The sequence below is a fragment of the Antechinus flavipes genome, chromosome 2, assembly GCF_016432865.1.
Source record: "Antechinus flavipes isolate AdamAnt ecotype Samford, QLD, Australia chromosome 2, AdamAnt_v2, whole genome shotgun sequence".
In the NCBI taxonomy this organism is placed as follows: Eukaryota; Metazoa; Chordata; class Mammalia; order Dasyuromorphia; family Dasyuridae; genus Antechinus; species Antechinus flavipes.
In genome coordinates, this window is record NC_067399.1 from 395,771,687 (window position 1) to 395,843,775 (window position 72,089).

The following is a 72,089-nucleotide window of genomic DNA, read 5'->3' on the forward strand; positions in this document are numbered from 1 at the left end:
TTTGAGATCCTTGACCTTTCCTCACACTACGAAGAGCAAAACATTAGAATAAATTGGCTTTCCTTGTCTGGATTGTGAAAGCTCACTGAAATCTCCTGATCAGGAGTTGCCACCTCATTCAGTCTCTTCCCCCTTTCATCCTAAAACTACAAAAACGTTTTCATGGGTTTCTTTGATTGGGAAATGCAGGGGACATCCCCCAAGATGGCAGATTCACTGTCCTCTTAACTCAATGCTTCATTCCTTAACTCATAGTTCTGATTTTTATCACATGGATTAACACTCCATAAAATCTAGTTAATTGTTTTAAGAGTAGTGTTTCTGCTAGTTTCCATGTCCTAGAGTGTCATCATTTCATAGCCCCATTACTTGCTCCTGCACAACTAGGAGGTCAACCTATAGTGATGAGAGAACTAAATAGAACCTTGAATTTGGGGCTGGACAAACCTCAGAGTTCCTCTCATCAACTCCTTCAATTTACCAATAAAGGAACTGAGAGGTAAAATGATGTGCCCAAGGTCACATAGGCAATAAATGTCCTCAACTTCAAATGCAGCCATCTTTCTTCTATATCTCACTATCTCTGAAGGGAGGGAGCAGGAGTTAGTTATTCTGGGTTCTTGTTCTGGTATTATCAATTATGTGACCTTGTGCAAATGAGTTAATCTCTGTCCATCTCAGTTGCATCATTTGTATAATAGCTTTTCTATCTCAAAAAGGTATTGTGATATTCAATACAGCATAATCCAATATTCCCTAGTGAGATATTGAAAAAAGTAATTTTATATCTTTGAACTTTGGTTTGCCCATCTGTTGGATGGATATAAGCATTTGAATTATCTGCCTTATGAAATTGTTATGAAGAATACACTTTGTAAGCTATAAAATATCATAGAAATGTTCATTTTATCATTATTATTATTATTATGCAGTATATGAAAAAATACTATAAAAAAGTAAAATTCATTTTGTAAATGCAAAGTCTTGGCCACAAGAAGCTTCTTTTTCCCTATTCACCAAGCTTTTTGGAATACAGAACAAGGCCACTCCCAACTTATTAAGGTCTTCAGAATTAATTTTTTTTTTGCACTGTATTTTCTGATCAGTAAAATCTAAGTCTTTAATAACAATACATCTTCCCCCTTTACTTTGTGGTCAGAAAATTTGTGCAATTCAATGTTTGATTGGTCCTAAACTCTCAATATTATTTTAAGCATCATAGTATAGAAGGCCTAAATTCAAATTCACTTTTCCTAAATTATATATAGAATCAAGCAGATCTCAGACATTTATGGTGTGGCATTTGGAAAGCCCCTTAACCTCCTTAAGCCTCAGGCAATTCTCTAGGACTATTTTGTTTTGGAGATTAAGGTGAGTGGAGGGAATCCTCACACAGAAGAAATCACTTGTGCTTGAAAAAAGTCTTTGGAGTGGTTTCAAAGAATGGAAGGATTTGGGTGAAATTAGAGATAGACAGTGACCTTTTCCCTTGACCTTAGCTTTTTTGCTTCCTAAAATTCATTTGCATATCAAAGGCAACAGAGTCTTCAAGATTATTTAAAAAGGCTCAGAGACTGAGAGCTCAGTGAGATTACTATAGCAGAGCTCCACAGAAATAAAACTGAGAGTTTAGGACCAATTAAGCATTGAATTACACAAATTTTCTGACCACAAAATAAAGGGGGAGGAGGAGTGTTGCTATTAAAGACTTAGGTCTCACCGACCAGAAAATACAGTGAAAAAAATAATAAAATTAATCCTGAAGACATTAGTGAGTTGAGAGTGGCCTTGCTCTGTATTACAAAGAACGTGGTGTCTAGAATATAGAAGCCTCTTCTGGCTAAGACTACAAAAAAGACTGAACATTACTTATGTGGAAAGCCAAAAAATTTTTTCTCCCCCGCCCCCCACCTTGCTTTAGAAGGTGACTAGTTCCCCACTCTTTGACCTCCCTGAAAAGTGTTAGGGCCTTTTCTTTCTAAAAGAGCTGTATCAGAGAAAGCTTTAGAGGTTTAAACTAAAAGAATCTACCTCATCCTGTTTTGAGGAAGTGGGGAGATTGGCAGCCCAAATGTATGGCATGACACACTCAAGTTTAATATGCATAATTAACATTTTCAAGATATTAGGAGACACCCTGTTTCCCAGAATTAAAGCCCATCAGAGCAGACTATGTCCTAACGTCAGCATAACAGCAATCCTTTGTATTCTGGATGATCTCACCCTCTGTCAAAGTGTATTGCTTTGACCAGCCGTAGGTATTCACTGAGGGCTTTCTGATTTTCATATGAATCAATAACTTTAGATTTGTTGGAACTCCCCCTGTTTCTCAGGAACCTGAGAGCCAAAAGGAGCTGACATGCTACAACCTAAAACTATCCATTACATCTCTCGACATGCTCATAATCCCCATTTTTTTTGTCATTTCCAAATCAACCAAACCAGATACAGTAGTTCATTTCCTGCCATGCTAACTCCATGACCGCCTCACTTACTCTGATTCTATAGCCTGCTGAGTCATCACAAGGCTTAACAACGCTTAAGCCTTGAGACAGTCAACTTGGGAACTGTTTCCACAGGTCTGCCATGAGAACTGCTTATGCAAAACCAAAGAGTGATTTGTTGTAGTCCAGCCCTTTTGTGATTTTCAGGTATATAAGTCCTACCTCTGCCCTAGCAAGCTAAGCCCTCTTTCTCAAGAAGATGGATTTCCACTTGCAAGCACTTTCCTCAATTGAAATTAAACTTCTGCTTGATTTCTAACTCTCCTGTCTCTAACCTCCTTTGTTGAGTTGCAGCCATCCACAGGTTATAGGTAGTTCCAATCCAGGTGACAAAAGACTCTCCATCTCTTTCTTTTTTTCTTTTTCTTTTTCTTTTCTTTTTTCTTTTTTTTTTTTCCTGAGGCAATTGGGGTAAAGTGACTTGCCCAAAGTTCACATAGCTAGAAAGTGTAAGTGTCTGAGGCCGGATTTGAACTCAGGTCCTCCTGACTTCAGGGCTAGTGCTCTATCCACTGCACCACTTAGCTGCCCCTCCATCACTTTCTTAAGTCTAGAAAAATCAATAAATCAAGGCCCAGTCTGTAGTATTTTCCATTTTCTTTGGTTTAAATGTTTACAATGAAAATTTAATAATCAATTCTCAAGTGCCAATTACAGCTAGCTCTAGCATACACTGAGGAAAGAAAAGCATTCCCTACTAAGAACTCAAGATGAACCCAAAAGCTGGTGCAACCCCAGTCCCAAACATCACTGATATGGGAAAGATCAATTAATGCCCTAAACCAGTGTGAAGGCACTTCTCCCATGACAGCTTCTTCTCAGTCTTTTTCCTTTAGCAACCTGAAGTGGGGTTGGAATCATTCTCTCAAAGTTAAAGTCAGAAGCATCCAAAATGACTACAGAAGTAGCATGGTCTTGAAGAAAAATAAAGACACTGAAAAGCTCCTCTCTTCCATTCTCACAAACTGCTCTGCTCCCGCAGGAACAGACCACTAATCTCCATCAAGAAGAGATTCACCAATGAGCTTTGAGAAATTCTATTATACTAGAAACAGGAAGATGATCCACAATCAAATTCCCAGCTGAGATGCTCCTGGCAGTTACCAAAAGTAACCAAAGGACCAACAAAGCAAAACTGAGCATAAAAGACCAGCAATAACTACACCTTGCAGATATTGCATAACAATGGAAAGAAGATCCAATAGAACCACACAAAATGACATCTCCAGAAGACATCTGGGCTGTACAGAGAAAGGCAGGAGGTACCATATATGCAGGCACTACATGTATTCTCTACTTCAGAGAGGGCAGACACATAGCTGCAAAACTCCTGGGTGCTAACCAAACCAATTTGAAATGTATTTGGAAAATGTTCAACAAAATAAATAAAAATATAATACAACATAGATAATGTGCATTTGTGGTTTTCTATGTCAATATGCTACTGCAAGAATACTTTTTTATTTCAATATAACAATATAACACTGCTTGGTTTATTGACTCTCAATATGTGTGTCCTTTCTTTCCATGTAATTTGCAAGAGAGTGTATCTTAGGTATTTTATAAGGAAAAGCTTTTGTTACCAATTTAGAACTACAATTATTTTTTTTCTTACTATTTTATTTCATTGAATAATTTTGGTCCTACTCTGGATAATTAATAAAGGTAAACATTTTTTAGGGGAAGAGAGTTGTCACTTATGATTTTGAAGAATACTGACATAATGCACATTGAATGAAGTATGTATAAATTCAAGTAGGGAAGACAGTGGAAAAAGTATCTCAGGTTCTACATATATTTCACACAAACTATATAGGGGTAGTATACATAATAAGCAATAGCATTTTTCTGGCCTGAAAAGAAAAATGAAAAAATCCCATATAAATTAACATACTCTATTTATAATATTTAAGGCCCTGACTCTTTTCCCACCTTCATGCATAAATATGATCATAAATTAATGGTATTTTTTACACTATTGATTAAAAAAAAAAAAGAATTCTTCCATTTGGCTGCTAGTTTATCCCTTTAGTTGATTTATATTTTGTCATCCAGCCTGGCAGTTACCAAAAGTAACCACAGGACCAACAAAGCAAAACTGCTTTGTTTATTCATTTATTTAAGAACAATAATTGTACAATTGTATTTTCTGCCCCATCAAGGTTTTAGAATGTTGGTAAGGCACAGTGAAAAAAAAATAGACATTGACTTTATTGGATATGCAATTTAGGTAACGTGATCTCCATCATTAAAATCAAAATATATTAAATGGAGATTGACAGTGGGCTTAAGACAGATGTTTTCCTGGGTCACTTGAAGATTTTATCATTTAAGCCTAAAGAAATTAGACAATCATTGGGAAAGGCAAGTCAGCTTTGTATAGAATATGCTTCATCTTGGGAGAATCAATGACTATATATCAGGGAGATTGGAGAAAGGATTCTTGCTCAAGTATGCCTCAGGCTTGATGAGCTCTAATTTTGTATGCAACCTTGATTTTCTATGAAAGATCTGAGCCCTAAACTGAGGATCAGGAGATTTGGGTTCAAGTCTTCCTTTTGCCCGCTTTCTAACAATATAACTATAGTGAAATAAAATCAGAACAATTACTAGGGAGACAACAATTTTGTGAATTTAAAAAAAAAAAAAAGAAAGAGACTTTGAAAGATTAAGAATTCTGAACAAAACAATGACCAATCATATCTCTAATGATTGTTTCAAAGAACATGTTTCCCACTTTTTGACAGAGATCTAATGGACTTAAGGTACAGAAAGAGATATAAAATTTTGGACATAAATGAGGATTAGTTTAGCTCTGTATATTTGTTACAAGAGTTTATTTTTTTTCTGTTTTTAATTTGGGGGCAGTAAAGAGAGGCAGATCACAAAAATGATGCAAAAAAAGAAGAAAAAAAAAGGTCATTGAAATAGGTTGGGTTTTATTTGTTGTTTTCATATACAGAGAATAACACTAGAAAATTCAGGAGGAATCACAGACAAGCAGGAAAGTTTTGAAAATTATATGCTGATTATATTCAGTCCACAGTCCAGTTCATGACTCATCTTCTCCATGATGTTTTTTTTTTGAACTCTACATCCTATAACATGTTTTCCCTCTTGAAACTACTATAATGTTCATTGTGTATACCATTTTGGCCTTGTTTTGTTGTCTGACCATATTTCTGTAGATCTTATTAATTTAATAGACTACAAGATCCTTGAATCATCACTCCATAAGACCACAAACTCCATATCACATATGTATGTATGTAGATATATATATATATGTGTGTGTGTGCTTGTGTGTGTGTACACATATAGTGCAACACCAAAAAAAGTGATAAAGCCACATATATGCATATGTAAAATATGCTATATATGTATACATACTGATACAAATTTACTTTGTATATATTTTGCATTTACTTACTTATATCTATGTCATCATTCCTCCTCCCATTTCCCAGCAGGCTATAAGATCTTTTTTTTTTTGTCTTGGGGTATCCCCAATCCTTACTACAAAGTCTGTCATATAATGATACCTTAGAAATGTTTGTTGATTTTAAATTATTGATGAGGAAGAAGACAAAGTAGTTCCTTACCATTTAGTACAAAATTAGTATTTTTTTAAAGATGATCCCAAAGCTTAATAGATGCTGAAAGGGTAAATTTCATCCAATTGTAAGTCACACTCCCAACATTTAGGATGAAAGCCCCTAATGAAAAGATACATTAATTATTCTGCCAGCATAGGGCAAAGCACTTAACCAGCATGAGTAGCTGTAAGGTCATCCTAGAGCAATCCTCCTATGATTTTACATTAACCTGAAACAAAAAGCAAAGCTGGGTACCTCACCTGTGTTCACAACAAGATAAATAGAGAGTCAGTCACCCAGGAGGAAGTCTGGGAAAACATTGTTCCTCTAATTGCTATTCCAAACAGCAAATGCTACTTGGAAGAGCCAGAGTATCTCAGTTTTTTCTGTTATTATCTACTTGCCATTTTTCACATTTTATTTTGAGAAAGGAATGCAGGAGACGATTTTGACATGCTATATTGAAGAAACATGAAACAGGATGGCATATGAATGCTTCTGTTCTACTATGTTTATCCCAGTTTCTATGCCTTTGTTCAAGCTTTTCCTCTAATCTACTAGTGTCCAAAATCCTCCCCAAATGCGCTATCTCTATTTCTCAAACCCAGCCTTTATCATGCAGCTCATGTTCCTCCTTCTCCATGATGTTTTTTCTATGCACTCCATTCCAGTCATCTCTTTTCTCACGTAACTTCTATGGTATAAAATTTTCTTTCTTATTTGTCACAATTTGGTATGTAAAGGTATACTAACTTGCTTTGACATCTGACCATTTACTTGGGGATATATTGTCTTCTTAAAAACCCTGTAAAATGAACAAAAGAAAATGAATGAATGGATAAATAAAAAAATATTTATTTAATGCTTACTATGTATAAAGCACTGTGCTACACACTGGAAGTACAAATAGAAAACTAAGACAGTCCGTGCTTTCAAGAAATTGACATTTTAATGGGAGAAATAATATATTTAGGAGCTTAGAACTCTAAGTCAAATGGAAGGTCCAGTGATACTTATCAAATTATATTTGGTTCTGGTATTAGGAGAACCTCCTTATATGGAATAGACAATGTCTTTTTCTATTTCTCTATCCTCTAGAGCATTTACTACCAAATTACTGGTATAGGATAGATCAACATCATAGAATATTGAAGCTATAAAAGAATTTAGAGATCAGATGTCTGTTTTTTCAATGCTATTATTCTGTAGATAAAGAAACTAATGCTTAGAGAGATTAAATGAATTGCCAAAAGACCCATAACTTTGTTTCTGCCATAAGCTGGAATGGGACCCAAAGGCAGAATAAAGAGATATCTCAGATGTCTCTCTTTTGTTGAACAAACACAGTTTTCCTTGTTGATTAGGCTCAGATTTATAGGATATATCACATTTTGGTGGCTGTCTTAGATCCTTTACTTTTTAGAATATGCTATTTCATTTCTTTCTATGATTTCTCTTTTTTCTAGTTTTAAATTCATATATATGTATATATATATATATATATATATATATATATATATATATATATATATATATCAAGGAACCTTTCCTTGAGTACCCTCTTCGGGAACAAATTTATACCCAGTTGACTTTCAATTCCATTTCTGTTAGTCCCAATGCCCAGCCATCCTTGCTGGCACCCTATCTGATTCATCCCTCTGCTAGTCTCTCATCTCTATGGCTAAATAGAATGAGTATCTGCCATTTCTTGTGGACTGTGAAAAAGATAAAGGAGTTTTGTGGAAGAACCACTATATTCTTAGAGAGGGCTTACTCTAAGACTAGTCCCTAGTCAAGAGAACAGGTATTTTCTATCCACCCTTTTTTCTTTTTTCCTTATCCTTTGGATAAGTATAAGAGTCTGTTGCTTCTTAAAGGATGGGAAAGGGGAAGGGGCATTAATAAATAGTTAATGCATGGACATCAAAACTCTACAATCAAATCTTGTATAAATCTGTGTGATTACTTGGATCTATTTACAAAGAACTGGCAAAGAAAGAGAGATGAGAATTCAGGAGCAGGGAGTACAAGTTGGAATGTTAAAGTGGTAAATAACTAATTTATGGGTCAAATAAACCCCTGTCACTAAAGCCCAATTGAATGTTCTTTTTCCTTCATTAATCTTTGTTGAATTAACTTTAATTATTTCTAGGAGTAAAAACCAAAGATATATATATAGAGAGAAAAAATGATCATAAAATATTTGATCTAAGTATGTGACAAGAAAAGCTGCAATAAAAGAAAAAGAGATTAAATAAGGAAAGTCATACAATCACACTGTAAAATTAGGATGTCCATTTATTCCAATTATAGCCTACAATTCAGTTCTGTGAGATGTATAACAAGATCTTAAATTTCTGGTGAGCTATTTCATTAACTCTTAGAAGTAAAGGACAACACAAGACAATGAAAGTGAAGATAAGAATTAAAAAATGGGGAATAATTGAGTAATATATGTCAATTCAGATTAGCTATCAGAGATCAATTCTATAGCTTCTATACTTGAGCTATTTAAATAAAAGGTGAAAGAGCTTAAATGAATTGCCCAAAGTCACAGAATCTGTTAATCTGTTAATTCCCCCAAAAGATGTTAAGTATATAAATGAAATAGACATAGGATAATATATAAAATACTATTTCAGATAGACTAATATAACAATATTTTTGAAGAATAATAGCAACTGATGTTTATCTCAGACTTTTAGGTTCCTAAGTAAGTAAACTTGGAAGATATTTCTACTTATTTCTATAATGACAGGATTTAGATAGTGATAGGAACTGGACCTCTTATTTCACCCATATAGGAAACTCCCTAATAGAGAAAACTCCCTACACTAATTGGTAACCCAGAGCAAATCATTGAGTTTATTATTGTCCCCAGGCAACTATTTCAATCCATAAATTGCACACTAGGTTCAAAAGAAAAAACTGAGTAGAGCAGACAAGAAGGGAAGAGAAAGGGAGGGAAGGGGAGTAAAAAGGAAAGGAATGCTATCTGGTAATAGACATCTGGGAGTAAAAATGAGAAAAGAGACAAACTTTGATCAGGATTTCTTGCTGTGCTAGTCTTCTACTCTGATATGTTTATAGAACTAATGATCCTCCTCAATACCTCCTTTTCCTGCCATATCAGTCTTATGCTGTTGCCCAAAAATGTTCTGAAAAGTTCCAGAACCCTAACCTCTAAACTCATTGCAATCTTTCTTCTTGTTGGAACCTGAATCTTATGCAGTATCACTGTAGTATAAATGACTTTATCATATTTAATCTAATGATTCTGAAAACTGGCTGAGTACCTTATCATTACTTTAAGTGGAGTAGCATCAAGTTTATCAATATAATCATTGATAATCCTTATCAATGAACAAAAAAAGTTGTTTGTTTTCTTATGGCTAAGTTGAGAAGAGATCATAAGTAGAAGATCAGAAAGTCTTTATGTCCTTGAAAAATAATCACAAACCAAAGGACATCAGTGGACTAAAGAAGCCAAGAAGCAAAAGATTTAAGGGGAAATGAAGGGGAGAGTAAGAAATAATCAATATGGGGGGGGGGATCATTCTTTTTTTAGTAAATCAACATTGTTAAAATTGAATTAATATACAGATGAGAAGAGGAAAAAATTGGCAGGTGGATCGAGGAGGAAAACAGGGCTCAAAAGAACAGACATATGAAATGTTTTTAATTTCTCTTCTAATTTTGAGCTAATGTACTAATAATAGCAGGTAACTCAGATACAAATCAGAGAGGGAGAAGCAGAAGTTCAGTTCCATCAACAGAAAGAGAATATTCAGGAAGCATTACAAAGCAATACCAAAGATGTAGGATGGAGTGAAATTGGTATCAAATAACAAATAATTACATTGGGAGGAGTGGAGATTTGGAAACTTCAAAATATCTTTCATAGTATAAAAGAAAGCAGAAGACTACTAAGATACAATGATGCATATACTATCAGATATAGTCATTAAATTGGGTTCTTTTGCTTAATTAATTTTCTTCATTAAAACGGATTGTTTAGTCTCAAGAGGAAAAAGATTAGAGGTGTCATTCCTATCTCCTACAGAAAAAAACTATGATATAAAGCAAAAAGACATGTATAAAATATTTGTTTCCACTGAAGGGGAAAGAAAATTTACTGGGTTTAGAGGACTGAAAGTCCAACATGAGTCACTATGATGATATGGAAAGCAAAAACTTTATCTGATTTTAGGCTACATTTGGAGCACAGTGTTGAGGACTAGGGAGGTAATTATCCAATTTTACCCTGATCAGATCCCAAATGATTTCTCATGCTCAATACCAGATACCATATTTACAGAAGAACAATAGTAAGTTAGGGATGAGGATAAGGGATAGGGATAAGGAAAAGAGTCATGATACTGAGACGATTAGCTATCATGATACATGAGGATTAATTGAAACAGATGGGGATGTTAAACCTGGAGAAGGGAAGAATTAGCAGAAGCATGATAATGTAGCTTTCTTCAAGTATCTGGAAAACTAGAAAGTAGAAGAATTAAAACTGCTTTGTTCAAATACAAACTTAAGCAATAAAAGAGGAAATAGCAGTCAGATTCTAGTGTCACTTAAGGAAAAACTTCAAAGCAATTATGCAAAAGTGGAATAGGCAGCCTGATGTGAAGAGAAAAGCAGGTGCTCCCTAGATGGTTGTTTTCAAACTAAGGATAGAGAAGTATTTGTAGCTATGTTATAGAAGAGATGCTTATTTAATGTAGGCTGGACGAGATGGCCTCAGAGGTCCCTTCAAACTCAGAAATTCTGAGTGATCCTGTATGTGATTTCTCTGATGGACATGCCATTTCATGCATCGCCAATTGCTAGAGGAGTATTTCTGGGCCCATGCTGAATTATATCACCTTCTATTCAGGAATTTTCAATAAAAATCTGCTAACAAAGCATATGCATGTTTTTAGATATATATGTAGTCATAAAATTCAGGCCTAATTTTGTGGCATATACTAAAAACATGTTTTTAACAGAACTGAACCATGTCGTTGTAATGTCTACATGGAGCCATAAATAGTGCCATTTAGCTCTTCTTTAGCATTTTGCAAATACATCTTTTATAACTATTTTTATCAGGATTGCATTAAGTTATTCTTTAAAAGGCCCATCACACAAACTTTTAAAACAATCTGATCATCTGTTTCTTGTGCAATTCTTGCCTGGTTGCCAAATGTCTTTTTTATTTTATTGATACTCTAAAAATCATACCAGATTCTACTATGAGTTTCTTCTTTTTTTTTTAAATTTTATTTTATTTAATAATAACTTTGTATTGACAGAATCCATGCCAGGGTAATTTTTTTACAACATTATCCCTTGCACTCGCTTATGTTTCAATTTTTCCCTTCCCTCCCTCCACCCCCCCCAGATGGCAAGCAGTCCTATATATGTTAAATATGTTGCAGTATATCCTAGATACAATATATATTTGCAGAACTGAACAGTTCTCCTGTTGCACAGGGAGAATTGGATTCAGAAGGTAAAAATAACTCGGGAAGAAAATCAAAAATGCAAATAGTTTACATTCGTTTCCCAGTGTTCCTTCTTTGGGTGTAGCTGTTTCTGTCCATCATTTATCCATTGAAACTCAGTTAGGTCTCTTTGTCATAGAAATCAACTTCCATCAGAATACATCCTATGAGTTTCTTCTTGTAAGTCTCAAAAGGTCATGAGAACAAGGCAGAGGTCTAGGAGTTGAATTCATACTAAGTTGTGCAACCAGTACAACAAAGGGAACCCAAGGAGCAAGAACTGACTTTGAGAATCCAATCATATTTCAACTGAGAAAAAAATCCATCTATCAGCAATAATAATTTAGATAAAAATGTGGTGGGATCAATGCAATGTAGAAACATCATTAAGACTGAACCTATTGTCCCCAGAGACAAAAATAATATTGGGGAGGGTGTTTTCCTCCAATTCATGTCTGGAGAGAACAGTTGCACTTCTATTTTTTATATATCTTTGAAGTAAAATATCACTTTGTAAAAGTTCATTGATATTAATTGGCTAAATGGAATTAAAGTTTTTGTGGCTAAAAGTAGAAAGGATTACTCTTCAAACGAAACATGAGGAGATAACATAAGAGAAATCCCTCAGGAGTACACCTAGGATCCTGAAAGAGCAATATAGCAAGACATCCTGGAAATGTGAGATTTTTTCCTTACACAAACATATTAGCCAAAATGTCCATACCTTGTGACCCAGAGATTCTACTCCTAGGTATTTTTGCTAAGAAAATCATTGACAAGAAAGGATATATATATACCAAAATATTTATAATAGCACTTTTTGAGGTAGCCAAGTAAGCCTCTGTCAACTGAAAAAAAATTGGCTAAAATAAATTTTGGTACATAAATATAATACAATAATGCTATAAGAAATAACAAATATGATGAATACATATAAGCAAAGAAAAATTTATATAAACAAGGTACAATAATCAGAACCAAGCAAACTATATCAAAATGGGTAACAATGTAAAAGGAAAGCCAAAAAACAAAACAAAAGAAAATGAAGGTCATAAAACTATAAAGAACTATTTTGGCCCCAGAGAAGAGAAAAAAGCAGATGCTTCTTTCTACTCACTTTTCAGAATCGAAAAGACCATGAATGTGGAATATCACATCTATTGTCATATTTTTTTAATGTATTGATTGATGTTGCTGATTTTTTTTTCTTTCTTCTTCTTTTTTTTTTTTTTTTTTTTTTTGGTGGATAGATAATTATTTGACTGAAAAAAATATCAGGATTTTAGATATTACAAATAAGCACAAAGCAAATCAACAGTGTGAATTAGCTATCAAAATAGACAATGCTATTTTAAGCTACATTAATGATAGCATAATAATCCTTTTTTTTATTAAAGCTTTTTATTTTTCAAAACATATGCGTGGGCAATTCTTCAACATTAGCCCTTGCAAAACTTTGTGTTCCAATTTCCTGCCCTCCCTCCATGCCCTCTCCTAGATGACAAGTAGTCCAATATATGTTAATCCAATATATGCATACATATTTATATAATTATCGTGCCGCACAAGAAAAATCAAATCAAATCAGTAAAAGAGAGAGAGAGAGAGAGAGAGAGAGAGAGAGAGAGAGAATGAGAGAGAGAAGCAAAATAAAATGCAAGCAAGCAAACATCAACAGAAAGAGTGTTCCACACTCAGTTCCCACAGTCCATTTGGGTGTAGATGGCTCTCTTTATCACTGAACAAGTGGAACTGGTTTGAATCATCTCATTGTTGAAGAGAGCCATGTCCATCAGAATTGATCATCTTATAGTCTTATTATTGCCATATATATTGATCCCCTGGTTCTGCTCATTTCACTTAGCATCAGTTCATGTAAGTCTCTCCAGGCCTCTCTGAAATCATCCTGCTGGTTGTTTCCTACAGAACAATAATATTCCATAACATTCATATACTATAATTTATTCAACCATTCTCCAATTGATGGGCATCCACTCTGTTTGCTGATTTATTTTTCTTTGCACTTTCTTTTTTTTAAATAGATTATTAAAAAAAGAAAACTCTTGGAGTAGAAAAAGGATGGAATATAGGGAGAACTTAAGCAATGGAAAGCAAAAGCTATCAATACAGATTTATTTTAATAAAAAGAAATTACTTGGGATTGCTATCACCCTTGAGTGTGAAATTTCTCAAGTTTTCACATCCACAAGAAAACAAAATTGATCAAAGTTCATTCTGGCATATGGGCAGAACTCTTTCACATTTTACCAGCTAGATCTGGCTTATATCTAAAAGCCAAATTCCTCCAGATATATCGGATTCCTTGGCATTGCAACCACTTGCAGGGTCTGGACTCTGGAATAACTAGTTATAAACAGTTTAGAGGTTATTCTTCCTGGACTTCATCTTTGCACTTGCCAAGAAGTATATCAATTTGCCTCATAGAAATGTCCTTTAGTAGAAGAGTCAGTGAATGACATATTTAAGTATTTATAGTCCCTAGTCAGCTATTATTATCTCTTGTCAATTACTTGACTCTGTTGTGAATTCCCAAGGATAACCTCCTATGACAGCTTCATTCTCAATGACACTCAAAATTCCCCTGGAAGTCATTGAATTACAAAGTAAAATGTGTGAAGCTATAAAATGGTTCAGCCATTCTAGAAAATAATTTGAAAATGTGCTCAAAAGACACTAAACTGTACATGCCCTTTGACCTAGCAACAAGGTTTATGCCCCCAAAAGATTTTTTTAAGTGCCCTATATGTATAAAATATTTGTAACAATTCTCTGTTATAGGAAAGAATTAGAAACTGAAACATCCATCAATTAAGCATGAGTTAACAAATAAAGCCTATAAACATAAGGAAATATTATTGTAATATAAGAAATTATAGATTTCAAAGAAACTTATAGGAAGATTTGTATTAACTGATGCAGTGAAATGACCAGAACTAGTAGGACAATTTCTACACACACACACAAAACCTTTGAAAGACTTAAGAATTCTGATCAATGAAATGATCAACTATAATTCCAAAGAACTAATAAAGCATGCTATTCACTTTTCAGGAAAGAAGTGATCAACTCATTGTTTTGTAGCATGAGACATATTTTTTCAGGTATGTCCAATGTGGGAATGTGTTTCTGTTTGTTGAAAAGCTTTTGTTTTTTTTTATTTTTTCAGTGGAGGAGGGAGAAAGGAAATTCAGGAATGCTAGAAGTAGGTTTGGCTTCTCTCATCTCACTCCTCCAAAAAAAAAAAAAAAAAGAGGAGAAAGAAAAGAAGGTTATTTAAATATGTCTGAAATAAACAGAAAAAAAATGAAGACCAGAAAAAAATGACAATTAGGATAATTATGAAAGTTACATGTATTTTATATACTTAAAAAAGGAAAGAACTATGTAATAGAAATTTGAAATTTCATGCATAATTCATTTTTTCTGCTCTAGTGCATATACAAAGGTACTTATTTTAGTTAACATTTGTTAAATTCAGAGGCAGCCATGTCCATGCTACTTATGACCTTATCAATATAGCCAGCAAACTTTCGTTAACAGTTCCAGAACTTTATTCTCCAGGATATTTGCAGCAAAACCACCCACATTTTCATGTTTAGCATCCTGAGCCTATTTCTGCTCATTAACATTCTTCAGTTTATGATAGACTTCAGTTCCAATGTTTAAGCCTTTATAAAGTTTACTGAACCAACAAAGAGGATCACGAACTCATTCATTACCAACTGGGGGCCACTATTTATCACAGTGAAGAATGGGACTGAAAGTAAGATTTCAACATTGCCTTTAAGATCATCACTTTGGTAATAAAGAAGCATACCCTTCCTAGCATCCACAACCTTGAACAAAGCCAAAGATATACTTAATTTAAAATTTGAACCAAATTTCTGTTTAGAGAGTTTAATAGCAGAATGCCTAGGCAGGGGTAGGAAGACCAGGATTTAAATACTGCCTCAAATGCTTACTTCCCATGTGACTTTAGAAGCATCATTTAACCTCCCAATGCCTCAATTTCTTCATCCTATCTCTCTAATTAAAAATAAAATAATTTTTGTTTTAAAATTAAAATTAAATTTAAAATTAAAAATAAAATAAATATTTTAAGCACTTTATAGTACATAAATTTTAGTTATTGTTGTTGTTGTTATTCCATCCATCTTCAGCAGCAGTTTGCTAATCCTCTACTCTATAACATTGTTTCTTGCTAATTAATAGATTATATTCTATATACAGATTTACTGATTTATAGAATTTTGATTATTGACATATAGACTTATTGATATGGCCAACCACTTCAGAGACACTTTTTCCCATATAATAGATTTTAATGTCTTAGAACATTAGAACTTTGTAGATATCATTATAAGTACTTCTAGTCACAGCAGCTCAAAAGAGACAATTTTTAGCATAGACATCAACTTCAATGGTGGGTTTTCACAATAGTTATAGATCTCTCTCAAATAGCTTTATTTGTTAACTCATACTTAATTGATGGATGTTTCAGTTTCTAATTCTTTCCTTTAACAGAGAATAGTTACAAATATTTTTGGATCTTAAAAAATAGAAATATTAAGTTCTTGATCAGGGTTAGTGAAACCAAAAGAAAGTCATAAGGAAATAGTTTGGAATTTAGTTGGAATGCTGTATCATTACCTGATCAAGGGAACAACACTAGAGAATGCTGCTGAAAAACTATGCTTGCAAATGTAGTTTGATAAGAGTTTAACACTATCTCAACTACCTAAGTGACTTCATCGGTCAGAAGAGGAGAGAGGACCAGGAGAAGAGAGGACTATTAGAGGAATCACCAGCAGGAGATTCATAGTGCAGACTATACCATTAAAAAAAAAAAAAAAAAACTTAGAATATCAAGTCTTGTTGTCCCAGGTTGTGAATTACCATAGGCACATGGGTTTCCTGTTCAATTGTCTAATGCTGTTTCTCCCTGACAAGTAATTGTAACCCAAGTTTTAGGAAGACTGATATGTTATGGTTTTGTTATGGTTTGTTTTATAATTTGTTATATTATGCACTATGTAATGTGTTGTTATGATTATTAGTTTGCACTCAGTAAATGTTCCATGTTTAAAAATAAATTTATCTGTTTAAATGGGAAGCACACTGATGAAAACGAAAGAATTGCAGTTGTGAGAAGAGGTTAAACTAGATAGCACAATAAATTCAGTGCTGGTGTGGAATCAGGAAGACCTGAGTTCAAATACAACCTCACATTGAGAACGGGTTATAGTTATATGGTTAATTATTTGAGGGATTATTTGAACCTGCCAGAGAAGGATGAGCAAGTAAGGTGAGTGAACCCATTATAGTCCAAGAAAAGCCTAGAAAAAGTTGAGTGTACAACATCATGTTCTGTGCTTCACATGTAGATATAGGGAAATTTAGAGCCTTCACTCTCTCTTCATGAAAGATTCACCTCTTTTTCTGGTTAAAAATAATATGCCAACATTCTATCTATTATCTATCTATCTACTTATTTAGTTATCTATGTATCTATATATCCTTGATTTCAACTACTTCTTGAAGAAAAACCATCATTTGTAATATGCTATATTCTACTTAAAAATTCTATGTGTTTTCATATTATTCCTTAGATTATCCAATTCTTCTACTATCATAATATTCTATGATCCTTAGCCATGATGTTCAACAGAAAAAAAAAATTGGGACAAAATAAGCTTTTGTGGCACTAGTAGATTGAGACAAATGAAAAGTGATAAATAATTTCCCATATGTTATTGAGTAAATTTTTCCTCATTTAATACATGCATACATGTATATGTAAGCATTCATAGTGTGTATAAATTTGTGTATGTATACATAGAAAAATATATTTATATGAAGACATACATAACTATGTAAATGCATACATAAATTTTTCCCAACCTTAACTACCTGAAATGACTACCTAAAAAGAAGCCAATTTAGTGAAAATATTTCTACAATGTGAGATGGATATGATAAATATTATTTTCATTTCACAGATGGAGAAAAAGAGTTATGACTTGTCTAAGTTCATCTAGCTAATTAGTGATAGAGCTAGGACTAGAACCACTATTTTCTGAATCACAGCCCAGGGTTCCTGCCATAAGACCAAGATGAGCATCTTGATACATTCCCCAAGTTGTCTAATACATACCCAGAGACTGAGCAATTACCTATCTGAGTTACTGAGCCTCTGGGGCAATCAATCTCCCATAATAATATTAATAAAAGAAAAAATGAGACTTTATGGAGGTCAAATAGCATTCTAAGTCTGTAAGGGACAGTTTCAAAACTGGGGAGCAAGGGAAAAATAGATCATAGCTTGCTTTGCTACTAAAATGCTTTTCGATTTGCTTTGGCACATTTCAATTTTCAGATTTAAATTATACAGAGGAAGGAGAATAAAAGTAATGCTATAAAAATGATGCTGATATTACCTGGGACTCAGAATTGAAGCTCTGGAGTTACATGGACCTAATCCAATCTTTGGGACTTCTCACAAAAACTTCTCTTTGATTCATGCCCTTATCCCAGGTTTCCCCTGAGAAATAAGAGCATTTCGACTCATATTTAAGCCAATACAGAAAAATCTCCTCATCTCCTATGCAAGCAGTAAAGCTAAAAATACATCAGATACAAAACCTGTTTTGTTTCATCTAATATAAAACACAAAGGACTCATATACATGCTCATAAATCATTTTCTCCCCTTTCCAGTGTGTTTCTAATTCCCATGTATTACTACTACAGGGTTAAGACTCTCCTCCAAACAAAAAACACTCAGGGTCACTAAGAAAACAATTTCTCTCCCCCTAACAAACCCCAACTTCCAAGAGGCCTCTGAGATTAACCACCAATTTTTTTTAACTCCCCTGGTTGAATTCTTTTTTTACTCTGATAGCAGAAAGGTTGTTGGAGAAAGTTGCTAGAGAATCAAATAATTTTTTTCTGATAACCCCCATCTTCCTAGGGTTATAGACAATCCTCAAACCTTATAGTGATAACTTGGTTGGGATCCTCCAAAAGGGAAAAATCCCTTGAAATTACCAATGATCTGAATAACCTTTTCCTTCAAGGAGTCTCATCTCACTTACTTGGGTATAAAAATATAACTTGTCATATAGGGGGAAAAATGGGGAAGGAGATAAAAGAAAGAGGTGAGCTGACAAAAAGGAAAGACATATAAAAGGATGCAGTGGTTAGAAGCAAAAAAAAAAAAAAACTATTGAAAAGGAACAAAGGATAAAAAGAGAGAAAGAAGAAACAGAATGGTACAGAGAGAAATACACATTAGTAATCAGAACTATGAATGTGAATGGGATGAATTTGTCAATAAAACAGAAGTAGATAGCAGAATGGATTAGAAACCAGAATCCAACAATAGATTGTTTACAAGAGAAACAATTGAAATAGAATGACATCTAAAGAGCTAAATAATAACAGTAATAATAACAGTAGCAAGTGAGAATTGGGGAATTGAAGCAGAATCTAATATCTTCACCTGAACAACAACTACCAAAAAGTGGGGGGAGGGAGAAGCAGAAGTAACAAAAACAAAAATAGATCTAAATAAAAGGGATATTAGGGAAACTATATTTTGCTTAAAAGTACCATAGTCAATGAAGTAACATCAAAAATGTTTACAGCAAGTTTCTCTAATAAAGACCTAATTTCCCACATATATACTGAACATAGAACTGAATCAAATTTGTAAAAATAAAAACCATTTTCTAACTGATAAATGGTCAACGAAGTTAAACAAGTTTTCAGAAGATCTCTATAGTTATATGAAAAAAAGCTCTAAATCTCTTTTGATTAGAGAAAGACAAATTAAACAATTTTGAGGTACTAATTCATACCTATGAAAAATGAAAACTCTAGAGGGAATGAGGAAAAATATTTGGTAAACTATAGAAATTATCTAATCATTTTAGAAAACAAATTAGAACTAAGTTTAAAGCGCTATAAACTACATATATCCTTTAATACAGAGATGTCATTACTAGGTTTGAATCCCAAAGATAGATAGATAGATAGATAGATAGATAGATAGATAGATAGATAGATAGATGTGTGTGTATATATATATATACATATATATATATATATACACATACACACAGATATACATACTGATACAAAACTATTTACAGCTCTTTTTGTTGTGCTAAAGAATTGAAAATCAAGGTGATGCTCATCAAATAGCTAGAAAAGTTATGACATATGTTGATTATGGAGAGTGATTGTGTAGTATGAAATGATGGGAGTTTAAAAAGGCAATACTTTTATAAACTGAGATAAAGTAAAGTGCAAGGAACTGGGAAATCATTGTATATAATAACAGCATTGCTATAATGATGATCAACTATGAAAGATTTGGCTATTCTGTTCAATACAATATTCCAAAAGAATTCCAAAGGACTCAGAATGAAAGAATACTATTTAATTCCAGAGAGAAAAGTAATAAATTCTGAGTAAAATCCAAGGATAATTTTTTCACTTTCTTCATTTGCCTTGCTTTTTTATTGAAACATGTCTATATGGAAATGTTTTATATGATTTCCCATATATAATTGACATAATATTTCTTGTTTCCTCAGTGGGTACGGGAGGGTACAAGTAAGAGGGAGAAAATTCGAAACTCAAAATTTTAAAAGAATGATTAATATAAATTTTTAACTTTTTTGGCAAGGCAATTGGGCTTAAGTGACTAGCTCAGGATCATACAGCTAGTAAGTGGTAAGTGTATGAGGCCAGATATGAATTTAGGCCTGGTATTATCCATTATGTCTTCTAGCTGCCCCTTAAAATATTTTTAAAAAAAAAGGAAAGGCTTTGTATTAGAAAGTGGGATTTTTGTGAGATTGAAAGAAGATAGACAAACTGGAAGGTAAAGATGAGGAGAAAAAGCTTTCTAGCATGGGAGACAGTCAGCAGCAATGCCAAGTTGAAAGATGGAGTATTTTGTTGGAAGAAAAGCAAGGATACCAGTGTTAACTGGATTGAAGAGTTTGTGATGGGACTACAAGGTGTAAGAAGCCTGGAAGTGTATGGGTAGGGCAGGCTATGAGACTTAAAATGACAGGCAATTTTATGTTTCATTCCTAGAGCTTCTATTGTGGACAACAGGTTATATCAGATATTAGGGGACCCTCCTATTCCTGGACCTGATGTTTCTTCCCTTAATGGCTAGGTATTTGTTGGTATTCTATGGTTCATTGAAAAGATAAATGAGAGGCAGTGAATGAAAATTAGGGATTCCATATGGCCTAAACAATACTCTATAGCAGAAAACATAAGCACATTAGTAAAGTTAACCTTGCTGAACACATTGAGCTAGAATCTGCTACTACTCTAGGCTCACATATTGATATGGCAATTAAATAAATGAATTTTGACCAAAGAATTTTAGAGGGGCAGATAATTCATAAAATATTTTTATATCCTCTAAGATTCTTGTATAATAATCTAATGATTTGAGTAATAAGCATGTTCTAGGAACTGGATGCAAAATGTAACCCAAGAATAAAATTCTCAAATTTTTTGCTGATAAACATAATAAAATTCAATTTAAATACATTTTAAGATGTCCCTTTACTTCATAGAGAAACTTGATTTCATTAAAAAAATAACTATAGCAACTACCCAAGGTAATCCACTATACTCTCTTACCTCTGTTCTTTTCTATGCCCGACTCATTTACCATTTGCAGTATCTTTAACTAATATTTAATGAGTATCTATAATGTGTCCATTACTAAGAGAAATATAAAGAAATATAAGACACAGCCTAGTATCTCAATAAGGATTAAAATACTGCCAGGAAAGCAAGACATCTGTATTTATTTCAATAACTAAAAATATCTATAATTTCATTATTGACACAGATTGCAATTTCTCTAAGATTCAAAGCATAATTTCATGAGTACCTGTAACCAAAGGAGGGAAAATGATTGTTTAGTGGCTTGTTGAAGCTGGTTGACAAACAAAATACTCATATTCTGTCATGGGAATTCTGCCTGAAGTCTATGAAATATATGGGGTCTTATCAAAGCATATCAATTACTTAAATAACTTTTTGGAAATCCAGGGTCATATATACACTATAATAATTTATTGGAGCAGGAATTACATGGAAAATGTATTCATATAAGTTAAATAACAGACCAAAATCTCAATACACAAAAAAGTCCATTAAGTGCCAATGGGTAGTTTAGATAAGTGTCATGAATTCAGAGAAGGAAGAAATCACTGTGTTAGACTGGCAAGACATGACTTAGTAAAGAAGGAAAAAACTCAAGCAGTTTGTAAGAATATGAGTAGTAGCTCATTAGACAAATAATAGAGAGACCAATAAAAATAAAGACACAAGGTTGGAATGTGCATAACATAGTTGGGAATGCATAGGCCAGTTTGAGTGAGATCTAGAGTTCATGAAGAGGAGGAATGAGCAAGAAATTTGGAGGAAAAACTTGGGGCCAGATTGCAAATGTCTTTGAAGGTCAACAAGATGTTTAATTGCTCTTCTATATATAATGGAAACTCATAGGACTTTTTGATCAGAAATCTTTGACGACATAAATTTCATAGGCTTCAGGTAGAATTCCCATAACAGAATATGAGTGTTTTGTTTGGCAACCAACTACAATATTAATCAAATGATATTTTAGTGAAATTTATCTAGTAATTTGTTTTTATATAAATTGGAGGAAAGCATATTAGAATCAGGATTCTTTTGACGTCCAGATATAGTAATACTCTCAATTTCCAATTCTTTACCACCACAAAAAGACCTGTTATAAATATTTTGTATAAATAGGTCATTTTCCTTTTTTTCTTTATCTCATTGGCATACAAACCTTGCAATGGTAGTACTATATAAAAGGGTATAAACAAATTTATACCTTTAGAGCATAGTTACAAATTGTTCTCTGGAATAGTTGAACAAGTTTACAACTCCACGAACAATGCATGTGGTCTAAGTTTTCCACATCCCCTGTAGATGTAGTATTTCATCAAAGGCTTTTTATGCATCCATAGATATAATCACATAAATTTTGTTTTTGTAGTTGATATGGTCAATCATGCTGATAGTTTTTCTAATCTTGAACCAACCCCAGATTCCTCATATAATTTCCAGCTGGTCATGACATATGATCTTTATGATATATTGCTGTAATCTTTTTTCCAATATTTTATTTTAAATTTTTGCATCTATATTAAGTAAAATATCCTATACAGTCCTTTCTCTGTTTTTATTCTCCCTGATTTAGGTTTCAAAACCACATTTGTGTCATAAAAGTAATTTGTATTATTTTTTCAAATAGTTTATATAGTATTGGAATTAATTATTAATTAAATGTTAAATGTTTGGTAGAATTCATTTCAAAATCCATCCACTCCTGGGAATTTTTTCTTAGGGAATCAATTATGGTTTGTTTAATTTTTTCTGAAGATAGTTATTTAAATATTCTATTTCCTCTTCTTGTAATCTTGAAAGTTTATAATTTTGTAAAAATCCATCCTTTTCACTTAAACTGTTAGATTTATTATGGCATATACTTGGACAAAATTACTTCTAATAATTTCTTTATTATATCTGAATTGCTTTAATTTCATCATCATTACTGGTACATTCACCTTCTTTATTTTTGATAATGATAACTTGGTTTTCTGCTTACTTTTTAAAATCTATTTAACCAATAGCTATTGTTTATTGGATTGTATTGGGTTTTTCCCATAAAATTAGATTCAAATTTTATTTATTAGTTCAATGTATTCTTATTTTCAATTTTATTAATTGTTCTTTTGAATTTCAGGATTTCTATTTTCATACTTATTGGACATTTTTTGTTTTTTTAATTTCTTAATTGAATGCCAAAATCAATGACCTGGTCTTTCTCCCTTTTATTGATTGTATTTAGAGATATAATTTTCTTCTAAGTATCACATTAGCTATAACCCCCAAATTTTGGACTATTTAGTTGATTGTCATTATCTTTATTAAAATTATTGTTTCTGTGATTTGTTCTTTGAACCACTCAGTCACTAGGAGTAGATTAGTTTTCAATTAATTTTAATCTATTCTTCCTTAGTCCTTTATTGAATCTAAATGTTATTATATTATGGTCTAAGAGGACAAATTTACTACTTCGGCTTTTCTGAATTTGCTTGTTGCATTTTTATGTCTTAATACATTATCAGTTTTTTGAAGGTGCCATGTACAGTTGAAAAAAATGTTATATTCCCATTCAGTTTTCTCCAGATGTCTATCATAGCTAACTTCTAATATTCCATTCATTTCCTTAACTTTCGTCTTTTTTTAATTTATGGTTAGATTTGTCTAATTCTGAGAGAAGTCTAGTTCTGAGGTCTCTAACAAGTATAGTTTTGTTTTCTATTTCCTCCTGTAACTCCTTAAATTTTCTCTTTAAAAATTTGGATACTATGCCATTTGGTGGATATGTTTACTACTGACATTACAACCTTGTCTATGGTACCCTAAAAGTAAAATTCTTTTAGTTAACTGTATTTTTGCTTTTGTTTTGTCTGAGACCATGATTGCTACCTGTTTTTTGTTTTTATTTTACTTCATAGGAAACATAATGGATTCCATTCCAGATGTTTAACTTTGTGTGTCTTTCTGCGTCGTGTGTTTCTCATGCTTGAGTTCAGAACTTCAGTGACACTCAAGCCAACTTTTTGGTGCAGAGCTCTTGTAGGTTTAATTTTGACCTGTTGTGGATCACGTGGCTTTTGACTAGGTGTCCTGCAGCCAATGCAGCCATCAGTGATAATTCCCCAGCCATAACGATACCACATACTATTTTTGCAAGTTGACGGGCATTTTCACCAGGGTTATCTTTGCACACTCCTTGAACGCCTAGCATCTGCAAACAGGCCTGCTGTGGTAGCAGGTTGGTTCCTCCACCAACAGTTCCTATCTCTATGGATGGCATAGTACAACTGATATACAGGTCTTCATTTAAGGTTCCTGTTGCTTCCATAAGAGTGATGCAATTAGAGCTGCCCACATTCTGTGCTGCATCCTGACCACAAGCAATGAAGATGGCAGTTACAATATTGGCTGTATGTGCATTATAGCCTCCTATGCTACCAGCCATGGCTGAGCCCACCAAATTCTTGCTTATATTAACTTCAACCAAAGCTTCTGTAGTGGTTTTTAATACTTCTTTGACAACTCTTACTGGAATGATAGCTTCACAAACAACAGATTTTCCTCTTCCTTCTATCCAATTTATAGCAGCAACTTTTTTGTCTGTACAATAGTTACCACTAACAGCTAGAATTTGCATTTCAGGGAAAATTTCATTAAGTTTTGCAAGTGCTTTCTCTGTACCCTTTGAAATCATGTTCATTCCCATGGCATCCCCTGTTTTGGATTAGAAATGGATATAGGCATTGCGACCAGCCAGACTAATGTGCACTTTCTCAAGACATGCAAATCTGCTGGTACTGTCAAATGCTTCCTTTATTAATTGAAAGCCTTCAGGGCTTTCAAGCCAAGTCTTCATCTTTGCAGAGTCACATGCACTGAGAAATCTTACTACAGGTCCTCGGGTCATTCCATCTGCTAGAACACAGCTAGTTGCTCCTCCACCAAGACATATTGCTCTACAACCCCTGCTCTACAACCAACCTGTTGGTACTAGCCACAAGACAGCCTTCAGTGGTGGCCATAGGGACCTGGAATTCTTTGCCATCCAGATAGAGAGGCCCTGCTACTCCAACAGGAACAGGCATGTATCCAATAACATTTGAAAATGCTCCCATCACCAAAGAATAATTATAATCTCTGTATGGATCTTATTGGATTCTGACTTTTAATTCTTCCTTCTGCTTCCATTTTATTAGATTTATCCTATTCACCTTCATAATTATGATTACTAATTAATCATTTCCCTCCAACCTATTTTCCTTTTATATTTTTCTTTCTTTCTTTCTTTTTTTAATTTGTCCCTCTTCTAAAGTATATTTTGCTTCTGATCATTGCCTTTCTTAACCTATTCTCCTCTTCAGTTCCTATTTCCCTATTGGATAAGATGGATTTGTATACCTATTAGAATGTGTATATATAGTTTTCTCTTTTCGTTGAACCAGCTCAGTTGAAAGTGAAATTTAAGCATTTCTTCCCCTCATTTCTTCTCCATTATAAAAACTCTTTCTTGTATCCCTCTTGCATGTATAATAACTTTACCCATTCAGCATCTCCCTCCTTCTTCCAATGAATCTTTTTCTTACATCTTTTTTTTTTAATCAACCCAACATAACCAACTTACACTCATGCCCTTTGTCTTTGTAGAGTTCTTATAACTGCCTTAATAATAATAAAGTTCTTGGGACTTACGTGTAATATCTTCCCAGATAGAAATTTAAACAATTTGAACTTTTTATGTTTCTTATAATTTCTTTTTTTATGTTCTGTTTTCTTTTTATTTTTTAAGGTTTCTCTTGAGTATTACATTTGAATGTCAAATTTGAATGTCAAATTTTCTTTTCATTTCTAGCCTTTTCATCATCCACTTCAGGAAGGCTTGAAAGTCCTTTATTTCATTAAATACCCATTTCCTTCCTGAGAGATTATACACAGTCTTTCTGAGTAGTTTTTCTTTTTTGCAATTCTAGCTCTTTTGCTGTCTGAAATATTATATTTCAAGCTTTCCACTTGCTAAATTTTGTGTGATCCTAACTGTGGCTTCACAGTGTTTGAATGGTCTCTTTCTGGCTACCTGAAATAATTTTTTTTAAACCAGAGGGCTCTGATATTTTATTGTAATATTCTTTGAGGATTTTCATATTGGGATCTCTTTAAGAAGAGATTGAAAACAATTTTTTCAATTTTTGTTTTGTACTATAGTTGTGAGATATTGGGGCAATTTTCCCTTATAATTTCTTGAAATATTATGTCTAGGCTCTTTTCTGATTATGGTTTTCACATAGTTCAATAATTCTTAAATTATCTCTCTTCAATCTATTTTCCAGGCAAATTGTTTTTTAAAGAGATGTTTCAAATTTCAATTGTCTTTTGACTGTATTTCATTGTTTCTTGATATCTCATTAGGTTCCATGTGTCAAATTCTAATTTTTAAGAAATTATTTTCTTCATTGAACTTTTATTCTTTTTTCTATTTGGTCAATTCTAGTTTTTAAGAAGGTATTTTCTTTTTCTTCTTTTTTTTGGAGATAATTGGGATATAGTAACTTGCCCATGGTCACACAGCTAGTAAGTGTTAAGTGTCTGAGGTCTGATTTGAACTCAGATCCTCCTAATTCCAGGGCTGGTGCTCTATCCACTGTGCCATCTAGCTGCCCCAAGGAGTTATTTCCTTTAGTATGATTTTTACCTCTTTTACCAAGCTGTTTTCTTTCACAATTTTCTTTTATTGCTCTATTTTCTTTTCTAAATTTTTTCTCTACTGCTCTTATTTGAGGGCTTTCTCTGTCAGGCTTGTGTCAAATCTCCATTTTGCTTTGAGACTTTGTTTATGGATATTGATTTTCAGATCATCATCTTCTTCTGGGTTTGTATCTTGATCTTCCCTTTCATCATAGCTTTTTGTGGTCTTTTTTCTGTAGTTTTCCATTTATCCAATCTATTTCTTGACTTTGAATTTAGAATTGAGTTCTATTCACCTCTGAGGGGAGATGATGTTATCACTGTACCAAGATTCAGGATTTTTTATCCTGTTATTTTTCATAGCTCTTTCTGAGGGTCTGTAAGTTTCCTCCAACGATGTCTACATTCTGGTCCTTATTGGGGAAAGATCCCGTCCTTTGCTAATGCAAGTTCTTCTTTCCATCCTCAAAGTGTGACCAAAAATTGGATAATAGACAATGGAGTTGCCAAACAGCTCCCTGTCCTATGATCAATGTCAACATGGGGTTCCCCTATAATCTCTTTTCAGTCAATTGTCCAAAATCCTTATAAATTGGGCAAAATATTTCCATGGACATATATCTGGGAAATTAATATAGTCTGATCTCTTTATTTTATTGAGAAACAAATGAGTCAGGAAGAGCCAAGTGAGAATAATCCCTGATTTATAAAGAGGAGATATTTTCCTAAGCATTCATATAGAATGGTTGCAGTTATGTGGATTTCCACCTTCTCTACATAAAGAATATAAATGTTATTTCTTCTCCTCTATTTTCTCTTATCTCTCTCCTGCCTTCTCTTCTCTTTTCTTACCTCATCCTAAATGTTTAATAGTCTATGAGATGTCCACTATACATAATAGATGATGGCCCCTATTAACTATGGTAGAAATGACACAAGATTGCTTTTTCTTCTGACTTTCTCTCTCCATAGCACTTTTTGTTAGTTTTTATCCTTTACTGCCTTTGCTAAACATTTACTAGGCCCCTAATGCATGCAGAACCCCTGTTGATATTTTAGTTTCCTCCATCTATAAAATGAAGCAATCACAGTAGATGAACTTTAAGGTTCTTTACAATTCAAAAATAGCATAATTTTATATCAGATGTTGTGGACCTTTTCAAATTAATTCCATAAATTCATTCTTTCATTTAACAAGTATGTATTGAGCCCTAATTCAAAGTAAGATGCTGTGGTGGGTGCCATAAGGGGTATATGAATAAATGAATATGATTAAATATGGCCCTCACCTGCATTAAAGAAATTTATCTTTTAGTAGTGGTGTTAAGGTTTAGAAAAATAGCTGTGATATTAGATAGTATGTAGTAAAGTTTTTGTATGTATTAGGTACCCTTCCTTATAGCTTGCTACCTAATAGCTGACCAGAGATTTGAGCCCAGATCCTCTTTCCCATGCTCTTTTTAATATACTATATTTAGGGTTTATATACACCAAGATCATCTTAAAAATAATATCCAAATATTAAAATCAAAAAAGGAATATCATGAATGTGATCTATGTCCTAAGTAATGTATTCACAGAAATTCCTAGCCCACCTCCTAATTTCCAGGCTGCTGATTTTTTTTCTGTTAGCCTTAATTAACATGACTTCCTGAAGAGCAGAGGAATACATCCTGAATAAATATATAGCTGTGTAAATTGTTTTGGGAAGTTGTCATTCAGCTTAACAAGTGGGAATTAGGACAGTGGGCTTCTTTCTTTAGTTTGTGGTAATTCACATTAACTGAGAAGAACTTTCATTGCTTAATGGGATGTAACTTCTTCAAGATTCTGTGTACTCTCTAACCCATATGAAGTTTGAATAGTTTCAGGTGGAAGACAGATAGAGCTTCCCCATTATTTGAAATGCCAATGAAAAAAGAAGAAAACTAATGGTTGGGCAGGCTGAGAGGAGGCAGTACCAGCTGGCGACTCAGTAGGGACTCCAACTTCTGCAGCTCAGGGGCCCCAGGAATTCTACTCACCTTGTTCATTTGTGGAATTATTAACAGAACTTTGACATTTAAATAAAGATTGAGATTTCATAGGATTTCCTAAACAGCTAGTTTAGATAATTCTAGACAAAAAGGCTACTATTCTGCACATTCAGCCTCATAATCTATCTATGATAGTATTAGGTAACACATATGGATTATGAATGTGTTCTCTCTTTAAGGCTTTAATAGTACTTGTGTGTATGTACGTGTGTATATAATGTTCTCTTTGCAGATAGGTAGACATGATAATTACACAGAAGATCTTTTGTGGTTTTTTTGCTTACCTCTATTGACTAGTCATGTTCTGAGAATGAGACAACTGAAGGAATAATTTTTGAGCACAGAACTCTCTGACCTTATCAGAGAATAGAAAGGGCTAGTTAATAAAAAATTTTAAACTTAATATAATTACCATGTAAGGAAGACAGACCTGTGGTTTCATTACTGTGGGGAATTTTCAGTGAAGAACTTCATTGTGCTAATGCAGATTAACAAGAATTCTGCAATTTAGAGTCAGAGAGAAGTGTATGGCAGTGAAAACTTGTGTCTACAATCATTATGTCAATATGTGTCAAAGATCATACTTAAAAATCCTGATTCCAGGGCTAGTCTATGCTATCTCATCATATCCATTAGAAACATATTATTAATTTTCAAGGAATTAAAAAGCAATAGCAATGATGATCCTCCACTGAAGTCTTACTCCAAAGCCTCATGACAATATGGTAGTGACCCTGAAATTTTGGGTACTATGCAATAGAATGTAAACTATAGAAGACCTTACTAAGATAGAAAGTCTTCAAGTATGGTAATAGCAATGGATGTTTATCCAAGTTCTGAGAAGCTCATCAGTAAAAGATTGGTCATCAAGTAAAATAAAAATTGGCCACACAATCCATGAAATAAGAACTGACAATATAGTGCACTAAACTTTATTTACATAAGTTATTTCATTTTTTTTTGTATCTTTGTAATAGCCCTAGAAGAAAACACTGTAAGTAGTACTATTTCCATTTTATAGTGGAGAAAAATTTTCAAAGACTTGCATCAGCAAGGAGAAAGGATTCAAATGCAAATTTCTCCTCTTCTCTTTTCTACCCTCTTCAAGTTTTCCATGTCTACTAAGTTATGAAAGAGTTATAATCTGCATCAGTTACATATGTTCTCACATTCACAATCATAAATCATTGAAGTATGGAGATATCAATGCTAAGTTTGTAAAGCTTGCTTCCACCTGCACATATTAAACTCTGTTTATATCCTAGAAGGTTCTTGAGTTTCTAAAGTCAATAAAAATCATTATTTGTTAGCCAGTTCCCTGATAAGCCTTTCCACATCTTGCTTGGCTGGTCTTTGATTAAGAGACATATAGTGCATACCCAAATCCACACTCAATGTTTCAGAATTTATACTCTGGTATTACAGTTTTTCAGAAGCCAGGGTTACCTTTCTATCACAAGGCATCAGCAGTGGCCTATTCAGAATGATAATCTTAATAAATGCATTTGATATTAAAACTAAAATGAGCACATTTTAGTGTTTCTATGATAATTCAAAAGGTACTTCAGAAACTTTCAGGACCTCAAGTTTGCCATTTTATGCCTTGGTTATAACCGCACTATAATTTTAGCAGAAATGCCAGGTAATAAGAGAGTTTCAATAGAAAAGGCACTATCATTTAGCAAAAATTTCAGTTGATAGGGAATCCCAGCTAAGAGAATGCTTAATATGCTAGTTTTTGTGGCAATGGGATTGTAAAATTGGAAAATCTGAAGCAATATTCAAATATATCTCACACGTGTTCAACACAAGACAAGTGATTTCAATCTATATACCATATTGTCTAACTCCAAAGAAAATGTGTCTATGCATGGTTGTCATGGGAAAAGCCTTACATATGGAGTCAAGAGACCTAACTTTAAGTCCTAGGTTTGTTACTTACTGACTCTGATTGTGGGCAAGCTGTGGAATCTCATCAAGCCTATTTCCAATTCTACAAAGTAATTGGTACTGTTAATGTCGTGGCATGGTTGTAATTAAAGAATTCTGCCACTTGTGAAGTAGTAGAATGTGAGTTACCATTACTGAGCAGAGCATTCCTCCTTAATTTCGATTCAAAATGTGGAGGCTTGATGAGCTTATTTCTTTTTTTAAATTAAATTAATGTTTTAATAACGACACCAATCATAAATCCAAACCCACTAAAATAAGTGTGCATACGGGAAGTACAGATTTAGAGCTGGAAATGACATTAGTGGTTTTATAGTTTTATGCTCTCTACTCAACAAGATCTGAGTTTAAATCCAACTTCAGATGTTTATTAGCTATGTGACCTGGACAAGTCACTTAATCTGTGTCTGCCACAGTTTTTTCATCTGTAAAATGGGGGTTCAATTAAATATTTGTCAAGTATCATGCACATAGTAGGTGCTTAATACATTTTTGTTTGAGCAACAAAAAAATTATACAATGATCCATTCTGATGGATATGGTTCTTTTCAAAAGGGAAGTGATTCAAGTCAGTTTCAATGATCTTGTGATGGAGAGAGCCATCTGCACCCAGAGAAAGATCTGTGGGAACTGAATGTGGATCACAAAATAGTATTTTCATTTTTTGTTATTATTGTTGTTTGTTTGCATTTTGTTTTCTTTCTCATTTTTTTTTTCCCTTTATGATCTGATTTGTGACTTTAGGTCAGTCACCTGAATTCTCATCTGCAAAAGGAAAAGGTTTGGAAGAGATTTAGTTTTAAGATCACTTCCCACTCTGACAAGATGTCTTAAATGTAGAACCATGACTAAAGATTGAATAGTAAACAGGAACAAAAACTACAAATAACTTTTCCAGAACCAAAAAATGTTCAATAGTGTCAGATGTTATCTAGTATCAGTGTATCTGGGGAAGGAATCACTAGGATGAAGGCCCCAAGTTTCTTAAGATGAAAGTTGGTAGGCAAAGAAAAGGAGATCGATTTCAAAGAAATTTTTCCAGTCATTATTTTAAAATAAACACACATATATCCTTCAAATAACAACAGTAAACATTTGTTCAGCATCTCCTAAATAAAATATTACTTAACATATAAAAGACCACCTTTTCTGGAGTTTTATTAACTCAGGGGTCACTTGGTAGTTTTTATAATAGATGATTTGATAATTATTTCACCAATAATGGCCCATAGTTATTACTATATCTGCAGCTCAGTCAGAGAGTGTGTAGCAAATATGTTCTCACCAAATTACCCCTGAGGATATTCTCCCATCAAATGAAAGAATATATTTTGTTTGGTGCAGAAATCTCAAGGATACTGCAGAATTGCATACCTAATAAGACTTTGAAAGATCACCTAAATTTGAAGGAATAACCTCTTCATCACAGCCCGCCTCCACTTCTTTCAGGAAGAGCTATGATTATTGGCTATTAACTGAGCCTTTTATGTGAAGAAAATAGGAAACTGAAGACAGGAAGAATCATTATGTAAGCTATGATTTGGCTTCTCAATTAAACCAATATTAAAAAGCAATATAACTCCCCAGTCAGTCACACATCTATAATGGGAGTGGAATGACTGGAATCCCATCCAAAAGACCATGACAAAAAGTTCATTAAGCCAACCCAACTTGTGATGCCCCCAGGAAGCCACTGCACAGCCCAAAAAGAAATGCACAGGGGAATGAGGAAAGGGGCTTTGAAATTTGCTTTGCTGGGTGCTAAGTAGAATTTATTCTTTGTCCCCAGGGAATAAATATTATTATCCTAAAATCTAATCTGCCAGAACAGCTAAATCAGCCCTACCCCAATGGCTAAAGCTTCAAGTGACTGCCCACAAGGACAGAGCTTCAGCTTCGGAATTACTTCTAACACCTGCTTTCTCAGTGAGCAAGTGCTGGAAGAACAAAGCAGGAACTCAGCCTCCAGGGCCACTTGAAAGAAGTGCCTAGAGGAGGTAGTGGGGTAGAAAGGTCACCCTTGGGAGGCGAGGAGGGAGGAGCAATCATCTGTGAATTCCTACATCTGCCTTCCATTCAGAAGGGCAAACTCACTCAAATCCTTTTTAGTTTCAAGGGGCATCTTGACATTTTCTAAGGGCACAAGATTTCTACTTAATGAGAGATGCAGGGAGTACTAAGGCCCCACACTCAGTGCTTATGAAGAGGCAATGCTAGAAATAAGACTGCCTCCAGGATGTACAGAGTAAAAATGAACCATCTAAATGGAGCATCCTTTTGCTGGAGGCAGGAGATATAGTTGTGATAGATATAAAGAGTCCCAGAATCTCCCCCACTCTCCTTCAGTAGAAGGCAAGACCCTTGAGAGCAGGGGATTTTACCTGTCTTTGCTTTTTTTTCTTGCTCTTTTCCTTTGCAATTCCCTCAATTCAATTGCCTTGGATATATTTTAATCAGACATTATGGCATAAGAAGGTCCTGGTGATCAATTCCTTCTACCAATGCAGGTCAGCACATTCTCTGCAATAACTGAGGCCTGAGTGGTTAAGTGTCTTGTCCAAAGTCTAACAATACTTGAACCCATGTCCTCCTGTCTCCAAAGAAAGTTCTCTATACAATTTTTCTCATTGCCTTAAATACCACAAATAATAAGCTCAATCAATGTTTATCCAATTGCACTGAAAGATATCTTCCACTCCCCACTCCAGTCTACCAGAAATTACTCTCATTAGATCTGTGAGAAATACTGAAAAGTATTTTCATTGCAAGCAAGTGTAGGATAGTGGGTACCACTGACCAATAGGTTTTCAGAATGTGAGAGGTTAAGAAAGGTTAAGATTCCCTAGAACATCTCAGAAGTTTTGAGCAAATAAGGAATTAGCAAACTAAGAAGGCACAGGTGGATTTGGCCAATCAGAAAGACTCTTGTGGTTTTGAGAAAACCAGAAACCTAAGATAATAGCTGATTCAACCCAAACTACTTAGGGTCAAAGACTTGACTTAACCAAATTAGTTTTCCACCATTTTTGAACATGGATGTATGATAAGGGGGGGAGAGAGTAACATATTTATACATATTTAGGAGGAAATATAGAGTGGGTGTATCAGAAAGATTATATAACCCAGAAGAAAATAAACCAATCTGTTCTCTGAAGGGAGAGACTGTGCTATGCTGGCAAATATAAGGCTTTTCTCCCTTCTATTGCTCAGTGCTCCCTCTTCCCAAAGAGAAGTGAGCCCGCTTCTGGCCAGAAATGTTAAGATGATTCCATAAAATTCTTCTTATAAATTTTCCTCAATATCTGATTTTCAGTGTCGAATGTATTTCCAACAGAAATTTAAAACTCCTTTAAAATAAGGCACCTGAAGGTTCTCTTAAGGCACAAATGCCCACATAGAAGCTGAAGCTGTGAATCTCCAGCTTACATGTTCTGAGCTGTAGTAGGTCTAAAGCTGATTAAGTGTCCATATTAAGTGCAGAATCAAAAAAATGGGAGGAATGGGGAAGGCAAGAATGAAGTTGTTTAAGGAGGAAAAAAAGAGTCCTGGTCAGAAACAGAGAAGGTCTAAGCCTTTGTGATCATTGGTGAGATGGGACCCTTTAGTTGCCCTTTCAAAGCTGAACATGACAGCAAAGAGACCCAATCTTTGACGAATTAAAATAAATAACCAAAATACAAATTTTCTCTGTATCAATAAATGTAATCAAGGGCTCGTGCCCTTTTGCCTAAGATGTTCCTCATTGGTAAAGATTGATTACTAGATGTTCAGTACTTGCTCAAGAGACAGAGTTGGCAAGCGTTTAGCAGAACAAAAATATTCCAGCTCTGAAAAAGAATACATGTGGTTCCAGATTCTCTTCAGAGAGAAGTCTCTTAGGGGAAAGAAAGCCACTGGAAAGAAGCCAAGATGTAAAGGAGTTGGTATCTCATTTATGCCTCTTTCCCCAGTTTAATGCTCAAACATGAGGGCTTTTCAGGAATTCCCTTTGAATGAGATCAACACTTTCTCTATTGGTGGAGCTAAGACACCTTACTGCCAGAGGAAGACTCATTTACTCTGTATATTGCCGGAACAGTCTTATCTATATAATTTCTCTGTTCAATCTTGGCTTAGATACATGGGTTCATTGATTTATTTTCTTGTGTAATTGGCATGTAATAGGAAGGGATATTCATAAAGAGGCATCTGACAGCAGATAGAGCACTAAGTCTAGAGTCAGGAAAACGAGTTCAAATCCAGTCTCAAACACTTGTTGGCTGTGTGACCTTGGGCAAGTAATAACCTCTGTTTGCCTCAGTTTCTTCATCTGTAAATAGGAATAATAATAGCACCTACTTCCCAGGGTTGCTTTGAGGATCAAAGGAAATAATAATTGTAAAGGATTTAGCAGACTGCCTGGAACATAGTAATTACTATATAGATGTTAGCTATTTCTTACTACTACTACCACTACTACTATTACCACTACCACTACTACTACCACTACCACTACTACTACTACCACTATTACTACTACTACTACTACCACTACTACTACTACTACTACTACCATTATCACTACTACTACTACTACCACTACCACTATTACTACTACTACCACTACCACTACTACTACTACCACTATTACTACTACTACTACCACTACCACTACTACACTACCACTAGCACTACTACTACTACCACTAGCACTACTACTACTACCACTACCACTACTACTATCACTACCACTACTACTACTACCATTAGCACTACTACTACTACCACTACCACTACTACTATCACTACCACTACTACTATTACCACTACTACTACCACTACTATTACTACCACTACCACTACTACTACTACTACCACTACCACTACCACTACCACTACCACTACTACTACTTTTACTACTACTACTACTACTACTACTACTACTACTAAAGAGACATGGAAAGGTCAGAACTATATATAAGAATACTAAAGCCAGGAGTCTTTCTTGAATGTCCCAAACTGCCAATTGCTTACTTAGGGGATACTAGAGGATAAAGATAACGAGGCTTCAGGAGGTCTTTTTCTCACACTGCTTACTCTTGTCTAGATCCTACTAGGATTTCTTTTGTCCTAATGTTCAATTTGTAGAACAGATGTGGTAGAGCAGAGAGTCAACAACTACAGTTCTGTCACTAAAATGGAGAACCACTCTTTCTTACTATCTTCAAAACAACTGTTTTCTTCGAATCTGCAAGATGTGATATCTGACTTGCCACTGTATTATAAAAATGCAAGGGCCTTGAGAATTGCCCTGTATCTTAATACAAAAGACCACTGGATCTTAATGTTTGCCCTATAAACTAAATTGTTCTATTGTGTCCCTCTATTAAAATTTCAAGAGTTCCTTTAAATGTCTCAATTTCCTTTTTGTGTCTCTAGGATTTAGCCTAATTCTTTGTGATCTCATTTGGAGTTTTCTTGGCAAAGATACTGCCTACAATGGCTTGCCATTTTCTTCTTGTGCTCATTTTACAGATGAGGAAACTGAGGTTACATGACTTGTCCAAGGTCACACAGCTAGTTTCTGATGATGAATTTTTCCACCTCCGATTTTGGCACTCTATCCACTGTACCACCTAACTGCTATCTTTGGCATAAATACTTTTTTCTTCATTCATCCATTTATTCATATAAAACAAAATTTTCATCAGTGTTATCATCACATAATATGTCTTCCAGTTATAATATGATATGATTCTTTGAAGTACTATTATCTTCTTAGTTCTATTAGTATGTTTACAAATTTCAGATAAAGAGATGCTGGATCCAAAGTTAAAATGTCAGCATAAATATACAAAGGAAAAGGGTGTCTATTTCTTCCAGGACTACCAAGCTTCCACAGAAAGTATTTAGAGTGTAAATCATTATTGATTAGAATGTTAACTGTGTCACAGAACACATTTGATGTCCTGACTCAATAAAATCAACTCTAAGGTGGCAATGTGAAATGTCTTAGATAATCCCTGTTCCCACATAAATACCCCAGCAAAGATCTAAAAGGACACTAAATAAGAAAACCAAAGTAAAATAGCAGTAAATTCCTCATTCATTTTAGAACTGTAGAAAATAACAGACTTGTTTGTGGGGTGCTTGCTTAGGGAATGAATGACTCTGGGGAGATAGAAGCTAATACAAACTCTGGTAAAGAGAACTTGAAGTCAACAGAATTGCAGTTCTGCCATATCAGAACATCAGTGGAGGATAGAAACAGCCCCACATAGGTCACTGAACAAGAATCCAGGGCTCAGGAAATTCTAAACAACCTAACGAAATACCTCTATCAGCATCATAGCAGGAGACAGGAGCAGCATAGCACCTAGGTAGCCTATATAGCAGATGCTCGCTCTGAGTCCTGAAACCAGCACTTTCCTTAGATTCACAACAAAAAACAAGGTCACCTCATTTTCTGGGCAGCCCACATAACAGGAGGTCCTGCAAAAGACCTGAAATCAGTAAGAGCTCCTATGTACAATTGGGCCTTATTAGGGCTATAACAGAGAATGGAGCAAATTTTCCATTTGGAGTTTATAAAGAAAAAGAGATAGTGATGGAGCCTATCTTAGCACTTGCATTGGGTCACCTGGAGACCAGAGGCAGACGCCAGAGTTTGTGACTAGTTGAACCAGAGTTCAATTCTTTATGACTCTATTTGAGAATCTCTTGGCAAGGATATTGGACTGGTTTGCCATTTCTTTCTCTAGTTCATTTTATGGGTAAGTAAACTGAGGCAAACCGGGTTAAATGACTTATGACTTACCCAGAGTCATACAGCTAGTAATTATCTGAGGCTAGATTTGAAGATTTTGAGTCAGGTCTTCCTGACTCCAGACCCAGGATTCTATCTACCACTTCACCTACCTGCCCTAAAAAAAAGTGTAACTGGAAAGAGGAAAAAGGTGAAAATGTAAGTATTAAGACTGAGCTTGTTCCTAAAGAAAAAAAAAGTTAAAAGGCAAGCAAAATTTATCTCATTTGAGCCTAACAACAAACCTCTCTGGTCCCTGTGCCAGAAATTTGCAGATCCCAAAGGATTCAGGTTTACTTTAGGGAAGTTTTTATGTCTCTGGCTTGTCCTCATTTTTTCCTCCACCCTGAAATGACTACCTGACACTACCAGATATGCTGATGTACCAAGTACAAATGCTTGTACATATTTAACTCACAAAATTAAAGAATGAGTTGAATGCATACATTTCTGGAATGCTTTTTCCCCCCTTCACTTTTTTATTCTTTATTTCAAAGAATGGTTCTCTGTGTAGGAGAAAAGGAAGAATATCTTTGGAGATGATCATGTGAAAACTGATAATTATTATTATAACTATCATTTACCTATCACTTTAATAGTTTGCAATACACTTTGCAAATTTTATCTTATTTTATCTTCATAACAATTCTGGGAGGTATTTATCCCATTTTACAGATGAAGACATTGAAGCAGGAAGGGGGTAAGTGACTTTTGCTAGGGTCAACATTGGATACTCACAAATGTCCAATACCAGATTTCAATTCAAATCATCACTCCTGGCCCAGCAAAGATCATTCACATGGAAAAAATAAAGCAAATAAAGAATGCTTATTGCCCAGATTTAAAAATATACAGCCCATTAGTTCAGCCCTTCTGCATATATATTGTTTTTCAAAGAACCACAAAATTTGAGAGTTGGAAGGAGCTTAGTGGCCATCTAGTTCAACTCATAGATATCTTAGAATATTATAAAGAGACAATTTGTTTGCCTATTCTCAGGTAGGGAGAAGTTTCCTAATAAGCTTTCTGATGTCTAGATATTCAAACACAAATGAGGATTCAAAGTTTTAGCAGAGAACAAGCTACTAATCCTTTCCTCATTCCTGATTATTCCAATACTAGTTTAGTAATCTTTGACAATTCTCATAACTTTTCTCTGTTTCAATTTCTTACTGGAATACCATCAATTTCATGAGTAGTCACTCTTACAGGACAAACCCTTTGCCACTTCCCAACCCTATGTGGGACTAGGGAAATTCAAGGGTTATTTGAAAAATCCTACTCAGAAAAATCTTTGGGATTTTATTTCCTTTCTTTTTTGGCCCATGAACAAATATAGAATACTTAGTTAGGCAAGAGAAATCCCTTCCTGAAGGGAAATAGATGGCTATATTCTATCTTAGCTAAGTGAGGCAATAGATAGAGAACTGCAAGACATCATCCTGAGTTCAAATCTAGTCTCAGACAGTAGCTGTATGACCCTAAGAAAGTTACTTAACCCTGTTTGCCTCAGTTTCCTCCTTTGTAAAATGAACTGGACAAGGAAATTGCCCAAATGAGGTCATGATGAGCCAGATAGGACTGAACAACAACCACCAACAATCACAAAGGAAAAAAAAAAAACAAAACTTTTATAGATAATTGAGTCTTCCTCTAAAGATGGAAAGTATTTGGATTCTTGCTCCCTGAACAAATTTGGTGATACCAAGGTCAGCAACAGAAGTAACAGATGGGAATAGTCTGAAAGAGATCAAGGCCTTAATTTCACTCCAGCTGTTGAGCAGAGAGAACTGTGCCTCCTGACAAATTTTAAACACCCTAGAGACATTGTTCTCTGTGGTAGGTGAGGATAAAATTCAGCACAGACTAAATTTTGTACCTATAGCTACTCATCAACTCTTACTTGGGCTACTCCAATAGCACCCTAATTGGTCTCTTTGTATTATCTTTCTTTTCCAACCTTTCTTCTATACAATTGTCAAAATAATATTCCTAAAGTACATGTCATTCTTCCATTCAAGAAAATTCTGTGGTTCTCTATACCTTTAGATTAAAACACAAATTCTTATTTGGCATTTAAAGTCCTTCATAGTCTGGCCAAGCTACCTTTCCGGGCTGATTACACAAACCCCTCCGCACACATTCTACGCTAGTCAAATTGGCCTATTTGTACATGGTTTGCCAATTCTCAACTCCATGCTTTTGCACAGACTACTTCCAATTCCTGGAATATTTTTCATCCTCCACCTCTTGATATCTCTAGTTTGATTTAAAGCTTGGCTAAGGTGCTAGACCTCCATCAAGAGTTCTTTCCTGATGCTCCTACTTGTTAATGCCTCCCCCAAAAAAATTCATTGTGAATTTATATTATGTTTCATATAAGCTTTAGTAGCTTAAAATTTCGCTAAGACCTTTGAGACATCCTATATGTGTCCTATATGAATTTAACTATGACCATATTGCATCTCACTGATAGAATGGAAATGATATATAGACAAGAACTATCCAGCTTGTTTATTTTATCCCCAATGCCTCTCATAATCCCTGGCACATAATAGACCATGAAAAATCCTACCCAGAAAAATCTTTGGGATTTTATTTCCTTTTTTTTCTTGGCCCAGGAACAAGTAAAGAATACTCAATTAGGCAAGAGAAATTCCTTCCTGATAGAATACTCTTATCTTAGCTAGGTGAGACAATGGGTAGGCACTGGGCTTGGAATCAGGAAGACTTATCTTCCTGAGTTCTCATTGGTTGATTAAATAATTTATGGCACAATACCTGACCCTGAGGGCTACAAAAGTGTTTATGAAAAGAAGACCAAAGAACGATGCTTTTATTTTTTCTTTGATAGTTATTTTATTTTTCCAAATACATTTGTGTAACTTTCACCTTTCATTTTTGTAAAACTTTATATTCCAAATTTTTCTCCTTCCCTCCTCAAGATTACAATCTTATGAAAGTTAAATATGTGCAGTTCTTTTTTAAAATATTTTCATATTTGTCATGCTATGCAAGAAAAATCTTATCAAAAGGATAAAACAATGAGAGAAAAAATAAATAACCCAAAAAAAGATGAAAATACTGTGTTTTGACGCACATTCAGTCTCCATAGTTCTCTATCTGGATGTGGATGGCATTTTCCATCCCATATCTATTGGAATTGTCTTAAATAATCACATTATTAAGAAGAGCCAAATCCATCACAGGTAATCATCATATAATCTTGTTGTTACTATGTACAATGTTCTATTGGTTCTCACTTCACTCAGCATCAATTCATGTAAGCCTTTCCAGGCTTTTCTGATATCAGCCAGTTTGTCATTTCTTATAGAACAATATTCCATTAGATTCATATATTGTAAATTACTTAGTAATTCCCCAACTGATGGGCAGTTCCTTGCCACTATAAAAAGGACCACTACAAACATTTTTGCACACATGGGTCCCTTTCCCTCTTTTGAGCTCTCTTTGGAATATAAGCCCAGTAGTGACACTGCTGGATCAAAGGGCATGCACAGTTTTAGGAGAACAATACTTTTAAAAAGCTGTGTGGCTTTGTAGAAAAATCCATGATGGCAAGCAAAGCCTAACTTTAAAATTACATGCAAAGAGTTCTAGAAGAAGAATCTTGTTGGGAGTGCTTCCTAAAAGACATGAGGATGCTATGCAGTCCCTTGGAGAAAGGGATGTTTATACATTTAGGGCAAGAATGGACCTTCATGCCCACTTAGTGCAATCCCTTCATTTTACAGATGAGTAAACTACCCATTTGGAGAGTTTCTTTTTTGGAGAACTCTTTCATTTTTTTTCTCCATAAAACTTTCTTTAATTTTGTGAGGTCAGGGTTTAAAAGTATCAGGTAGCTATTTCCCCACATTTTGGAGGAAAAGACAATACCAAACCAGAGACATGAGAAATTCCCTAAAGTAAACCTGGGGCTTTTGGGATTTGAAGGCTTTTGACACAGGGATCACAGTGTTTATTGTTAGTCTCAAATGAAATAATTTTGCAAAAGTCCTTTTAAAAGCATGAATCATTATAGGATGGCAAAGATATTACTACGACTTTTCCCATCTAGCAAATATAGGTTATGATGCTCTTTTCCCATTTACTCAGGGACTTTAAATGGACTAAGCCATTGAGCCAAGGTAGAAGCCACTCCTCGGAGTGCTGGACAGAGCCAAGGCAGGGCTTTCAGGTCATAAAGGTAGCACTTAGCAATGTTCTGGAACAGTCATTTACCAAATGGGGTCCCAGCGTCTCTGAAGTGCTCTAAATCCTTAGAAGAAAGGCTCTATGTGGTGTTATTCCAAAGGCATCAGACCAAAGCTGATTTCTAGTTTAGGGTCAAATCTTTAAAGGGCTCTTATCGGATCCACATTACTTCACAGGTAATTTGGCCCCCAAGTTGCTTGTTATGAAAGCCATTTCCCTCTTAAATACACAAAACAAGCCGGATATAATAACTGTGCTTCCCATTTCATAATTTCAGATATAAAATTACATATATGAATAGGTAGGCTACCCTTTAAAAATTTAGCCCTAGGGATTTACGGAAATTAATTAATTGGATTTTTTTTTAGGCCTATCTAGAGCAATAATGGTGAAAATAACCAACGTGAAAAAAAGAGATTATGACTTTTTAAAGCCCAGGCTGCAACTCTTTTGAGGACAGTTATAGCACAGCACATACTAGACCCTTAATAAAAGTTTATTGAATGAATATAAAGTGAATTAATTCACAAAGTCCCAAAACTTCTACCAGCTACAAAACCCTGACTATCTGTCCTTGGGCCATAAGTTAGAGAGACAAAAATGCTCACCATTATATAATCACTGGAAGGTCAAGACTCAGCAGCCCTCTCTCCTCAAGTGGAAATCATGAGCACTTAGAAATTGTCACCACTTAGGAAAATCACAAGTAGGCACTTCCACCCACTCTGCCAGTACATCAAGCCAGCCTTCACCCTAGAAACCCCAACCATAGAAGAACTAGTCAGCTACCAGCAGTAAGCTAATGACTCATTTACAAGTCCTATTTCAGGCAATCCTCAGTCTTTCCACATCTAAGACATACCAGCCTAAAGTTTTCCCCATTATATGTATTCTCTCTTTCCACTTGCCCCTTACCTTCAGCCTTCTGATTACCCCCAAGAAAAGCAAATTTCCAGGCAACAAAGCAGGAATGACACATCCCTAATATCTGCATAAGAATTTCTAATCATCTCTGACAAATCAATAGGAACATTCATATTATTTGATCAAAGATTTTAGACAGCACTGAGTCAGGCAGCTTTCTATCAACATAAACTAAAATCATGCTGTTTGCTATTCAGATTTCCTAGGGGAAAAAAGTTCACAAGTGCACTCAATCTCTGTCAAATCAGCAGGCCCTGCTCATATCTCCCTGGAACAGATGCTGTTGGCTTTTGGTCTTATTAAATGGCTAGTGTTTTTCCATTCCTGTCATTTTGATAAGCAAATAAACATTTCCTATTCTATGATTGCTACACTTTTCATGGTAATTCTACAGAAAGTCTTCTGGCATTTAATAATGTGGCCAAGTAAGGACCTCAGGAGCCATGTATTTGCAGTTGTAGGAATATTTAGCCTAGAGAAGAAAGGATCTTAAGGAAGGAACCCACCAGCTGTCTTAAAATGTCTGAACTGCTGTCATTTGAAAGAAAGAGGATTCTTACTTTGTGTAGCTCCAGAGAACAGAAGGAGGGACAGTTTACTGAAAGTTTCAAAGAAGATTTCAATCCAAAATATGGAATAACTTTCTAATAACAAGGTATCCAGCAATGGAATTGTCTACCTCATGACATAATTGGATCATATTCAAATAGAGTCTGGATGAATCCATAGGAATGTTCCCTAGTTGTTGTTTAGTCATTTTTCATTCATATCTAACGTTTTGTGATCCTATTTAGGGATAAAGATATTAGCATAGTTTGCCATTTCCTTTTCCAGCTCATTTTGCAACTAAGAAAACTGAGACAAATAGATTGAAGTGACTTGCACAGGGTCAGCCGGCTAGTGTCTGAGATCAGATTTGAATTCAGATCTTTTTGTCTCTAGGCCAACCACCTAGCTGTTGCCTAGGCTCTACTTGAATTCCAGAAGAGATTGAATTACAAAATCTTTAAGTCTCATCTCAGCTATGAGATTATATAATCCTAAGGAGTCATGTTGGAAATTGAATTGGCTTCCCTCTTTTTTTTCTCACATCCCTTTGTCCTTCCACTGGAAGAGAGCAGACATCTCAGGTTTAAAGAAAATGCCTAAGTCTGATTTCAATTATCTTTAACCATGTGGCCACAGAGTACTTCCTAGCATTTATTGGCCTATTATTAATAAAGTGCTTTGAAAATCATCATACACTATGTAACTATTGGCTTTATTAAGTAACCACACATTACTAAGAACTAGGATCAGAGAGCCTTTCATAGATCTCCCTTTACATAGAGAATCCCCAGAACCAATGAAACATTGTAGGAACTTCCCAGCATAAGGAAGTTCATCCCCTTCATTTGGCTTTATATTCAAATAGGAAATCATTTGGCTAGACTTTTCATGAGAACTCAGAAGAGCTAATTTTCAGGGTGAAGGCACTGTGGAAGTTCCAGGGCCTTAAAGAAAGGACTTCTGTTCAAATTTGGAAATACTATGAAAGGATGACCAAACATAACTGGATATGCAGAATATCCAGAGAATATAGAAGAGACTATAGAGAATAGAATAGAGAAGACTAAAACTAAAAACTGGAGCTGAGGCCTGACTGAACCAGACTGATTATTGGTGATAATAGGTTATTGGTGAGAATTAATAACCTGCCTTTCCCCTTCTTTCCCAGGGATAGCATAATTTTTATAAAGTCTACCTAGATATTAAATCTTTCTCTTTCTTCAAATAAGTTCCATTGAAACCTTCTAAACTTTATTTTAATGTTTATCAGCATTTTATGTTACTTAATGATTTAAATAAATTAAATGATCAATAATCATGATTTGTCAAGGCCTGTGAATTCACAAATCAAGATTAAGAAAAAAGAAACTCTCCCATAAAAGAAGAGATTTATCCAGTTTTAACCAGAGTAGAGCACCAACTGATTGCAGTTTTTATTATATTGGCAATTTCTGAGATTAGTCCAGAGCATATACTCTAAACAGCCTTTGAACAATTGAGAAACAGAAACACACATGAGGCAAAGAAATACAGAGCGAGAATTACAAGATGATGAATAATGTAGCAGAGAAGCAGGAACTAGTTGGTCGTCCTTGAATATATTTGATATGCCTGATATGGCATACTCACATACCATACATCATCATGATCATCATTGTTCCTATAGAAAAATTATTTTGATATTGTTCAATGGAATTCAGATAAAAATGGTTCTAAGTCAACATCTTGCTAATATTCTTTTATATCAAATTTTATGTGGGGACTATTGCACAGATGGATAAAATAATTTTTTCATATTTCAATGGCTATAATGGGAAGTAAGCTTAAATTCACTGAAATCATCCTTAGTACAGTTAACTGCAGGAGAAAAGAGAATGTTGGGGATAATATGTACCTCCTTCTATTCCCATACCATTTTAATTTTTTTCTATTTTGCAGTCCTGAAATATTTTCATACTCTCTGTCAAATATTGTGGGGAAATACTCTATTTCATGATGTGTATAGCATTTTCTGCTTTTTGTAATCATTTTTCTTTTGGTATGATTGCTCAGGTAGTTAGATTTATACAGTAAAACTCAAAAAAGATTATTAAAAATTCCAAATTAAGTATGATCATCTTCTTTTCAAAGTCATTAAGAAATCAATGGTTTTTTAATCACTGGTTTCATTAAGATGTATACTTTCTTTTTAAAAAATATATTTTAAGGGGCAGCTAGATGGCTTAGTAGATATAGAACTGCCCTGAACTCAGGAGGATCTGAATTCAAATCCAGCCACAGAAACTTAATAGTTTCTATCTATGAGACCCTGGGCAAGTCACTTAATCCCAGTTGCTCTACAATATATATATACACATATATTTATATTTATATATATATTTATATAAACATATGTATATATTTATATATGTATATAAACATATATATTTATATTTATTATATATAAATATTTATACATATAATTTGTTTTGTTAAGTGTTCCCCAATTATGTAAAAAAAAAGTTAACTTTTATTTGAGTTTCAAAATTTCTCCTCCCTCCTTTTTTTTAAGAAAGCAATCAATTTGAAATTACCTACACATATAAAGCATGCAAAATATATTTCCATATTAGCAATGTTGCAAAAAGAACCAAAAATGTAATGGCTCAGTATTTTTTTAATTTTGATTTTTGATTTTCAGGATTTCTATTTTGGTGTTTAATTTTTTTAATTGTTCTTTTTCTAGGTTTTGTTGGTCATATGCATAGTTCTTTGCTCTGTTCTTCCCTTTATTGATGTGGGCATTTGAGATGTAAATTTTTCCCTAAGTACTGTTTTGGCTACATTCTAGAAATTTTGGAATGTTGTCATATTGTTATCATTCTCTTTAATAAAACTGTTCATTGATTCTACAATTTTTTTCTTTGACCCACTCATTTTGAAGAATTGGATTAGTTTGCTTCCATTTCTTTTTTACACTATGCTTCTTTCCACAGCCTTTTATTGAATACAATTTTTATTGTATTATGATCTGAAAATTATGTATTAATATGTCTACCTTTCTGCTTTTTGCTGTGAAGTTTTTATGTCCTTATATGTGGTCAGTTTTTGTGAAGGTGCCACCTAGAGCTGAGAAAAAAGTATACTCCTTTCAATTCCCATTTAGTTTTCTCCAGAAGTCTATCCTATCTAACTTTTCTAAGAATCTATTCATCTTCTTAACTTCTTTCTTATTTATTTTAATGTTAAATTTATTAGGTCTGAGAGAGGAAAGTTGAAGCCCTTACTAATACAGTTTTGTTGTCTCTTTTCTTTTATAATTCACCTTTTCCTTTAAGAATTTGGATATTATGCCATTTGGTTTGTGCATTTAGTATTGGTATGACTTCATTGTTTATGGTGTCTTTTAGCAAGATGTAGTTTCCCCTCTTATCCCTTTTAACTAGGTCTATTTTTGCTTTTGCTTTGTCTGAGATCATGATTATTACCCCTGCTTTTTTTTACTTCATATAAAATATAATATATAATGCTCCAGCCCCTTATTTTAACTTCACATATCTCTTCCTGTTTCAGATATGTTTCTTGTATACAATTTATTATTGGATTCTATTTTCTAATCCATTTGATATCTGTTTCCATTTTATGGGTGAATTCATCCCATTAACATTCACCGTTATGATTATTAACTGTTCCCTCTATCCTATTATTTTCTGTTTATCCTTTTTTTCTTTTCATCATTCCCCTCCTCTAAAGTCTGTTTTGCTTCTTACTACTATCTTCTTTTCTCTTGAGTAAGGTGGATTTCTATTGTTAATATAATTAAACATAAAATGCAGGTTTTAATATGAGAGAGAAACAACAGGATACTTCACTAATATTGGGGTTCAGGTACCTATTTTATTAAAATCCTAAAAATCTACAAAGCAAAAATGCACTTAGTTCCATCTTGTTCCATTGCATTGGACAAAAACCATATACAAATATATATATATACAAATTTTCCCAAAAGTTGAGTTACATTGCAGCTGTGGACAATTCACAAATTGTCCAAGTACTTTAAAAATAGCTGATATTTTGACTACCTTTTAACATTTGATATCTGGGTATCAGCACTGGGCAGAATTTCCCTAGAAATATTACTGCCAGCATGAGATATAACTAACCTGAGTAGTATAAGTCATCCGATTCTGTCTCACCTCTTTTCTTGATCTTTAAATTCAACAAGGAATGGCTTACCTTATTCTTTTTCATTTTAGATTCTGAAAGCAATTTTCTTTTTGTCTTTGGAGAGGTTTCCATGAATCTCTTAATGAAACATTTCTTACTGCATCAAATGAAATCATTCTGGTATTACAAAAATGAAAGTGACAGTAAATATATTGTAGGATTGTAGATCTTGTGACTTGATGAATTAGAGCATGATCAAATCATACTGGCAAATTTCCAAAAGGTTTGAATTAATCCCTTTTTTTCATTTACCTCACATTCTATTTTTGTATACATAACTGAAAGCCACAAATGTTGAGTTCATATGAAAATAGCTCTTGTTTCTATAGAAATGTGAGGTTTATAAACTGCTCTCCTCATTACAATCTGGTGAGATATGAATTGCAAGTATTTTGATTTCTATTATTCAGAAAAGAAAACAATCTTTCCAAGAAGTAACTTTTATATGATGATACCATTAGATCAGAACTAGTAATGTAATAACATTAACAGTTAGCTTTTACGTAGTATTTTAAGGTTTGCACAGCACTTTGAAAATATCTAATTTGATCCTCACAACAACTTTGAGAGGTAAGTGCTGTTATTGTATCCATTTTCCAGATGAATTAGCTGAGGCAGACAGAAATTAAGTGACTTGCCAAGGGTGACAAAGATAGTAAGGCAAGATTTGAACTCACTGCAAGTCTAGGAAACTATCTTCTGTGCCACATAGATGACAGTCTCTCCTGACTTCAGATCGAGTAGTCTTTTTCTTATCTGTGTGGTTTCAACCCCAAGAGACAGATTTCTAATCTAATGAATGGAATGGCATTTGATACTCTATCTTTAATAATATAAAGTCTCTAATATCATAAAATTATCGATATATTGTCCTCATCTGCATCTTAATTAAAGATATATCAAGTATATCATCAACGATGATACTACAGTTACATTTCCATTTGGGAGCTGAATTTGGGGTTGAGGCAAGACCATCAAATTACATATCCTATTCTCAGAACTTATAGAAAGTTTTCATAATCCTATCCTATCTTCTGGAAATGTCATAAAATTTCCTCAAATGAGGTTGTATTTCTCCTCTAAAATCAAAATTCCTTGCAGAACAAATGAAATTCTGTTGGGAGGGCAGAAAGGAAGCATCTGGCTCTTTTCATGGAAGGCTGCCAGCCCAGTTGCCGCCTTCCTCTCTAGTTGAGTTATCACATAGGCACAGTGTCTGTCTAGGAACAGAACATATTCCCATATGCCAACCTGATATAAATATGTGTCCTTTGGATACATTTTAGTAGGAGTTGTCAACCTTTCTATCAATGACCAAGAGGTGGCAGTGGGGAGTAGCAGCCACATGTTTAACATTTCAATGAGAAGGAAGGTTTAGCAAGATGGAAATAAAAGAAGGGGGCCTGCAGGTAAAGCAAAAAGGGAAATCATCCCCAGTGAGGAGAGAAGAGATAGAAACAACAATCACAGCAGAAGAGGCTGCTGGGAGAAAAGAGAAAATCCATGAATGGAAGGCAGCCATCGCTCTCTGCAAGAACACAGTGAAAAGAATGTAGAGTTGGGGCAATCCCTGGGTACCAAGAGAAATGAATAGCCAGGATGCCAGGGCACAGCTTGGCACCAGCTGGCTAGCTCCCAGGGGCAGCTATTCCTCAGCATTGCCCATTAAAATCAGGGCTATTGAAGTCAAAATGGGTGCCAGGTGGAAACTAGTGGTAATTATGCTAGCCAACTCGGCTCTGGGGAAGCAAGAGTGATTATGAGATGCCACAGCAGTGGATTTATGGCTCAAGAGCTTGAGACTGGGTCATGGATTAGAAGAACATTTGTATCCATGGAGGTTGCAGGTTGTATCCTTGTCCAGTATTGTGTGAGTGATTGTAACTCTTTGGGATTTACTCTCAAATGGTGTGTGTGTGTGTGTGTGTGTGTGTGTGTGTGTGTGTGTGAGAGAGAGAGAGAGAGAGAGAGAGAGAGAGAGAGAGAGAGAGAGAGAGAGAGAGAGAGAGAGAGAGAGAGAGAACACACACAGAGAGAGAAACAGAGAGAGAGGGAGAGACAGAGAGAGAGAGAGAGGAGAGAGAGAGAGAGAGAAAGAGAGACAGACAGACAGACAGAGAGGAGGAGGAGTGAGACAGAGAGAGACAGAGAGAGAAAAAGAACAAAGAGAGAGAGAAAGAAAGAGGGAGGGAGGAAGAGTGAGACAAAGAGAGACAGAGAGAGAGAGTGTGTGTGTGTTAGTTGGCATTTGGGGGAATAGAGACCTCATCAGTATCTCTCTTCTTTGAATTGTGGAGTATAATCTGCCCCTTCTCAAGTCACAGAGGGAAACAACCTATGTTATAAACCTCAGATTCTGCTAACTGCCAAATGCTCAAAAAATGTTGGATTGAAATTTGTCCTATAATTTGTCAATTCTCAGTCACTTTTTAGTTCCTCTTTGATTCTTCATGACCCCATTTGAGGTTTTCTTGGCAAAGATCCTGGAGTGATTTGTCATCTCCTTCTTCAGCTCATTTTACAGATGAGGAAACTGAAGTAAATAGAGTTAAGTGACTTGCCTAGGGTCATACAACTAGTGTTTGTCTGAATTTGATTTGAACTCAGAAAGATGCTTTCCTATCTCTGAATCCAGTATTCTATTCACAATGGCGCCATTTAGAAGCCACTTCCCTGTAATTACCACAATTTATCCAATGCAACAAGCATTAATTAAGCCCTTCTTTGTATGAAACACAGAACGAAGGAGTTCACAATCTACTGGGTATTAAATTTTATCTTAAGAGGACATTGAACTGAGAAGGCAGACTGAGACTTTGTAAAAGAGTATTCTAAAACTTCATCTTTGGACTTCCTTCTGGAGCCAAAAGTTCAGGCATGTTGGCCTTTCTGCTCATACACAGCACTCTGTCTCCCATCTCTGTACATTGGTGCCTGGAATTCACTCACTTCCTACATCAAACTCCATTAATCCCTAAATTCCTATGAAACTCTATTCAAATACTATCTCCTTTATGAGACCTTCTGCTATCCCCATCCCCAGCTACTATAATCTCCCCCCAAAATTATTTTGCATGGATTTTATATACATTATTCACATAATTTATATGTCTGTTACACGTGTATATGCTGTATTACTTTGTGTATGTGTTTACTGCATACCCATGTATTTATACATAAGTATAATATTGCACGTTGTCTCCCATGATAGGTACTATTTCATTTTTGTGTTTGTATTCCAACACCTAGCTCAGTCCTGACATGAAAGACATACAATAACTGCTTGTGGATTTGGATACATTGATTGTAAACCATCCATCAGTCACCTACAAGAGAATCTTAGGATCCCAGAAATAAAGACAGCAAACAAGAGAACAATGGAAGGAAAGCTAGACATGCCTTCCCCAAATAGGTTGGTACCTGCAGATTCCTCTTTCTACGGCCCTAGCTACCATTTAGCATAGGTTAGGACCCCACATGAGGAAAGTCATAGATAAGTGAAGAAGACAGCCCCCAAATATAGCCTTTCTCCTTGTAATAATGCCCTTAAAGTCTCAGTTCTTGGGGTCTTTAAAACTACAGATATTGCTTTTAAAAGTCCCGTTTAGGGAGGGTGTGGGAGGAAGCAGGGGATAATTTGGAACAGAAGGCTTTGCAAGGGGCAGTGTTGAAAAATTATCCATGCATATGTTTTGTAAATAAAAAGCTTTAATTTAAAAATAATAATAATAACATTGTTGTCTGTTGACCTGTTACTAATCAGGTTTTTAAGATAAGTGATCACTCATCACCCAGCACTCCATCCCTTTCTACTACATTTCTGTGCTCTTCAGAATTTAGTCTAATACTCTTATTTTACAGATAAGGTGAATATACTTGCTTATGATCAGCTAGGTTGCATAGCACTGGATCCCAGTCAAGAAGAGAGCTGAGTTCAACATCAACCTCAGATACTTTCTAGATGTGTGACCCTGAGCAAATCATTACATAGCCTCTGTCTGCCTCAGTTTCCTTATCCACAAAATGAACACAATAATAGCACCTATCTTCCAGAATTGTGAGATTAAAATGAGATATTTCTTATAAAATACTTTACAAACCTAGGAGCTCTATATACCTGTTGTTTTAGGACAAATCACTTAATCTGTTTGCTTCAGTTTTCTCAACTTAAAAATGGAGATGATAACAGAATCTACTTCCAAGAGCTGTTATAAAAATCAAATGAGATATAAAAGTTATAACATTCTCAGCACAATAAGTGGCCCATAGCATGCACTGTATAAATGTTAGCTGGTGTTGTTGTTCTTGTCTAGAAGTTCATCTCAATTGTTATGAGACAGTCACAATACTCTGCCCTATTTAATGGCCACACCTTCTTCCTTCTAGACTTAGAGTGTCAATTTAGTAAATTACTAGATAAGGTCATAGTCAAACAATCTATAATTTAGATTTTAAAAATAGCTTAGTAAATCTAAGAACAACAGACATGTATCACAGAGCATAGCATCTCATAACTCCAAGGTCCAACCCTCCAGCACGCGCGCGTGCGCGCACACACACACACACACACACACACAAACTGTCTCAGATTATTTCTTTCTCTTTAGTCTCCCAGCAGCAGCCGGGAATGGGAAAAAATCAGCCCAAAAGTTTAAGGTCTTCTATTGACCTTCCCTTCTCACCCAACTCTAGGATCATGGCTGTGCCAGCAGTTGGCAAACACCAAGCTGGGACCTAGACTTCTCCATCGGACTCCTTGTTAATCCCCCAAGTACTAACAGGTTTGAATTGCCATCTTCATGGCCCCCAGCCTGGAAGTACATCACTCAGGTTCAGCATGGAGGGAACAAACAACGATATACCTATTCCAACACATGCTGTCTACCTAAACCTAGGAAGGAGAAGGAGAAAGCCCTCGAAATTTTACATTTATCAAAGAGGGAAACCGTAGCTCACACTAACTTCTATAGTTTTCCCCAACACCTTATTCTAAATGTCCTGGTACTTCAGTGCAAAACTCCACACATCATCAATACCATCTCCTCCTTATGTACTATCTCTGTCGGTCCCTCCCAGGTACTTGTGTATTGGGAGACAAAGAAAAGTGGAAATGTGAAGCTATGCCAGGGAATCAATGTACCAATAGAAGCTAGGGTGACCCTTTTATATGGGTTAACACTGTAATGAGGATTAGTTAGTAGTCAGCTGAGAGCAAGAATTATAGCTCAGGAGGGGAAAGGGGAAGAAATAAGAAGGAAAAGACATCAGGAGGGTTCAAGGAGGGCACTGACAGAAGAAATGTAGCTCAAAGATAAACAACGCCAGTTTTGCAAATGCCCGTGCCATTCAAATCCATCTCATGAACCACCTTTGACAATACATACCATATAATGCTTATACTTGTAAGACAAGAGGTGCAAAAGCTTAGTGTGAAAAAACAAAGACCTGCTTATATGTGTAGGCAGTTATTATCTATCCGTAAGCTAAACAAATCTAGATTAGTTCTACGACTTTATGCACCTTTAACTAGCAATCTTTATATAGTATGTAAGAGAAGCAACTCAGCATAAAGAGTAGAGAGCTTGCCTTGGAGGAAGGAAGACTTGCCCTTACATTTCATCTAGAACAGATATACCAGTTGTAGAACCCTGGGAAAGTCATTTAAACTCTCAATGCTCTGGGCTACTCTCCAAGACTTTTAAGCTGCAGAGCAAAGACTAATTTGCATTGTAGAGGGAGTTTCATACCTGGAGTTTTCTACAATGAAATTTTGGAATCTGTCAGATAGACATCGAAAGATGAGAGAGAGAGAGAGAGAGAGAGAGAGAGAGAGAGAGAGAGAGAGAGAGAGAGAGAGAGAGACATACAGAGACACAGAGAGAGAGCGGAAGAAGGAAGAGGAGGAGGAGGAGGAAGAGGAGGAGGAGGAGGAAGAGGAGGAGGAGGAGGAGGAAGAAGAGGAGGAGGAGGAGGAGGAGAGGAGGAGGAGGAGGAAGGAAGGAAGAAGGAAGGAAGGAAGGAAGGAAGGAAGGAAGGAAGGAAGGAAGGAAGGAGGAAGGAAGGAAGGAAGGAAGGAAGGAAGGAAGGAAAGAGGGAGGGAGGAAGGAAGGAAGGGGGAGAAAGGAAGGAAAAGAAAGAGGGAGAGAGGAGGGGCAGCAGGAAGAGAGAGAGAAGGAAAGGAGAGGAAGGAAGGGAGGAAAGGAAAGAGAGACAACAACAGATACACATTCTTGCACACATATGTATATATAATATACATATTATATACATATATGTATACATGCTCTGTAAAACACTTCTGTATTTGCAAAGCACTTTACAAATATTATTTTATCCTCACAATAATTCTGGGAGGGAGGTAACATCATTATCTCCATTTTATGGATAAAAAAACCATAGCAGATAAAAGTTTAATGATTTGCCTAGGGTTACCCAACTAATGAGTATTTGAGGCTGGATTTGAACCCAGATGTTGCTGATTTCAGATCCAGTGTTTTATTCATTATGTGATGAGAGACAGAGCGACAAAGATGAGAGGGTGGGGGAATGGAAACCAGACATGTAAATGATTTTATTAGTATAGAGAGATACTAAAATAGGTTTGTGAGAAGAAGTATAACTAGAAACCAAGACTTTCTTCCCGACTCTGAGACCAGTTTTCTATACTGGAAGCCAGGTTGCTTTTTTCTATAAAATATATATACATAAATGTGTATGTTTGCATATTTAATATCTGTGTGTATTCATATATATATATATATCCACATATGTACACATACATATTATGTAAGCTCACAAATCTTCAATACTACAAAAGTTTTGGTTAAACTCACAATATCTGACATCATCTATAAATCTTATTTCTGTAAATGACTTACTTTGAGAACAGATATGAAAAATATGAGAATGGCTCATTGGTGAAACTATAGAATATGAAAGGCTTCCATAGAGCCCTAGGATGGGAGAGCTAAGACAGAGGGAGACAGATTTTTTAAAAACCCTTCTGGAAATACACATTTCTATTGATATCATCCAGCTGAATGCCAAACAGACTTTGAACTCAGTGCCAGCTAAATGAGCTTAGACCTCGACAGCATGAGTGGGACAGACACTCCTTTCATTCTTCTTCAAAGAACAGATAAAATCACTTCTTGCCACCCAGGTTCACCCTATCCCCACACACTCCAGCACAAGCCTGAACCAGCCCTGCAAAAGTAGTTCTGTGGACCAAGTATCAAGTAAAACTACCCACACCAGCCCCAAAGTACTTACTGATTGCTCCTGGGGCTTCCAAATCCCAGAATCACTTTCATAAGCATCTGGGTGCTTGTCCCAGATCCTGACCCAGTTCCAACCTGGATAATTACATTGTCTTTCTAATTGCCCCTGTGTTTTCTGGTGGATGAAGCCATCTCCACAGTCTGTCCTCATCTGCTGAGTAATGTTACTGTGCAGCTATTAAGCAGCTGTTTCTTGCCTCCAACCGAAGAAGTTTCGGACCTAAAAGGAAAGAAGTGATACTTCTAGAAAGGCAGTTCTCATAGCATAATCCAAAGAGCCTTTGAAAACTTTTCAGGGGGATCTGCAAAATCAAAACTATTTTTATAATCATACTGATATTTTAATTTCTAATATGGTAAATATCAATAGATATAAACCACATTAAGTAAAAGCTATTATCAATAATTTTTGAGACTAAAAAGCTTGAGGATCACTGTCTTAGAGTATCTATGATCTCACAACTTGCTTTGAAGTCTTTTATATATAAAAATCTCTGAACATCAAAGATTTGTATTAATAATAATTCATTAGGACCTTATTAATCAAAATATGGCCCTTAAAAATGACTGTCCCATTGACTCTTGGAACTAGTTTTACATTTCCTTTTAAGAAAAGAGGAAAATTAATACAAACATCCATTCCTTTACATCCATATCATGTCAGAAGGAATTTATTAAGTACTTACTATGTGTCATATACTATGTAAATCTCTAGAATGCAAAGACAAGCAGAAAAATGGTACTAGTCAAGAAGCTAATATTTTAATGGTGGAAGACAACACTTCAAAGGAAGTTAAAAAGTTGTATATGGAAAGAAGAGATAAAGGTACCTAAATTGGGGCATGGTAGAGAATGTCTGGAGCATAAGGAATATATCTCGAAGAGAAATGAAAATAACTAGCCTGGAAATCCTCCTTGAAATGGAAATACTAGGAGAAAACAGCCAACCAGAAAGAAAGGCAGCAGCATATTTCTAAAGTATGAAATTCATTGATCAATTAAATTTCCAGGATAAAAAGATTTTTTGATATGGTAGAGAAAGCCCAGAGAATTAGGATTAATTAGAGGAATGAAGGTATGATGTATTTTGAATACAATGTACTTAGATACTCTGAACTTCCTTCATATAGCATACACTGAATCCCTGACAATGGAACAGGCTGCTTTCTAAAGTGAGTGCTCTTTTACCCAAAGGATGTGAGGCTGGATATCCATCCATTAGCCAAGAGATTCCTTCACCAGGTGGAGTTAGAGTCACAAAGATATGAGGGACCTTTGAGATCAAGGGGAAAAAAAGAAGGTATAAAGGATATATATAGTGCATGTAAATTATGCATGGACTATACCCCCTTTAGAATAGCTCATGTCTAATCCTATAATTCAAAAAAATCTGTTGTTTAAAAATAGTAGTGAAACAGACACAAGGGTAAATTTGATTTGGATGAAGAAGCAAGGATGAGGTAAAAGGCACAATGGAAGCCCATGACTCTTTGCCATTATTTTGTCTCCTTGCAGATCTCACATGAGCTTGATTGGTATTACCTCATAGATTTTGGAATTAGAGATGGAGAGGACTTCAGAGTCATCTAATCAAACCCTCTTATTTTGCAGATGAGGAAAATGAGACTCAGAAAAGCTAAATTATCCAAGGTAGTCAAAGTCAGAGGCAGGATTTGAACACAAATAATGATTCCAGAATCAGTATACTCTGAGTATACTGAAAAAGAGTTATACCTCAGAACTTACTTATTGATTTAACTCTTTTTAAAAAGGATTTTCAAAGAAGAAAACAGAAGCAAGGAAGGAATATGCCAAAGACTGAAAAAAGGGTGACATTCCCACCTTAAACAGTCAACAGAATAAAGTGGGAAGGAAGGAATTTTCTTTTTATTTTTGAGCCTGGATTTTTCAGAAGTCATCATCAATATGGCCAAGCCCTAAATCAATTTGAAAGAATCACAGACTTCTTAGCCATGAGATGAAGGTGGATAACTTCAAACAGAAAACATCTTGGGATTAACTGAAAGAATTATACACACCTCTGGGTCTGTGCATGAATAAAGAAGTCCATTCATCAAGAAAGATGCAATTTGGGAAAAATCCAGAGTGCCTTGAAGAGACAGACCCTTAGAGAAGAAAACAATAAAGAGGAGAGAAAAGGGAAGTAATGTCAGAAAGTGGTACACTCCTTGCCCCCCAACAGTTACCGAATCAGTGGAGATAATGTGGCAATTTGGGAAAAGGAAGAGATGGGAAAGAAGTGGAAGATGAAGGGTAGTGCAGCAGCATCTACTAGATGGCACACTGGCCCTGAAGTCAGAAGGAGTTGAGTTCAAATGTGACCTCACAATTAACACTTAGTAGCTGTGTGACCCTAGCCAAGTCATTTAATTCCAAATTAAGAGAGAAGGGGGGAAGGGAAGGAGAAAGGGAGGGAAGGAGAGAGAAAGAGAGAGATGGATGGACACACAAAGGATAAAGAGTGAGACAGACACAGGAAAAAAAACATCTAATGAGGAAGGAAATAGTTTCAAGGTATGTGACCCCTCCTACTGAAAAAAAAAATGAAAGAATTGTTAAGACTACAGACCCTTGAAGCCTAGCACAGAGCTTTGTCTAAGAGAAATTTCATGAAGACTCTGCAGAGGGAAAAATGTACCCCTAGGAACCAGAAGCTATGAGTTACCCCTCTGTTACATGTCTTCTGTGCATGTGTTTTCCACTATTCTTGAACTTTAAGTTTGAGCCCCAGGGATCTTAAACTGAGTAGTTCTGCCTTTGATTTGCTGGAGGGGGGAGCAAGGGATGAAAGAGAAGGATGCAGAGATTGTTTTTGTAACAACTGTTCTTGCTATATCATCTGAGCAAATATCTTTGTACTGGGTCTGTAACCTAAAGAGATCATAAAAAAGGGAAAAGGATTCACATGTGCAAAAATGTTTGTAGCAGCATTTTTGTGGTGGCAAAGAATTGGGGAATGAGTGAATGTCCATTAATTAGGGAATGACTGAATAAGTTATGGTGTATGAAAGTAATGGAATATTATTGTTCTATTAAAAAATGAGAAATGGTCTGGGTTTAGAAAAATCTGGAAAGATTTACGTAAACTTGTACTGAGTGAAGGAAGCACTACCAAGAAAACATTGTACACAACAAGACTGTGTGATGATTAACTATGATAGATTTGGTTCTTTTCAGCAATTTGGTGATCCAAGGCAATTCCATAACTGAACTTTTTTTTTCTTTTCTTTGGCTAGACAATTGGGGTTAAGTGACTTGCCCAGGATCACTCTGCTAGGAAGTGTTAAGTGTCTGAGACCCGATTTGAACTCAGGTACTCCTGAACCCATGCTCTATCTACTAGCCACTGTGCCATCTAACTGCCCTTCCAAGGCAATTCCAATCAACTTTGGATAGAAAATGCCATTCACATCCTGACAGGGAACTATAGACCTTAAATATGAATCAACACATACTATCTTCATTTTTTTCTTTTGATTTTTCTCATAGTTTTTCCTTTTTATTCTGATTTTTCTCTCCCAACCTGACTCATATGGAAATTTTTTTTAAAAAAAAGAATGTATATGTACAAACTGAAAGGATTAAATAAAAAGCTAACTAAGGCTACTAGCTGATAATCTGGGTTGGGGAAGGGGGGAAGAACATGAGTGACAAACAAGAGACCCTATCTCTCAGGATTATCCTTAGAACCTTAAATAGAAGGAGTCATTAAAAACCTCAAAATTCTTCAAGCAAAAATGCAAGTTGATGAAGCATCACTGGGAGGGATATAACACATTGGAAAAGAAACTAGTTATAAAATCTCTTAAGAATACACAGGATATGCCATTTAAAGGCTCTCTTTTAAAATTTTAATGTTGGAAGAACTATTAGAAATTACCTAATCTAAACCTTAGGGAGAAATTGAGGCTCAGAGAAAGTAGCTTGCCCAAGGTCATTTAGTTAGTAATAGAAATACATATAGAACCCAGGTCTCCTAACTGTCCGTTCCACTACTCTATACTACCCCTTTTGTGACAGGTTAATATATCTTACTGACTCAGGCACTGTAGAGAACAGTTCTGGCCTGAGGGCATTTGTCTGGCTCTCCTAACTTCCCCAACTCTGAATTCATACAGTTAGATGAGAGGTTAGCATCCATTACATACCTAGAAGAAGGAAGGCAGATAGCTAAGTCAGAGTACAAGTCATCCCCTAACTTTGCTGTAGAAGAAAAGTTTTTGCTTTTTGCAAGATGCACTTAAATTTACCTCTTGCCTATTCGCCAGCAGAACCATCTGCATTCATCTCAATTATACCAAGTATCAGCAGTCCTAGTTTCACTCTACCTCCAATTTAAGTTTATGTAAGTCCAAGATCTAATGGAAACTAAACCTCCTATAACTAGATTGCTAAGAAACTAAAAATAGCATACCATACATAAAATCACTTTTAAAATTATTTTGCATATACTTATATCTCTACATCTTGTCTCCTCCACTAAAGCTAAAAATTCATTGAAGGAGCTATTTCATTTGTGTCTTCTTATGTCAAGTATCTAGCACAGTGCTTAGCACATAATAAGAATTTATTAAATGCTTTTGTTGATTGATTAACTGATTGAGACTACTCAGGCTTTGTCCCACAATAAAAAACAGAGAAGCTAATAATAATAAACAATAACTAGCATTCCTATAAGGCTTTTAAGGTTTGTGGCAAAATGTTATAAATATTGGCTCATTTTATTCTCATAATAACCCTAGGAGACCGATGTTGTTATAGCTAGATGGGACAGTAGATAAGATGCCAGGACTAGAATCAGTAAAACCTAAATTCAAACCCAGCCTCAGACAGTATCTTAGTTGTGTGACTCTGGGTAAGTTACTTAATCCTGTTTGCCTCAGTTTCCTCATTTGCAAAATGAGCTAGAGAAGGAAATGACAAACTATTCCAAAATATTTACCAAGAAAACCCCAAAGAGGGTGACAAAGAATCAAATGAAACTGAAAAGGGACTAAACAACAACATCAGTCTACATTTTACAGACAAGGAAACTTGAAGCAGTCTAAGGCTGAAATTTGAACTCAGGTCTTTCAACTCTAGATAATGTGATTTATTCACTATACCACATAGTTCCTTAGGGTACTGACATCACCATGTGGGGAATCCTTCTTACTTATACTGACCCAACACTTACACTGATAGTGACAGTCTTATGTTGGAGACTCTTTTCTTGCCTCTAAGTTCAATTCTTCAATTTCTTTACCTCCTGGTCCCTGAGGCCATATCTTATAGCTATGGTCCAAACAAAAAAAAAAAAATCTTGTTAATGTTCCACAAGAAAGAAATGTGCACTCAAACCATCAGTCCTTCAAGAAAGCAACAATGAGGCTGCACTTATATTAAGCCACACTTAAAACCCCAGCAACGTTATAATAAAACTGGAATATTGGAACTATCTAGTTTAGTCTGAAGAAGAGGAGAAGGGCAGATGACAGAGAGAAGCCAGGATATCGCCTAAGATCTTCCTAGTTTTCCTCAGAAACAACATTAAATTAAGTCTCTACAAGGATTCTGGAGCAACAGAATCTACAAAAAAAGATGGAATGAAACATTTTCTAGCCCAAGATAATTTAATAGGACTTCAGGAAAGGTCTGTCTCACTTGGATAAAAGAAATGCATAGTTCAATGTAGGCAGTGTCCAAAGCAAAGGAAAGCTTTTAGCCACAGCACAAATCGACAACCAGACCCCCACAGTTCTGGCTCAGCTGGTCATATCTCAGTCATTCAGCTCCACTGCAATGGGCAAACTGTCATCCTCAGAAATCAGGGCACAACAGGCTAGGCCACCCAGTGTAGTAGGCAAGCAGCCAGCCCCAGAGGCCCCAGCAGAGAAAGCCAGCAATACAAGAAGTTTGGGACAGTGCCCTCTTCACCTCAGAAGGAGAGTTCAACTTTAAAAAAATGAGCAAAAAAACAAAAAACAAAAGAGATCCCTGATCACAAAAAACAAAGATCAAAATACAAACTCAGAAAAAGATGACAATGTCAAAATGCCTATATGTGAAGCCCCAAATGAGAATACACATTAATCTCAAGCCCAAAAGGTTTTCTTGGAAGAGCTCAAAAAGAATTTTTAAAAATCAAGTAAAAGAGATTTTAAAAACTAGGAAATGAAATGAGAGTTATTCAAGAGAATTATGAGGAAAGAGTCAACTACTTAGAAAAGGAAGCATAAACATTGCCTGAAGAAAATGACTCCTTAAAAAAAAAAGAATTGGCCAAATTGGTGGTGGGTAGGGAGAGAGTCTACTAAAGAAAACTTTTTTATAAGTAGAATTGGCAAAAGGAAAAGAAAAAATAAAAGCTAAAGAAAATTATTTCTTAAAAATTAGAAATGGGTAAGTGGAAGCTAATGATTCTATAAGACTTCAAGAATCAGTCCAACGAAATCAAAAGAATGAAAAACTAGAAGAGAATGTATAATATATTCACCTTAGAATATATTATATATGTAATATACATAATATACATCACACATAATATAATAATAATTTCTCATTGGAAAAACAACCAACCTAGAAAATAGATCCAAGAGAGATAATTTAAGAATAATTGGACAACCTGAAGCCATGACTTAAAAAACAAAAACAAAAACAAAAACAAAGAAAACAGCCTGAACAGCATCATTCAAGAAATTATCAAAGAAGACTGCCCTGACATTCTAGAGCCAAAGGTCATTGAAAGAGTGCACTGATCACTTCCTGAAAGAGATAACCACCTTGAAAACTTCAAGGAATATTGTAGCCAAATTCCAAGTCAAGGACCTGAACCTGACTATCAGGTCAAGGGGAAAATACTGTATGCAACCAGAAAGAAACAATTCAAATATCAAGGAGCTATAGTCAAAATTAGACAGGACTTTACAGCCTCTACATTTAAAGGATTGGAGGGCTTAGAATATGACAATCTAGAAAGCAAAAATGCTTAGATTACAACCAAAAATCAACTACCGGGCAAAATTGAGTATAATCTTTCAGGGGAAAAGAAGAACATTTAATACAAAATAAGGGAACCTACTCACATCAGATCTAAAAATGCATTATAAAGCAGCAGTCATCAAAGCTTTGGTATCAGCTCAGAAATAGAGTAGTGGATCAGTGAAATAAATTAGATATATAAGACACAGTAGTCTATGACAAAAATAACCTAATATTGCTCCAACTTGCATAATAAGAATTCACTATTTGGTGAAAACAGGTGGGAGAACTGGAAAATAATATGACAAAAACTAAGCATAGATGAATATAACACAATAAACCAAGATAAGTAAAAATAGGTATGTGATTTGATATAAAAAGTGATACCATAAGCAAATTAAGAGAATAAGGAATATTTTATCTGTCAAATCAATGGAAAAGGGAAAAATTTATGACCAAACAAAAGACAAAAAACATTATAAAATGCAAAATGGATTATTTTGAATACATTAAATTGAAAGGTTTCACAAAAACAAAACAAATACAACCAAAACTAAAAGGAAAGTGGAAAGATGGGGAACAATTTTTATAGTATGTGTTTTTGACAAAGGCCTCCTTTCTCATATCATAGAGACTGAGTCAAATTTACAATAATACAAATTATTTCCCAATTGATAAATGGTAAAAGATATGAACAGAATGTTTTCAGAAGAAATTAAAGCTATCTATAGTCATATTAAAAAATTCTCTGAATCACCATTGATTAGAGAAATGCAAATTAAAACAACTCTGAGTTACCATCTCATATCTAGCAGATTGGCTAAGATGACAGAAAAAGGAAAATGATAAATATAGGAGATGTGGGAAAATTGGGACACTGATACATTGTTGGTGGAGTTGTAAACTGATCCAACTATTCAGGAAAACAGTTTAAAACTATGTCCAAAGGGTTATAAAACTGTGCATACCCTTTGATCCAGCAATACCTTCACTAGGTCTGTATCCCAAAAAGGTCATAAAAGAGGGGAAAGGATCTACATGTGCAAATATATTTATAGCACCTCTTTTTGTGGTGGCAAAGAATTGGAAGTTGAGATGTCTATCAATTGAGGAATGACTGATCAAATTGTGGTATATAAATCTAATGGAATACCATTGTTCTATTAAAAATTATAAGCAGGAGTATTTTGGAAAAACCTGGAAAAATGTATATAAACTGATGCAAACTGAAATGAGTAGAACAAAAAGAACATTGTATATAGTAATAGCAACATTTTGCAGTGATCAGCTATGATTAACTCAGCTCTTCTCAGCAATACATCAATTCAAGAGAATTCCAAAAGACTCATTATGGAAAATGTTATCCACATCCAAAGAAAGAACTATGAAGTCTGAATGCAGATTGAAGTATACTATTTTCACCGGTTTTTAGTGGCTTTTCCCTTTTGTTCTCTTTCTTCTTTCACAATATGACTAATGTGGAAATTTTTTTACATGATTGCACATGTATAATCTATATCAGATTGCTTGCTGTCTTGGGAAGAGAGAAAAGGATATAAAACAAAATCTTATAAAAGTAAATGTTGAAAACTATCTTTACATGTAATTGGGAAAATATATCAAAAAAAAAAAAAAGAGGGGAAGAAAGGGAAAACATGGAAAGGGGCAGACACAACATCATGATAGATATCTTCAAATATCTAAATAACTATCATGTCAAAGAGGGATTAAGTTTGTTCTGTTTGTTCCCAAAGGACACAATAAGTAACAGTGAGTAGAAAACAGAAGGAAAAGCAAACTTTGACTTAATGGAAGAAAAAACTACCCAACAATTGTTAATGAATCATTTCCGTATCTGACACTTCATGACCTTATTTTAAGGTCTTCCTCACAAAAATACTGGAATTGATTGCCATTTCCTTCTCCAGTTCTTTTTACAGATAAGTAAACTGAGGCAAAGAGAACTAAGTGAATTGCCCAGGGTCACATAGCTAGTATATGTTTGAGGTCAGATTTGAACTCAGGAAGATAAATCTTTCTGATTTCAAGTTTAATGCTCTGTCCACTGTAGCTGCCCATTCCTAATAATTAGGGATGTCCAAATGGAAATTAGAATGCCTTAGGAAGTAGTGAGGTCCCCACTGCTGATCTTCATTTCCCTTTGCAGGATTGGTGTATTGGGAACTTGAACTTATGACATCGGCTTAAATTAGACAAACTTTGAGATACCTTTCAACTCTGATACTCTATGATTTTCAAATACTCTGTTAGAATAATTATAATCCTTTCCAATTTATTTCTTCCTGATTTCTCTCATCTCCAAATGCCACACTAGACACTGAACATGTCCTTCCATCCTTCTCTCTCTTTGAACTATAATCAATCTAATTGCCTCAGACCTCTCTTTCCCTGCACCCATAGCCCCTGTCCCTCACTAAGTCTTCTCCATTTCTCCTTTTCCACTTATTCCCAATGCATCAACCATTCTTTTGTGAGCAAACTACTAGCCATCACTGAAATTCCCACCATCATCCTAATCCTGGTTCTTATGGAAACTTGGATTTCCCTTAAGAACAACTCTTAACTTATAGCTCACTTCAACAGATAAGTCATATTTCCTTCAAATCTTGTATTATAATCAATTAATTCTAAAATCATTTATTAAGCACCTGCTATATGTCAGATACTTTAATAAGCACTGGAGACAAAAATGAAAAAGCAAAATATTTCTATTTTTTATATATACACAAAATATTTATTTATATATATAGAGAGAGAACTACAAAATACTTTGTAATCGATCTTGGAGAGACTGTATGTATATTATGTATATAACTAAATTAGTACAAGATGGTTTGGAGAAGTACAGCATTAGAAACTGAGAGGTTCAAGAAAATTTTCTTATAAAAATGGCATGTAATCTGAGCCTTAAAGAAAACTATGAATTCCACAAGGAGAGTAGAGAAGGGAATGCATGCCCTTGCAAGTAGACAGATAATAGAGCATCATATTTCAGAGTAGTGAATAGGTCAATATGTCTGCATACTATAAAGCATAGAAGAGAATAATGTATGAAATTGGACATATCAAAACGGACCACCTTCTGAAGAAACTTAAACATCAAGTAAGGGACCTTTATTTGATCCTATTGGTAAAAGAAAACCCTTAGGATTTATTAGATAAGGTGATAACAATAGCAGAACTATGCTTTATGAAAATCTCTCTGATGACTAAATAAAAAATGAACTGAAATTTGGAAAGATATGAGGAAGGGATACCAAAGTTAAGGTTATTATAATATCCATGGCAAGAATTAATGAGGGCCTGAATTAAAATTCTGTCTGAGTAGAGAGAAAAGGATAAATGTGAGAGATGTTGTGGAGGCTGTGATGATAAGACTTGGCACCTGAGTATTTTTATGAAATGACCTAAAATAAGAAGTTAAAGATGACACCAAGGTAATTGCTGGTGTTGAGGTTATGAACTTAAAGTAAATTTAAAGACAGTGATACTCTCCACAATAATAGGGAACTTTGGAAGAGAAGTGCATTTAAGGGAAAGATAATGAAGTCTGTTGTAGAAGTATTGAGTCTCTTCAGGGTATCTAGTTTGAAATGCTCAATAGGCAGTTATTGATGAAGGACTGGAGCTCTAGAGAAAAGTAAGACTGAATATATAGACCTATAAATCATCAAAATAGAGATCATAATTGAGCCCATGAGAGTTAATGAGCTCTACAAGTAAGAGAGTATAAAGCAAAAGGAGAAGAGGATTTAAGAGTCCCAAAATACATCTTCAATTAAAGCAAGTTTGTAGACATACAAAGGGCACTAAGGATCAGCCAGAAATGTAAGATAAGTACCAGAAGGAAATATTTTCACAAAAACACATAAAGGACATAATATCCTTAAGAAGAAAGTGATCTATAATTTTAAATGTTTCAGAAAGATCAAGAGGTTAAGGATTGAGAAGATGTCATTAGATAAAGCAATTAAGAGATCTCTGGTAACTTTGGAGAGAGCAGTTCCAGTTGAATAATGGTATCAGATTGCAGAGGGTTAGGAAGAGATGAGAAGAAATCTATATTCAATAATATAGATTTGGCTCTGAAAATGAAAAGAGATATGGAATGATAAATTTCAGGGATGATAAGATCTAATTAGAGTTTTTCCTAAGGTATTAGTAAGGTATGTTTGTAGTCATAAGGAAAGAAATGAAGGGATTGAAGAAAAGAGGGATGGGAACAATTTGCAAAACAGGAAGGGAGAGGTCCGTAGTTTATACAGAGAGAGTAGCCTTGTTGAAAAGATCCACTCCTTAATCAGAAGCTAGAATAAAGAAAAGAATAGTGAGGGATGATGTCAAGGGGTTGTGAAATAAAGAAAGGTTGTCAGATAAGGAAAGGAGAAGAGGGAACTCTCAGTGAGTGGTCTGGATTTTTTTATGTATGAAGAAAAGATCTCATCTGAGACAATAAAGTGAGAAAGTTTTATGTCTTATGTAGAGAAAAATGGTTTAGAATAGCCTCTGCAGTGAGTAGGATAGAGAATGAACTAGGAAGGAATAAAAGATTAACTTGCTGCAATTTTTCAGTTGAAATCAGATAACATGAAGTTACTGTAGAGTCAGTCAACAAAGTTGTATGACTCTCCAGCTCTGCTACTCAGCAGATGAGGAGGAGCAGAGAAGATGACAGCAGGAGTCATCCATTATTGCACTTTGACTAAAAGCAAGTCATGAGAAGACAGAGATGAAAGAATTGAGTTTGTTCACTTAGACTCCAGGTTAGAAAGGAAGGAAAATGTATATCGAGATTATAATAATCTGATAAACTGCCAAGAGGCAGAGAGATAAAAGATTAAGATGAGGATGTAGAATAGGTTTGGTATAAGAACAGGCATGGAAAGAGATAGGCTACTAGGAAATAGGGATTTCATAAAGGAATTTAAGAAGTCTTGATCATCAATATAGAACATTTGTGGATGATAAGAAGATTGACTGAATGATCATTGCTTTGTGTAGCTAAAGTAGAATAGAGGAGGAAATCATAGAATTCAAGTAGATTGAGGAACTTGGATATTATGGTTCTTCACAAGTAGGAGGGGAGGGGACTTATCAGATATAAGATATCTAATAAGTATATGATGTTTTGTGTAGTTTAATTAAATTGAACAAACACAGCTTCTGGTGAACAAGTTCAATAAATAAATGATAGTTTTTTCAGTTTCCTTTTCCCTGGAAGAAAGTACAGAAAAGAAAAGTTTTATTTAGATTTCTTATCACACTCCATTTTGAGAGTCAGGAGAGAAAAAAGCTGAATCACTACAATTTCTGTTAGACATAGAATAGTCCAGAACCTAGGGAACAGAAGGGGACAGAGAGGACCCATCTGGTGTGTTAGCATCAGTGATGAATGAGACCCCTGACCTATTCTGAATGAAAATGTATACCTGAGAGTCTGAATCTGCTCCAGTTACTACTTCAGCACAAATTACTCCCAAATTTCCAACACAGGACAGATTAATCTCTTCTAAATTCCATTTCAGCATCTGTAACTGTCTAATGGACATCTCCATCTGGATTTCCCACCATCACCCCAAAATCAATAATCTAAAACTATAAATTCATCATCATTCTCCTAAATCTTATTCATCAAATGGGCCTTATTTTCTCAATTCTCCTTCATTCTATACAGCACAACCATCTTCTGAGTTACTATAGTTTGAAAGCTAAGAGGCATCTGAGACTCTCACTCCTTCTATCTAATCAGTTATGTAGTTCCATTGATTTTACCTCTGCAACATCTCTCATGGCTGCCACTTTTTCTCCTCCACTTTCTCTATACCCTTACAACTGTTATTTCAGTAAAGGCCCTCGTTATCATTACCTGGACTTTTGCAATAGTTTTTGGTTTCCCTACTTAGCATTTCTCCCCTCACTAATCCACCCTCCATACAACTGGCAAAATAATCTTAAGAGGCAAATGTGGCAACATAATTCCAAGGCTCAAAAAATTTCACTGGTTCCCTGTTGCTTCCACAGTAAAATACAATCCCCTCAGCTTTCTACATGTAAAGCCTTCCACAATCTAGTATAAATCTTATATTCCAATTTTATTTATTATTACTCTCCTTCATACAATCTATCTTTTAGTCAAATTGGGCTAAAACTCAACAAATTTCTATGGCTTCTCTCCATTTGCATAAATTGCCCCTCATGCCTACAATGAAGTCCTTCTGCATCTCCATCTCTCAGAAATCTTGTCTTCCTTCAGGACACAGCTCAAGTACTACCATCCCCTTGAAGTCTTTCCTGATTCCCCAAAGTAGAAGTACTCATTCCTGCAAACACTCTTAAAACCTTTTGTCTGATTCTTTCCTCTGCCCTCATAATTACATGCATCTCCTTATACTTGTCTTTCCATATATTATAATTGCCTGAAGAATAGAATACAAACTCCTTAAGGAAAAAGAATTTTGTTTTTCAGTCTTTATTGCCTAGTACAGTGTCCTGCACATAGTAGGCTCTTAATAAAATTTTACAAAGGGATTGCAAAGCAGGTAAAATCAAGACCAAATAAATTAGATTCTCCCAAACAAAAAAATCTTGGTGAAGAGAGCATATGATATCACTCATATCTTTGCACCATATTTGAAATTTTGGGAAAGAAAACTGATCCCCTTGAATAGAAACACTCTAGAAAGTATCTTTAGTCTGAATCAAACTGGAAAAACAGAGAGAATCTGAAAGATAATGAGGAGTGTATTCTGGGGCTTGAGGAGAGTGGGGGAAAGAGAAACAAGGTAATTACTGAAGAATTCAGTGCCAAAAAAGTGAAATGCAGCTATAAAAGGAGAGGCAGTAGGATGAAGTAGGAGGCCATGGAGGTGTGGGCCCAGGTAGGATGCATTGCTTCTGCCATCTGGAGGCCTTTCTGAAAAACATCCCACACTGATCTAACCCAGAACTGTCAGGGTTGGTTAGAGCCAGAAATACATGCACTAAAACAATTGCATCTTGGTCTCCTGACACATGAAATCGTTTCAAGCGAGCCACTGCTGACCTCAGCTGGGTATCCATGTGCCATGTTATACCCACCCCCAAGTTTTCTCTAGTCCAAGTTTGTCAATCCATCTTCTCTCCAATTTAATGATATAATATTTAAGCCTTCCATCAGGTAAGAGAGTGGGGTGATGATGCCATTTGCTATTTGCAAAAGGCTTTAGAAGTTCAGCACTAGAATCCCCTGGCAGGGAGCAGCTTCTTTTGCAATAACTCATATGGCCAGGGCCAAAGCTGCTTCTGGAGTATTTATTCTTAGCATAAGGTGATTGTGTGGTCACTAGAACTAATGTACAAGGGATTCCTACTCTTTAATTGGACACAATTACAAATCCCATAATTAGTGAAAAAAGAAAGATTAAAGGAGAGGAAAGGGAAGAGAGAGAAACAAAACAAAATAAACTAGGCCTAAATTCTTAGTTCTTTTGTCAGTGTCATCTCTTCCCAGGAATCTTGTAATTTCTGCAAAAAAAGAAGTGGAGCCACAGAATCCTCTATTCCCTCTCATGAATGTGAATTCATATTTATGCACATTTTTCCATAATTCCCCTGAGCGAGGGTCACTTTGAGGTCTTAAATGTTTCCTGCAGGTGAGATGGAGAGCAGGAAGCATTCCCCTCGACTATCACCTCCTCCCACACCTCTCCCCACTAGTCTCATGGGATTTTGCCTGACCTACTTTGGGCAGGTTATCTTACCCAATGTATTCCACCTCCCTCCCTTTTTGTGGACTGGCAGCTCCAGAGAGCACTTCTTCATTTGTTTCATTTATGTGATCACAAATGACACCTGATGGGCAACATTCTCTAAAAATCAGAGCTCAGCAGAAGCCAGGGATAGCATGTAATCTGCTACTTTCCCAGGAGTCACCAAATATATGGAGTAGCAGGTATGGTTCTGTGGATCACACCACAAAGGAGAAATACAGCATCCTAATTTCAGTCAAAAACTAGAAATTGAGTGGGGAAATTATTGGGGGAAATCTATATTTGAATATAATGTAATAGTATTACAGCAAAACAACAAATATAATGTTTTAATATTTAATGAAATAAAAATACAATAGAATATAGATAATGTTAATATTTTATTTTTTAAGTCAATAGGCTGCCTCTAAGGAGCCTTACATATGATTTAGTGTCCCCATTTCTACTAGAATTTGACCCCTCTGCTTTTACACCCTTAGCCTGTGGCATATGCTACCTGACTTTATGAAAATGCCCCATAGAGTTTTTTACATGGTGCAATTTTGAAAAAAAAAAAAGATTGTTTTGAAATTATGCTTTGCATTGACATTAAGAGATGCAAATAATAATTGTCATGGCTCAGGAAAATGCCAAATAACTTTTCTAGCCTGTCAGGCTAATGTGTCCAAAGTGAGTGACGTCATTTAATTGCATCTTATGTTATGAGCAGGAGTCATTTTCACCTAAAAGGAAGAAAAGTAAAAAGACCACACTTCAGAAACAACCCATTGCCCTTTGTTTCAGCACAGACTGTGGGGCTTACAAAGAACAACCTTTTGAAATGGTCTCTGCTCTTTTCTGGTTTGCAAAATACAAAAAAGCCAGGACATAATAGCACCATTTCTTGCCTGTCTAGTACTTTGGATTTCCAAAGCTCTTTCACATCCATTATGAGTCACCCTGGGAAGAGGTGGGACAGGTTTTATCCCCATTTTGACAGAGAAGGGTCTTCACATCCATTATCCATAGATAATGGTACCCCATGACAAGGTACAGTGGGCATTATTCCCATTTGACAGATGAGGAAAATGAAACACAGAAAGGTTAAGTGGTTTGCGCAAGGTCACACAATGAATAAGCTGCAAAACCAAAACTAAAATTAAGTGCTCCTGTTTGTCCAGTACTCTTTGTAGTAACCATACAATAGGCCTGCTCTACAGAGATAACAAGACTAGAAGTCTGTACTTTGCACTACACACTCCAGAGAACTGACCAGCAAAAATTCTAACTTAGGAAACAAGTCAATTAGGGAATGGAAGAAACATTCTTTGTTTTATAAAAGGAATTGGTAGGAGGACCTTTGGAATTTCATTTGTGCACTTAAAAAGGGATCAGATTTATAAAAATATAATGCACACACAACTTTTTAGTTCACACATCTAATTCATACAGTGAGCTGTGTTTGTAAAAAACGTGAATGCCTCATAGGGAATGGAAGACAGTTATATGTATGCAGGATCAGCAAGGCTTCTCTGTCAGTTGGTGACAGCGTGTGCCCCAACAGGTCAGAAAATACCAAGGGCAAAGGGGACTGAATAAGGGCAGGCTCAGAAAGCACAAGGCAAATTTTTTGCCTTACAGAGACTTCCAAATCAGTTTCAAAAATATCCTTTTTTTTCTAGTAGACTTCAAGGCTTTGGATACCTTTTTAAGCCCAGGTGTTACATGTGCTGAGCTAGTCTAGTCCCCAGAAATTCATAGTCATCATCTGCTATTTTCTGTCTTTCTAGTCCTTTCAATGGCTTTTTTGGAGGATGTAGAAAAGCATGGGGTAATTCCATGCCTAAGAGGAGAAGAGAAAAATGTAGCAATGGAAAGCAGAATACTATCTGGGAATGAGAAGGTAGCATGAAACAAAATGCAGTTCACTTTCTTCATGCAGGTCATTTCTATAGAATGAGGGGATGAGCTCCTACATATGCTCCAGCCTTGCTTTTGGAGCTGCTGGATAGAACTTCTGAATAGCGCTTCAAGGTTTCTTCTATTTCTATAATATTCCTCAAAGGTATTGATAATTAGCAAAGAATGAGCACTCCCTTTTTCTTCTCTAATCCACCCTAAACCATTCTTTAGCTCCTCTTCATTGCTAGCATCTTGCTAGTCAAATAGGGAACTGTTGTTGTTATTTGTCCTTCATTCTGGAAGAGCACCATAACTTCAGGAAGTTGATGCCATTGACTAGGAGGCAGGGATGAACTCTGAAACTGTGTCCCTTTTAATCTGTAAAAGAACAGAGACTCCAGAAAGTCTGGAAGGGGATATACTTTCCAGATGGGCCTTTTCTAAGATAAGAAACTCATCCAATTGGAGATCTTGGGCAAATCACCCCCCATTGATTTTTGGGGAAAGCCAGATCCCCATTCAGGAAATTCCAAATT

General features: G+C 35.2%; 1 protein-coding gene and 1 long non-coding RNA gene across 2 annotated transcripts; both read right to left on the bottom strand.

Annotated features, from left to right (window-relative positions):
- Positions 1–6,622: 6,622 nt before the first annotated feature.
- On the bottom strand, positions 6,623–18,154 carry LOC127546571 (uncharacterized). The gene is made up of 3 exons (XR_007950035.1): positions 18,057–18,154; positions 12,716–12,860; positions 6,623–6,905 (listed from the first exon to the last, which is right to left on the bottom strand). It is a non-coding gene; the product is annotated as an uncharacterized LOC127546571 (long non-coding RNA).
- Positions 18,155–23,789: 5,635 nt separating this feature from the next.
- Positions 23,790–42,942, bottom strand: LOC127546735 (3-hydroxy-3-methylglutaryl-coenzyme A reductase-like). Its single transcript, XM_051973702.1, is given in 3 exon segments — positions 23,790–25,263; positions 25,265–25,443; positions 42,879–42,942. Coding segments are annotated over 3 exon segments (1,200 nt in total). The 3' UTR covers positions 23,790–24,306.
- Between the last annotated feature and the right edge of the window lie 29,147 nt (positions 42,943–72,089).